This window comes from Zonotrichia leucophrys, chromosome 7 (assembly GCF_028769735.1).
Source record: "Zonotrichia leucophrys gambelii isolate GWCS_2022_RI chromosome 7, RI_Zleu_2.0, whole genome shotgun sequence".
In the NCBI taxonomy this organism is placed as follows: Eukaryota; Metazoa; Chordata; class Aves; order Passeriformes; family Passerellidae; genus Zonotrichia; species Zonotrichia leucophrys.
The window spans coordinates 16615999-16688087 of record NC_088177.1 but is presented as its reverse complement, the minus strand read 5'-3'; the positions used below and the strand labels follow the sequence as shown (position 1 = coordinate 16688087).

General features: G+C 38.8%; 1 long non-coding RNA gene across 1 annotated transcript; it reads right to left on the bottom strand.

Annotated features, from left to right (window-relative positions):
* Positions 1–14359: 14359 nt before the first annotated feature.
* LOC135450355 (uncharacterized) lies at positions 14360–44096 on the bottom strand. Its single transcript, XR_010441046.1, has 3 exons — positions 44009–44096; positions 43713–43808; positions 14360–15982 (listed from the first exon to the last, which is right to left on the bottom strand). It is a non-coding gene; the product is annotated as an uncharacterized LOC135450355 (long non-coding RNA).
* Positions 44097–72089: the final 27993 nt, after the last annotated feature.

The window sequence follows — 72089 nt, the reverse complement described above, 5'->3', positions numbered from 1 at the left end:
AGGTATGAGAGAAAGTGGCCTCAAGCTGTGCCTGGGGAGGTTTAGATCAGACATTAGGAGAAACTTCTTCAGTGAAAGGGATGTCAAGCCTGGAACAGGCTGCCCATGGTTGTGGTGGAGCCACCATCCCTGGAGGTGTTTAAAAGAGGTGAAATTGTGGCACTTAGGGACGTGGCTTAGTCATGGCCTTGGCAGTGTCAGCTTAATGGTTGGACTTAAGGGTATTGTCCAACCTAAGTGATTGTGTGGTTCTGTCATCCTCATGCGGGTATCTGGGTGACCAGGACCTGGTAGAGTCCCTTCAGTCTCTTGGGTGCCCAGATTCTGCCAGAGGAGGACATTCAGCCTCAGTCTAACAGAACATTTATTGATGCCAATTGTGTGGTTGACCCAAGGACTGGAGTTGGTTCAAAATCCAATTAAATACACACTTCAGAAAATTGTTGGATCAGAATGACATTGTTCAGCCCTTTGCAACATCAAACCATTCCTGGTTAACTATTTAAATACCTTTAACATTTCAGCTGTAAAATATATTTTGTTCTAGAGATGGAGAAAACAGCTAAGCATTTCTTATTCTGGTTCATGAGCATCCTATAGCTTTTTTGTTCCATTTGCTAAACTCAGAGTCCATTTCCAACCATATTTATGTGGTTATATATGTGCCTTTCTTTTGCTCTGTTAAACAAGAAGAATCTTATCTAGCAAATTAAAAAAGGCATATTATATGTATGCCTATTATGTATGTCTATATAATCTGCCTAAAAAGGTATATTATCTATGGTATATTATATATGGTATATTATATGATAAGTAAAACCACTGCATGTCACGTCTGTGTATTTTGTGAACTTGTGTGCCTGATGTTTGGCACCCTGTAGCTCCATGTGGGGGTTCTGTTTTGTCTGGTCTTTCTTTGGGTTTCATTGATCAGGTGGGTGCAGAAGCAGAACTTCTTTGTCACTTCACTGGGAGCTGTCTGGATGGCTGCAAAGTGTATCACAAATCAATTCTGCTCACAGGATGGCTTGCAACAAAGTCAATAGCAGAGCAGGAAAGCACACATGCTATTAGAAGAGCCAGAAAGAAAGAACGGAAAAGCCTAATACTGGGCTTAAAAAAATAACTGAGCTGCAGCCAGATTTTGTCAAACACATGCTACCAGGCCCCATTGCTTGTTTGCTTCCACATCTTGTTTTTAATGCCAGTTCACACACCATCATAATGAGGATTCAGGCTAAAACATGGATCTCCTGTGAGTAGGTGAAAAATAGAGGGTGTTAGTTCACCCTTCAAAAATAAATTTCTAATTTCACCCTGGTGCAGACTACCCAAAACCTTGGAGGATTTATAACTACATCTTCTGCTTTTGTAAGATTTTGGCTTCTCAATTCTAATGCAGCTTTCTTTTTTCACTTGAAATTTATGTATTGAACAACTGCCAAAATTATTCTTGCAATAATAGTTTATGTATTAAAGATGGAATACATTTTCTTTAGTCAAAATTTACTTGGGTAATACCACTATACATCCTAGTATTGTTTCTGGCCCTTCTACCTGTTTGTCTCACCTGTTATTTTTCTACCCAGAGTGTCCTGATTCTACAAACCCTCCTGACACTCATAATATTAGATATATATGATGATGTGGAGGAAGAAAAAAAAATTGCAGAAATTGATATTGTTCTGTTAAAGTCAAGTGTCAACAATCATTTGTCTGTACTAAAACAAGTAAGTAACATTTAACAAAGTGTGTCAGAGTTCAGATAAAGTCTTTATTTAAACACCAATAACTATCTTCCAGTTAGAAACAAAGTACTGAAATCATTAGTGTAATTTGCCAATGTGTGTGAAACCAGTGACAAAAGTCCTCTGGGTTTAACACAGATTTAGATTTTCTTACAGTTTGTTTTCATGATGAATATTAATACTCTGAGTCTCCCAGTTTCAAGTTGCTTATTTTTTGACTTTGTTCTCTAATAGAAAGGTTGGTTTTCAAAGGAAGCTTAGTGCTTTTTTTCTGGTCCCTTTGTTCAAAAGTTTAAGGATTTTAGGCAATTCCTTTGAGAGTCATTAGTCTTAAGTTAAGACAAATATAAAAGTTAATTAAAAGTTTAGTTCATTGACAGATAAAATAAAACTTTACACTTATTCACTCTGGAAAATAATGAGCAGGATTAGCTACCAGCTAATAAGTAAAGACTATGACAAAAACACAATTTAACTTTTCATCACTGCGGTCAGAAATTGTACATTTCTGGGTTGGTTTTGATCTTTGTCTATGCTTATTAGCTGTTATCTCTGCACAGCCATTTCCACACCTCCCTACTTGATTACCAAGTCCAAACATACTTCTGAGAGCAGCTGAAAAACAACAGGAGTTCATATCACTAATGATGGTTCTCTTTAGAAGCAAAAATGGAGATGAGGCCTGTGAAGGTGTAACCTTCCCCTCCTGCAGCAGTCAAAGAAAGAGAATCTGCTTTTCATTCTCTGCAGAGTTTTTCCCATCTCCCAGAATAGCCTGAAGGGAATTTAATTTTTTGCCTAACAAGCAGAGCACTTTGCAGATTGATTTTTTTTTAATTTTTTTGCCTGGGCAATTCTACCATGCCTGCCTTTAAGAATTGACTCTGGAATTTGATGACTGCTCCAAAGATGTTTGACCGACAGGTTTTAGAAAACAATCTCTTGAGCACTTGGAGTTCTAGGACAAAAAAGAATAGCAGAGACAGAGACTGCTGCTTTTCTCTCTGTGTAACTCCAGCATTGCTTTCCTGAGAGCAGGAGTTGAGTTTCTTATTAAAACAGACACTGGGAAGCCATGGAGAGTGTTTTGCTTTCCCCCCTGCTCCACATCTCAGTAACAGATTCTGCCATCTGCTCCACCTCAGTGCAGGGATACCCAGCAGTGTCTGCTCTTCTCCAAACACTTTTCTTCCTCATCTTACTGCTAAGGTCTGATGAAGGGAGCATGAATTTTGAATGCAGCAATTATCATTCAATAGACAGGTTTAAATTATCTAAATGCTACTTAAATCCACAGAGGAAAACTTTCTTTCATGCTGGTGGGTAAAAAAAAAGCCATGGAAATAAAGTGGAATCACTTGTTATAGAGTTATGTCTCTTGAATTGCTGTTGTGGTTTGATTCTCACTACTTCTCTTATTACAAATTAAGATGAAATCCCTCAGAGCTAAAGGTCTCTTTTTTAATTTTCAGCTAAAAATGTGTGTCCCATATATCATCCTTTGCCTGATGCTGACCAATGCAGAGTCACACAGAAATACACAGACATTCAGCATGGACCAAAAAATTCCCTGACTTCCTTTTAAATATGTAGCTCAAGCCATGACCTGGAGTATCAAGAGATTTACTAAGCTACAGAATTGAATTAATTTCTACAAATACATAATGCCTTCTGAACTTTTGTTGACTTGGGATAGATCACCTGAGGGCTAGTTTTCCTCATCAATCCCTCCTTGAATGCACGTCATGGTATGCAGGGTATTTTGAATGGTGGCTTTGAATGGAATGACAGGTTTTGCAAGTGTTGAGGAATCACTGTACATTTATCACCTCCCATGAAGCCAGGATAACTTACTGAACTACTGCTACACAGTAAGGAATCTTGCAGAGGTTACCAAAAAATGTACAATTTGGTTGTCATTTCTTCCAGAAAAAAACCTTTCTAAGCCCTTTGCTTACATTGTCAGGGCCCTGGAAGAAACAGCTGGAGCCCATGAGAGAGACATATCCTGTGCTGTATTTCCACAATGTCACTGAGGTGCACCCCAGCCAATTCCCAACCCAAATGTGTGCCCATGACAGCCTCCTTCCTGCATAATGATTCACAACACAGCCCCTAATGTTCATCTTTAGAGACAGTAATGTTTTAGTGGGGGTGAAAACACTTTCTATCATAACAGGCAATAGAGAGGAGCTTCAAGCCAATTAGAGAAAATGGACCACAGTGAGTCAACATTCAATAGCTCATGATTTAGAAAAGTATTCACCTTGAAACAGTCAATATGTGCATTACACATGGATATTTAACCAAACACCTCACGCATAGTTTAATTAACTGTGCAAACAATTAGCAGAGCTCTAGCACAAAGACTGAAAATTCTCTGCACAGTTAAAGTGAAATTCTCCAGAAGTGATCTCTGTGATGGAGCTGGTTCCACAGATTGTGAAGAGATCCTTACAGATGTCCAGGGAATCCTGCTTTTATGACACCAGCTTATTGATCTGTGAAATTTTTCCAGAGCAATGGAAGTATGACAAGCTGTTATAACAACCAATGCTCAGTGGCTGCTGAAGCACAGAAACTTCAGTTGCATGCTGACCAACAATTACAGAATAGTAATCCCACTCATTCCCTGGAAGGCAAATGAAGTCCAAATTAAAGATATGAGTCTTCTGTGCATCACATTAGGTAACAGCTCTGTTGCCATCCCTGCAAAAAGTGGAACATCTCTTTCACTGTTGCCTGAAAATTACAATATCGATTTTTATGTTCTAATTACTTTTAGGAGATGAGTAGCTGTATTTTGTGACATTTCCAGTCCCTGTCCTTGCCTTTCCAAGTGGAGAAGCACCTGTGCAAGGTGGAGGCTTCCCAAGAGCTGGTGGATCTGCAGGAGGAGAACACAGTGCTCCTTCAGGGCTCCTCCTGCAGTTTTGCCTTTCCCCCACACCATCCAGGAGCACGTGGTGCTGTCCCCTGGGCTGGAGTCAAAGAGCCACACACTGCGGGTGATCCCAGGTAACTCTCATGTTTCATGCTAATGTCACCAATAAACATTGTTTTGAAAACATTTTTAATGACTGGATAGGGGTCTACAAATGACCTGAGACATTTATGAACAAAACACTGGAAAAATGCCATGGGGTAGCAGACCCTTACTCAGAAAATGCTGGGGGAAAGAGAGAAAGCATAGAAATAATGATCAAATGGCACAATTTTTGCTTTTGTTCTATTACAAAAGGCTCCAAGTGCAGAAAATTTCCTGTCAGATCAGCAGATCTTAAGCAAACATGGAAATATTATCTTGCACCAGCACTTTTCAGTTTTTATTTTCATTTGAGTTCTCTTAATTATTTTCCTGGGAAGGTACATACAGTAAGTATAAGCTGTCATTCAGCTTCAGTGAACTCTGTGGTCCATAGTCAACTTAGTCTTCAGAATCTGTGTGCCAGAGGTTAAAAGCTCTGATCCCACACCCTTCCGAAAAATTGATTTGGTAAAGCTTGTAATTTTAAGGGCTAGACTGGCTGGCCCAAGTGTAAGGATGCCTTTTGATGCCATTATTTCTGCTCCTATTTAAATCTGTGGTCAGACTGGATGAGCAGAATTCAAGCTGTACAATGCCAGGGTGGGTTGGGAAGGCTGTAACAAGAGCATCCCAGTGGGCAGTGATGGCTCCCCTGTGAGGTAAATGCTGCATCCCAGGGGGTTCAAATACTGCTGGTGAGGACCACAGGAAGGGAAAAATTAAAAAGAGTAAATTAAAAAAAAGAATCTCAGTCATTGGAAAACCCAGGTATTTATTTTCATAGCAGCTGATCTATAGGAAAAGCAATACTCTTGACCAAGATGCAACAGCAAGCCTGGCTTAGCCTTCTAAACCTTTGCCAGTTGGTTTATAAAAGTTTAACTGCATCTGTCTGTCTCCTGGGGACTGTGGAGAAGACACATCAAGTGCTGATTCAGGCACAGGGCAAGAGCAGAACCAGGGGAGGTTTCCAAAGGCAGCCACTGGCACAAGCAACACCTTCTTTTCTCTGCCTGGCCATGAAGAAATCTTTTTTTTAAAAATATTTTCCTGGAAATCACCTTCTCATTTCTCATAAACTTCTCATTCCCCAGAAATATACTTATGGACCTGCTTGGAAGCTCCTGTAATAGATAAATTACAAGGTCCTTAAAAATGGCGTTTAAATTCATCTTAGCAAAGCATGTAGAGATGGGTGCTGAGCCAAGAGCATCCTGAGCCACTGGGGGCCAGTGCTGTCCTGCCATCCCCTGCTGAATTCCCCCTCCTGCCTTTCACTTCTGAAAACAAAAGGGTGGCATTTCCTTATTCTTTCTTGCAATAAAGATAAAATGGTCAACATTTGAGAACAAAAAGAAAGCAACAAGATACTTAGTGCCATGAAAAGAACAGATAAGGTGTTTTTCTTCCTCTAAGAAACTTAAAGTCTCCTTTCAGAAGAAAAGAAGGAAAACTCCAGAGATACTGTACACCACATTGTGAGTGTGACCTTGGTAAGGCTGGGGAAAATTATACAACCCGAATGGCCCAAACTACTCCTCTTCCTCCTGAGCAGGAGGGGTTCTGAAACTGTCAAACTCAATGTCATTTTGTGGCTGTATTTTAGGATGTAATTAGACATAAACCAACTTATCTTTGAAAAGAAGTTTCTCCCACTAAAAATCTGAAGTTTAGGGACTCATTATTTACATCCTTTTTATGACCAGAAAAAAATCCATTTATTTAATGAACAGTTCATTAATTGACTCTCATTTCTTCATAACATCCAAGTGAATTTTTTGGTGACTGTGTTTTGTCTGGTTTTACTTGTGGTGATCAGTAAAATGATACATGATCTGTAAAGGTCATGGATGCAAACTACCCTTCAAGGTACATCAGTACCAAAAGGTACTCAGTGGGTCAGTTTTTGATCTGAGCCATTCAACCATACAAATATTACAAAAATATTAACACTTCATGACACTTCTCAAATAATTTCTTTCAGTTCCTGTAACTGCGTGACAATGTTGCACAACAAACCCCACAGAAAAAATGGCTAGGAGATAGAAATTAGCTTATGAGTTTATTAATCAAATAGCATTGTTGGGATGCACAGGCATCATGGCTGCTGCTACTCCTAAGCCTGTCACTTTGTTGGGAAGATGGCAATAAATGGGATAAATGGGACAAATGGGATAAATGGGATAAATGCCTCTCAGTGGCATTTATTGCTAGGGCACAGACCTTGTTTCTGACAGCTGCACTCTCTGTTACTCAGACAGAGAGAGAGTCTAAGTAACTGGGGAAAGAATATAACAAAACACCTTGCTGACCAGACAACATGACAAAACACCAGGGAGCTGCTGCCAAATGGGGTCTTCCCACTGCTGTTGCATCAGTGGCACAAATTAAGAGGGCTTGTGCACTCCTGTGATATTACTCTGAATGCTGAGCTGCTCTTATGCAGGGTGCTGCCTCATAACAGGAACTTCTTACTAATTCTCATGGAAGTCTGTCCATCCTGAATCTTTAAAGGGTGCTAAGGACATAGGAGAGGTCACAGACGCTGAGATCCAGCCTAAAGCATAGTTTGGGAAGGTGGTTTTCTCTGCCAGGCTAAATTCCCCTATACACTCACTTGTACCTGAGTACAAGGGAACCATAAATGCACAACCTTGAGTTTACCAGGTTTTTTGCTTTCTTTGTACAGACTTTTCAGGCTACTATACATCAAGTAGATAAGGTAGTCTCCTTGTGGTAGTTCTATCTTTCAAAAACAAAATTATTTTTTCCTTTTCTCCATTTCCAAAGGCACAGAAAGGGTGTTGAAACCACTATTAACAAGCACAATCACACATTTGGGGTGCTCTCAAAGGTGAGGTGAGCTCTTACCAAGCCACCTTTCTTTCTGAGGATTCTTTATGGGGGTGCTCAGAATGGGTACCTGGTATCCCAAAGGGAGGACCTGGAGCTGTTTCCAAGGGACAACCACTGCAGTCCTACCAGGACATTCTGCAGGCAGGAATAGGAACACACCATGTACAGCACAGTGTTTGAGCAAGAGGGAAAGGAGGGAACAAAGGGAAGACAGCTGGGAGAAAGGAAGGATTGCATTGAATGTACTTCAGAGTCTCATACAGAAAAACCTTAATTTATTGAGTTTGAGGAGTAGAAAGTTACAATTCAGAGTTTGATAGCCATTATTACTTTTTAGCTTGGGTGACTTGAGCGTTACTTGGTGCTGGTGTTATTTGCCACAATGTCTCAGAGGGTATGAGGATAAAAAGTCAGCACATCTCAGGAAAAACAGGTTTTTTTTCTGGCCACCTGTTCAACCACCAACTGTTCACACTTTTTTTCCCACTTTTTTAAGCAAATGTGCCAAAGGATATCAAAACATATTTATCAGAACACTAAAATAATAAACTATAACAAGGTGTCAGATTAAATAGGAAATGTAGTGGAAAGATATATTAAAAAGGTTTGAAAAACACTCCTCTTGCTTCTGCCCTTGAAAGGTAAGTTAATCCCTCTAGTATTATTTTCTAGTTCAGCAGCTCCCTGCAGCTTCCTGGGTTTTATAGCAACCCACAGAAACCCAAAGCAAAGGCTCCCTCCTCCTGCCACCTTGAGACTTCTGCTCCTGGTTCTCCTCCTTGCTCTGCAATTCTCATGTCCTCACACCCCCAACACCTTTCCATGCTGGACACATGACCAGATGGAAGCTGCTCCCTTCCCTCCACAGCAGCCACACTGCCCAGGCCTTTCCCTCTTGCCCTCAACCCCTCTCAGAAGTCAACTTAAAGGGCACACGGAGTCCTTGGGCACAAACTGGAACAAACCAGCCTAAAAGCACATCCTTTTTTGCCACTCTGTCATAAAGGGAGGCAGCTTCATTTGTGCAGACCTACAGACTGTAGATATCTGAAATGGATTTCTCTGTTCTATGGAAAGAATTTCTTTCCTGCTATTTTTACTATTTAAATTCAGAATGAAAATCAGAAAATGCAGCTTCTAACCTGACAGAAATTCCAGTTTTTTACCTACTTAAAATAATTCAGAATATGCTACAGCATATTTTCTGTGTGGAATAAATCAGCACATTGGGTATTTTAAACACACATTGATTTTTTTATTAAAATATATATGATTTCAAAGGAAGACTCAAGCATCCTATTTTAAAAATGCCTTTCCTTTTGTTTTAATCAATTTCTCTTACAGCTTTCCTTATAAGAGTGCCAATAATCTAAATTTAGTTTAGGAGAGAAACAGAATGCTTTCAACAAGCAACAATTCCAATTGTTTATTATGTTAAAAGCAAAAAACATCATAATAAATTCTGCATCCAATACTCATGAGGAAATTGCTAAATTTATATGGTGAGTAATGATTTTCAGACTCAGTAGCTGTTTTCTCAGAATTCTTAAGAATTAGTCCTCCTTTAACAGGAGAGCTGAAATTAAGTCTGCTCCTTCTCTTTTCTCTCTCCCCCAACCCCCCACTACTTTTAGCAATTTGTTTTATTTTCAAGGTGAAATACTTGCTTTTACTCAAGGCATCTTTCTCTACTGGGTACTTCTAGGAATAAACTAAAAAGCTGCATGATTAATACAGGGCCATAGTGTGCAAAATTCCAATTGTGATATCTTATCAAAGACTCATGTGTCATCATCTTATCGCAAAGGTTCCCATACCTTCTTGGTGATTTCTCATGGACAGCTCCTTGCAGCACTGACAACTTCTTCACAGCACAACCAACAAACCCCAACTCTGTCGTAGCACTCTTTTTATTGGACACAGCTGTGGCCTGTTAAGGGCAGGCCTGTTCCTAATCTTTGGGGATTAGCACAGCTGCAATTCCTCAGGTGTGAGACTACCTTCTGCACTATTCTCTTACATTCTATCCCTTCACACTCGTGGGGTAGGAAAAACAGTCTTACAAGCCTGGTATAGGCTTCAAATGAAATTCCACGTGTGAGAGAATCTTGTAAACTTCTCAGATTTCTAGTTCTAGAGAAGGGTCCCCTGTGCTGCATTCCCTGACAAAGGCCACCAATAATCCCCAAACTGCCTCATACTGGAGCAGTGGAAGCCTTTAGGTGATGGTACAGTCTGAAGCTCAGCAATTTTCTAGTTTTAAGTTCTAAGTATAGCAAACCGAGCCTGAGGCTACTATCCATGCTGTACTCCAGCTGACACCAGACCAGCAATGGCTTCAATTATTTCTTTTTGGAGATGTAGTTGCAGAGACTCTTCAGTTGTGTTAAAAGCTCCCCTTTCTGGGTGAAAGTCCAATCTGTGTCTGGATGACTCAGTTAAAATATCCCATGGCTACGGAAACAACCACATTCCTCATGGGATCACACAGGGCATGGTCAGCAGCAGCACCAACACCTCTGGTTTGAAAATGGAGCCTGGGAGGAGTTGCTGAAGCACAGTGTCCTTCATTCCTTCTTTCTTCTGGTGATGTTTTTTCCTCGTGCTGATGTAAATTAAAATGACCTCACAGTCAAATGTTATCACCAGTGCTTCCTCCAGCCTATCAGGTTGGTCAGAGGGATGTTCTCTAATCTGCTGTGGAGTTTAGAGTTTACTGTAATCAAGTCAAGGTAAATGTGGTTAACAAAGATCCATTTATTAAATTCCTAAGTAAATCTGTTTAATTTTGAACTTGGCAGCCAAAGAGCTGCATGAGAGAACAAAGTACAATATCCAGAGGAAGGAAAAAAATGTCAGGCAGCTAAAGATGAAGGACCTTAAGCTCTGCATTTAATACAGGGGTAGATACCTGTGTCAAAGGTGTATGCTGCCAGGTCTGCCAAAATTAATCTTTCCCTTCTTCAGGAAATTATGGATGTTTTCAGGCAAATCATTGTAGTTCTCCCCTCCTCTACATCCTCAGAGCACATTTCTGATGATACAAGTATGGTTTCTTGAGCATATTATAAAGGTGCTTCATTGTCTGTAATAAAAAAGGAGGCCAAGAGGAAGCAAAGCAAAAAGATGTTCCAACACATGTCGGATCCCAGCAGAAGTCCAGTGTTTGTAATCTCTGAATCCCCTCTCAATGACACCCGTGGTGATTTGCTTGAAGAGAAGTGGTCAAAGTACACTGAACTTAGGAAGAATTCAGTGCAGTAACTACAGCAACAGTCCAGCTGCTGCTTTTACAAGAAAAATGGCTTAATTATTTATAATTGTGCAAACTCTATCATGGTTCCTTTTTTTTGGGCATTCATTTGTCCCACTATCTGTCATTTGAAGCTGCTCAGAATTAAAATCCATATCCCCTCAGCACCTCAGCAAAGTGTCACTAGCCAGGGCTCTTGTTCTGATGGATGATGCCAGTGACAGCTGCCAGAAAACACACTTAAATTGCTCACAGATACCTTGAAGGTGTATGCAGCAATACATGTCACCTAAAGAGAACCAATATATATCTTCCTGCTCATCAGTTTTGTACTTGTACATTCTATTCTTTAATACCAAGCCTTAAACCCAATTTCTCTGCAGTTAGTTATTCAGACATCACTGGTATGATTAATAAAAACAGAAGTGGAATTGACAATGGCTAGATTAAAATGCCAAGCCCAACCATCAGAAGCTCTGAATTGGTGGAGATGTATTGACAGAAGTGTGCCAAGGGTTTGGGCACTGTTGCTTTTAATGCCATTATTTCAGTATCATACGTGTACTGGCAGAACATTCACCTCTTAAACCTTACTACTGAAATAACCCTACAATTTTTTTTTTCCTAAGCTGTGAGCTGATTATGGATGGGTTATTTTCTTTTTTGATCTATTGTTTTTGGCTAGCCAACTGTATGTACCTGATTTGTAGTGACACTGATTAATCCTAATTTTTAGAGCAGGCACAGCCTGCAGAGAGCTTAAATGGATCTGTGAGGCTTTCTGGACACAACCCATCAGTGGATTTTGGAAACACAGCTTCCAGTCTCCTGGGAATTTGTATTTCTCGTTCAGCTTTGGTCAAAATGAGACCAACTGCTTATTTTTACTGTATTCAGCTTAATTTTGAATTTAATTAATCTGATCAGATTCTGTCAAAACATTTCTAATCATCTTTAATAGAAATGACAAAACCTGTTTTTCTCAAAATTTATGGTTATCATCAACAACCCTCATCTCTGCACAAGCTTTATAGTACTGACAGTCCCAAAAACCATGGAAGAAAGCAGTGTTCAGAAAGTAGAAACACTGAGGAGAAGTTGCTGAGCTCAACCTTCAGGGGAGCTGAAGAGGCCCCAGATGAGCACAGGTCTCTGGTCTGGGGTCAGAGCTGGCTCTAATAAGCAGTGGGGACATCCCCTGTATTAATGTCAATGATATTTACCTGCTTAAAGCTGTGACCACAGTTACAGAGTCACACTGAGGTTCCTGTGAAAATCCAGGTTGCTATTTTATAATTAGCACAGTATATAGACACACTGGACACCCCAGCAATAGATTTAATTCAGCAGCTAAGCCCTGGCAGGTAGGATATACATCTCAAACACTCTAAAGCTGCTGATTTAGTTCCTGTTCATTTCAGCATGGAAGAAGCTGACCACACATTTGTTTCAGGGTGCTGCTGTATCCCCAGCAGGTTCTGCTCTTTCTTGGAGATATTTTATCTATTTTTAAGGCTTCCTTCTTAATATTTTTAATCCATATTTAAATAAACCACAAATAATGCCTTCAGTCAGTACAACATGGGCATCATATATTAAAGTATTCCCATCTCTTAAGGTCTCTAACAACAATAAGGAGGTGCAAAACTGTTTCTACTTGAACAGTGTGATTTCATGCAAATGTAGACATTTAACTCTATCTGTTTGGGATTTCCCCCACCTCCCCCAAATATAGTATATTGTTTAATAGATTTCCACTTCTGTTATTTTAACAACCACAGAGCAATCAGGATATGCAGTGACACGAAAATAATGTCATTAAAATAAAGCTAATTTGGAGTGGATATGCCTGACATGAGCATGCCATATTGGAAGACAAAAAATTCTGCTCTCCCTTTTTTATCATTAACGTGGCAGGTTCACACTTTGGGAAAGGGCCAGGGCTAATTCACCTTTCTGTCTGTTAAAATTAGAGAAGAGGGTTTTGGTAGCAAATTAATAGCCATCAGTGATTTTTGAAAAGTTTATTAAGAGATTAAGTATTATTAATTGACAAAAGAGGAATTTTGAAGTCAAAAACCACAGATTGGTCTGATAGCAAAGCAATAAAATATTTGTTTAAATGGTAGCAAAATAACTTACTTTGAGAGGTGGACTCAGTTTCTTTGCAATATTTATGTCTCTTACATCACCTATTCATAAATACTTATAAATATTAAAACATGCATACAACTTTTTCAGAAGAAGCTTCCTTTGAATAATGGGGTAAATTGACTTTCTGTTTCAAGATGAAATTGTGGGCTTTGGGGATAGCTTGGTTTAATTTTTATTTCTTTTCTAGACAACAACTCAGCCTAATATTTGTTTTCATTTCCTTTCCATCCAATATTCATACACATAGAGAATATTTCTCAGTGCAAACATGGAGCGCTGCCATTTACACCAGTGTGAACTCAGGGGTGTGAGAGCAGCAAAGACACAAATCTGCCTGAGCATCTCCCAAGTAAACAGAATAATTTATTGTAATGGACTTTATTATTTTCCTTAAATTACATGGTAGGCTAAAAAAGTTTCTTATACTTCTAATAAATTTGTTGACAATCGAAAATTAATAAAATTGGTTAGGCTTAAATTTGGATTCTACTCAAATAAGTGAGATATTAAACAATACAGATAAGAAAAGCTGCAGCATGTTTTGTTTGATGAACTTGTCAGCTGTGTAGCAGGAAGAGGCAACATAAATAAAAAAGTTACAGACAGCACATTTTCATGTTTAAAATACTTGAAAAACAAGGACCAGTATGGTATGTCTTAAACACCTGCAATTACCACCTGCTGTTGTCTTTATTTCTATGAGGACTATTTTGAAGTTTCTTGTAAAATAATTTGTTCAGTTCTCATTTCACATTATGGCAGACTGGAATAAACTTGTGGCCCATCTTGGTAGAGGAATTGCTGATACAGATTTTCATTTTCTGTTTTTTATGCTCACTTAGAATTGTATTGACAAAGTAAAGGTTTCTGGCCAAATATGGATTGGATTTGGAGCCATGAGAGATGACTATTAAAAACAGTGAATTTTTTTGATCAAAAGTGCTTCAGAAACTTAAAACTTAAATTTACGTTCAAAGCTAACATGAACTAGAAATATTAAATTAATCATCAAATAAATCAACTTTAGGTAATATATTAAACTTTGTAAACTACTTACCAAAAGATCAAGATGAAGTCTTGGCCTCTTTTTCCCCCAGGGGCAAAATTCAGCGAGGTCTGTGGAGGATTTCTGACTTTTAAGCTGGTGAAACTAAAACTCCTCTCCAAAACTCTGTTGGAAAGACAATTAAATGCCCTAGACAGTGATCTAATAGCATATTTCACGTATAAGGCCCCGCATAAAGAAATGTTTACATTCCTGGATATGATGTAAGAAAACTAATTATCCTGGCTATAGAAGCCTGAAATACAGTTTAAGAAGCTGGAAGAAAAGCTGTCTTTTTTATTTTCTTTCTTCATTAATATTATTTTACTTGTAGATTAAAACCAACTGCTCTGTCTTTGAAGCACAGAGCTGAGCTGTGCTATGCTTGACACTGATTTGTGGAGACACCTGAAGTAGTTTGGAAGTAGATATGGTCAGGCTTGCTGATGCTGGTGAGATGCTGCATCTGGCCTTCCTACCTAATGCAAGTGAAAAATAGAGTATTTAACCCTGGATGTACACAGCTTCTGGCACCCCAGCACTTGGTCTACTTGGTGACAGAGGGAGTTCCATAAGGAAGGTGTATTACCATTGGGGTGCTTTCCATAGGAAGGACTTTTAAGATGGGACTTAGTTATCTTTGTAAAGGTGACATAGAGAAAGAAAAGACTCCAGTATATAGGTCTTGCCCTAAAGGCAGATAGTAGATTGCCAAGTTTTCCCTGACCAAGGTGTTTACCAAGAGCTTTCATAGCAGTCCTAGCAAATTTATTACATATTGCAAACTATCTGAAAACAAGCTCAAAGATGCAGAAGGTAAAATAAAATTCTGCTTAGAAACCTCAGGCAGGTGTCCTGGGGAAATCATTTGTCTGCTCTACCACTTTGTGAACGCAGTTTATGCAATTCTTAAAATCCATATGTATTGTGTATGTGATGCATATACAAAAAAACAGCAACATACTAAGAGGCAGTAGTTGGAAATGCAGAACACTTTACCACCAGTCCTAGCATTGGGCTGTTATAGTTTTAGCTGACAAAGAAAAAGACTATCCTTTCCCATGGACTGCCTCTTCTTTTATGCAGTGAGTGCAACTTCCCAGGAAAAGAATGATAACAGGAGAGCAGAAGGACAGTGATTAGGATTCCTTCTACTAGGAAGCATTTGTAAGAATTGACTGAAACCATAGAATTGAAGAGAGAATTTTACACTTATTTCTGGGCAACTGTCTAGAGGTATTAGAGGCTTGGTGGAAAAAGGAGGAAGATTGCCTTATGGGGAGCCCAACAATACAGAAAGCTGATAGCATGTGCTGAAATGGAAACCCTGGAATGGAAACGGCTGGCTTCACAGCACACTCTAGTTGGCTCTTCTAAAACCCAGGGTCCTTGTCCCCTTCAGCGTGCTTGGCACGACCTTTAACTCCACGCTGCTGTGCAGCTGGAGCAGCAGGACAGGGACCTTTGCAGCCACAGCTGCCCTTGTTCCTCTCTGTCCATGCCTGGAATGCAGCACGGCCCTGTGTGTCCCCAGGCTCAGGATTTGTGCCGCTTCAGCTCCACGGAGACGCAGGTCAAGTGAAAAACCCAAACTGTTTATTAAGGGAAAGTGAAGGGAAGGGGTGAGCTGAGAGGTAAAGAGAGGATGGGCAGGGCCTGAGGGTTGCAGGGAGGGAGCTGCCAACAGGGAAAGAGATGGCAGGAGCTGCTGGAGCTTCCACAGGCTCAGCTCTGTGAACCAAGAGCTGTGCCTGGAGCTCCAGCTGGTCCATCCTGCTCTGGCACGGGTACGTCTGATCCAGCTGAGGAACAAAGTTGTGCAGATCTTCTTTGGAAGGTCAGCTGAAGAAGGATGCTGGTGCAGGACAGCCTCTCTTCTTCCTTCAGGGCTTGAAGAGCTGGAAGAGAGAGGAACAGAGCCACGGTCAGAGGCCAGATTGAGGCAATCCAAGGAAAGCCTCCTGCCAGGGCCATCCCAGCCAGGAGGACGGGAGACAAGGACTTGGGCGGGAAGGTGCCACACGTGTCCCATATGGCAGGGACTGAGGGGAGAAGCAGGCGGAGCACCCAGCCTGCTGCTACTGAGTCTTGAAGGTGGAGAACTGAGGGGAAAATTCTTACCCTGGTTCTAGTTTGTGGTATTGTTTTATATCTTACTGCTAAACTCTATTGTTGTGTCACGTAAAATGACACTGCTCTGCAACACTATAACACTCACATACTGCAATTTATGTAGGACTGATTAGGTTTAAGAAAAGTAACTTTTTGAAGCTTCTTCAGCCATAAAGATGTCCCGATTTTAGTTCATGTAAAGAAACATTGACTCAATCTTTTTTTTACTTTTTGCTTCCCAAATATTTTAAAAAAAATTTACAATTGCAGTAATATTTTTCTGAATAAGTTTACCTATTATATTGGCTTAGTCCTACTATTATATTGTGCATTTTAATTCAAGTTACACAAAACCATCAGTAAAATTAAATTCGGTAATATGAAGAAGTGATATTAATAATGTATTGATATTTATTTTTATGCTGATATTGAAGCAATTTAGTCAGTATGCAAAGAATACCAAACTATCAAGTTATTGCTAGATATTTTCTATGGCAAGAAAGTGCACAAGTGAGGGACTAACTCTGAAAAGCTTCCCTTGCACCGAGGAACTCTATAAATCTAAATGGCCATGTGGACCATAAGAACTTGGCACAAGACCAGCATCTTAAACAGAACATTTTTACTCCTAGCTATTCCTCCTATCCAACAGAACTGGAAGATAAAGACCATATTTCCATAAAGGGATTACCAAATAATAGATATTTTCAGATGCCCCATAGGCTTCAGTCCTAGTGATAGAGACTGATCCTTGAGCTCCCAGTTGCTACTGGAGAACTTCTATCCTGGGTTCTTTGCTGCACTTGTTCACAAACAAATCACAAGCTTGATGTTTTGTTTTAACACACATTTTAACCAGTTAAGTTTTCTTCATTTTAACAGAAAATGGGCTGCTTCAATCTAATTGCTAAAGTCTGTTTGTAGAATTATTTGCAATTCTAATTCTAGCATTGCTTGCAGTTTGGAGAAGCTGTGTGTTGATAAACTGATTTGATCCCTGTGGAACAGAAGTTAATCCTGTGTAGGGTAATGGAGTGAGAATTTTTCCTACAAATCTTACAAACTGACCTATAAAATTTCATCTTTACATAGGATAACTCCCTGAGCAGCTTTCTATTGAAATACCAACACCTTTACAACATGAAAGAGATTATACTTATGTCCTCACTGTTGCATGTTGCTCCTGCCACAATCTGTAAAGCCAGTGCAGAGGCACTACATGGAATGGTGTTCCTGTAACTGGGCCTTCATGAAACACGTCCTCTGAGGAATTTAATCACATCTAATTTGGCTTGATCAGTTTCTACAAGTCTTTCACAGCAGGACATTTACAGAAATATCTTGGTGACACCTCTGCTCATTTTGACTTGGAGATAAATGAACTTCAACGACTTTACTGAGCGAACTTTGCAACTTTTTTCCAAGCACAACTCTCACCATTTTGACTTCTCATTGTGCCATAAGTTAAAAGAGCACATAGAAACACAATGCAAGACATAGTACCTCCTGAGTTGTTTAACAAATTGCATGGTCAGCAGCTCCAAGATCCCACTTTGTGCATAATTAACATCAGTAGAGGTTAATTACAGCTACCCATACAGCAATCAAGCAGAGGGTAAAACTAATCTGAGCAGTTTAATTATTTAAAAAATTATGTTGTAGAGTCATCATGATAATCACCATGTAATAGAGTTTATATCTTTCTAAAAATACATTCTGAAATTTCACCTATTCTGCAGGATTTTTGCAGGGAATTTTATAAAAGCTGTTGTACAATCAGGTAGATAGGCTGTAAATACTCTAACCATTAATAGGAACACAAGCAGCTGCACAAATAATGCAACAGAAGAACAGGTCAATGATGAACCTTTATCATCTGAAAACAAAATTTATCTAAATTTAGTTGTGATGATGCAGGAGTTTTCACTTCACAATTACTGATCTCCAAAGTGCAGTTGCAGTGCTTTCTCTGTTAACCCCCTTCTTCCCACATTCTTCAGCCCAAGCTAGAAGATTTGCAAGATTTTACTGTTTTTTACCTGTCACAAAACTTGGCTCTAAATTTTCCAGTGAATGGAGAAAAATAGATTGTGCTGTGTTCCTTTTTAAATGCTCTTGAAGCCCTCTGTACATGGAGCAGGTAAATGTTACTGTGGTAAGCCATTAGAGTATCTTCCCAATTAATTTAATGCTTTATCTCTTCACAGAGAATGAAAAAAAAAACAAATATGAGAAAAATTAGAGGAAGGAATCTGTCTTGCAAGTCCTTGAAAGCTGATAAGACTAGATTGGCTTCCTAGTGCATGTAATTTTTACATGGTTTTAATTGTCATCTGGAATTTCCAGTCAGTCCATAAAATTACCTGGCTCATCTAGATGCAGGCATTCAAGGTGCTATGGCCCAGGGATTTATCACCAAATGGAGTAATTCTGTACTGCTGTTTAAAGATTTCTTACACTAAAAAGTTGAAGTTATTACTGTGCTGCAAGATCCTATGGCCCTTCTAATTTGCTGTTGTATCTGTCTTGTCACTGACTTCAAACGCTACATTTTGAGAAGGCTACTGGATACAGAAAAAATGAGCTTGAAATTCTCAGAGAAAAAGGAGATAACCCTTCAGATGTGCTCAGTCAGATAACCAACTCAAACATTTGCATGTACCTCTTGAATTTTGGCTTCTGAAGCAATTGAACCAGAGAACTAAAAACTTCAGAAATAGCTTTGTGAAATACTCAAACAGATTTCTCTGCAGCATGCTGAAGCAGAAGCACAAAATAGGAATATTCAGTCCATATTTACATAGGTTTTCTTAAACAGTACATAAATGATACATCTAAAAGCAGGATATGATGGCTCCATGGCTGCTGGAGGGTGTGTGCAATGCCCTTGTATTGACCACATGTGGTAAAACTTGACAGAAATGACCACATGGGGGAAGGCTCTTAAAGAAGTGACTTGTAGAATTCCTAAGGAAACACTGTTGGTTGATTTTTCTCAGTCCAATAGACTACTTCTTTGAGATATATTTATTTCTAGCAGGAAATTTTTTCTAAGAGAGCACAATTTACTTAGCTGGCAATGAGATTTACTCCAAAATAAACAGCATGCTTCTGCTTTTTTTCAGTATTTTTAAAGTGATGGTTAGTGGTATATTTGAGAAATACTGCCTCCCTCATCTGGACTGATTTCTAAACTTTGTGAATGTATTTATAAAAAAGGATTTAGCTTTCTTCTTTCCTTTATAAAGGCCAGTAGCTGCCTTGAGTATGAATGAGCACGTCAGGTGTAGGTACTGCCAGGAGAACAGGGAGTGCTGCTGCCTCCAGCTTTATGGCTACCTCATGGTTGCTCATGGAAAAAGGTCTGCATTTATCCTCCCATACAGTCACTATATCATAGAATTAAAAAGCATTATTTCCTCTTTTTTTTTTTCCCACTTCTTTCATTTCACAGAAAGAATGGGTTAGGCTGACATGCAGATTGCAGGGAAGTCAGCTTATGGTAGAAAAACCTAAATTTGTGTGATGAAGAGATCTTTCTGTTGGTTGAATGAAATAAAACTAACTTTGCACAAAGAAATACTGGTCTGTATGCTAACAAAATCTGTAACAATAAAAGCACTAAAACGAATCTAAATTATGGTAATGAAATATTTGTATTCAAGTCTCAGAAATATAAAATATCAGTAATAATTTAATCATTTATTTATAATTCTGATTAAAATATTTAACCAATATTTTTATTCTGGGGAATAAGCAAGAGAATGCTTAACATTTCTCATTGAAGGGAAACACAGAGTATTTTTTTCCTCCATAAAAAACAAAAAATGTAACAGTAGAACATTATGGAATCTCGCTTTCTCCATGGTGGGAAACAATGTTCTCCAGCCAACATCTTTTACTCTTCCTATATTCTTCTAATCCATTGGAGCTTACTTGCTTGAAAGAGCAAATTTATTCCCCAGAATTCGGAATTTAAGATGTAATTAACTGAGAAAATTACCACATAGTATAGGGTGCAGAAACAACTTACAAAACTCTTGAAATTGCTAAGAAAATTTCTAGTGCAAACAAAGCATACTCCGAAGTTCCTTTTTGTGCCATCAGGATAAAGGAGGATGTGATTTACAATATATCATTTGTTATTTTGGTTTCTGTATTTTACTTCCTAGTTGTATCTAACTCAGATGACAGATCTGCTTCCCTGTCTTACTGCTTGTTCTTTCCTTGGAAAGCTCTAAGAAACCTTACCTCAAAGGATAACTTTCCACTGTGAGTAATGCTTTTTGCTACCACTTTCCAATTTAATTATAACTTGCTAATAAAAAAGGAAACCAGTTAAAAGTAAAACAACACAACAGTAAAAACCTGTACTCCAGAGAAAGTTTTTACAGCAAAAGACAAGAGAAGTAACAGAGCTCTATTACATTTGCTGCCCCCCTTTAATTTGGCTTCTGGCTAAGTGGAAGCAATCTGGATAACAAGGTACACTGAGGCAACCTGAAATCTTAAAGCAAATAAGGGAACATCAGGTTAGAAGGCTGCAAATAATTTCTAATAAAAATCAAGAAGGAACTGAAGAGACAATTCTTTTTGCAAAGAAGTGGAGATCTATGTGCATTTTTAAAATGAAGAAAAACAGTGTGTCAATTTGTCTTCAAATACACTTTAACTCTGACTTCACATTGTGTTGCCTGAGGTTTTCAAGCTTGGAAAACAACATGTTGTGGGTTGAGACTTGGATAGTTCCAGCCCTTTCACGACTGGTCTTAAAGGCAAGGTTGGCTTAGATACCTGCTTGGCTTAGGGCCCTAATGAGTTAATTAAGCAGTTCATGGTGGCTGCACTTCAGAAAAGGACAAAAGCAGGTATTAAACTTCAGCTCATTTTAAATGCTCTAAGTAAATTAAGGTCAAGTGCAGTAGTTAAAATCTTCAGTGAAGAAGCACAGGGAACACAAGGTCAATGAGTTCCCTGGCTGTGCTCACATTTCCTTGAGGGTCACCCTGAGCTGTGCAGCCCAGGGCTTGGAGAGGCAGCTCCTGCCAAGGCCCTACAGCTGCAGCTGGGGGTGAGCTGGCCAGGACAGCCCAAAGCCATTGCTAGGTAAATAGAGCTGCCCGGGGATGCAGGCATTCAGATGGGGAAGAGGCAGAGCATGGAGCGTGACACTCCCCAGGGCGCTGGAGGCACGTTCACCAGAGCAGATTTATAATAAGCCAGATGGACACAGGATATAGAAAACATGGCATGGAATTCATGCTCAGCTCTCATCAGTTCACACCTTACCTAATTTTGGGGTAAGCAAATAGCTAGCACTTAATTTTAGCACCTCTAGCAACTGATATTTATGAATTTCTCTCTTCCACCTCCCCATCCATGCACCTTTCATTGCTTTCCAGTATGTATTTTTTATGATATTTTATTTTAAAAAGTAGTTTTCTCTTACTAAACACACACACAGAAGGCAAACCCTATGGGCAAAGTGGCAATAAAATTAAAATGAATCCAAATAGAACTTAATGCTCTGAAATAAGTTTTGTTCCACTGCATTTAGCAGTCTGAAATAAAAGAAAGCATGGTTTATAATTAAAAAGGAGATCTAATGGAAATTGAAAAACAACCTCAATTTCCATCAAAAGGGAGGAAAACCAGTTTCAGATATGAAAATTTGTCTTCTATTTGCATCATTAAATAGCAAATGCTTAATAGGATGTTTTGTGGAATGATCAAAGTTATTTGGGACACAAATAAGGCATAAAAGTCTTGCATGACCTGCCAGGAAGAATGTGATAACCTGCTTTTCTGTGCTTATCAGGATGTAGCTGTCCAAATGAGCAATACTTTAAAACACTGTGATGGACCATGACATTTGGAAGAAAAGTGAGCTTACACAACTAAAATCTTCAGGAGTTCTATAACAAAGAATGTTTGGTGACCAAAAGGCATTTCTAGGATTGCAGGATGCAGCCAGGATGCAAAGCTAGAGGTCAGGAAACGCCACAGATTAAAAATATGTGAACTGACAGCAAAGTCCCAGAAATGGATATGAGCTGTTTTAACACTCGAGCTGTTTGGGATTCCTCAGGAACTCATTCTACCTGTGTTTCAGGGACTCTGCCAGAAAGCTTTTCATTCTTCTGTCTTCTAGGAGCCCCAGCTGCTGTGCCTTGGTGCGTGCTCTGAATACATGTATTGGATACGGCTAACAAATCTCCAGGCAATGGGATGGGGTGCAGGGGGGGCAGGGTGGCCAGAGAGAGATGAGATTTCAGGAAAGAAAAGGAGAAAGCTTTACTGAAAAAAAATCTGTCAAAAAAACAACAGTGTTTTAACCAGGGCTGCAGAAACACAAGGGTTTTCTCATGGCACAGTGACAAGATCCCATCCAGAGTGAGTGGAGTACCTCAGTGCTCATAGAACAAATTCTGTGATAAGGACTGAAATGGTTCATTTCAGTTTAAACTATGCTAAACTCTCTTTTCCCATCATAATGACAATATTTGCTGCTTCACCTGCCTTAGACAAACTGGTAAGATTCCCTCCCTGCTAGAAGACTCATATGAGACATCCCATTACTGGAGGCTGGACACTGTAAAACTACCCAAATTTTGTGAACTATAATAATGACCATGATCTTGGACCCTTACATGGATTCTACACAGCTCATCAATAATCTTCTTTTTTTTCTATGTGAATTTTTCATGGTCTTGTGCCACAATTTTGTGTTTTTCTGGTTCTCTTTCCTGTTCAAAAATCCCTGTAAAGAAAACCCCAAAACAAATCAAGCAAAACAACAAACTAGTACTTTCCTCCTCTTGAAAACAATATTGACCTTTGTTTGGCTTTTTATCCAAAGCACCGTTCCTTTATGAAGCCATGATAGACAAAGAGCTATTAATTTCCAGATGGGATGCAGGACACCTTTTGCAGATGAGCCTGACTCCATAGCAGAAGCCCTAAGTTTTAGATAAATGAATATATTCCAACAACATGGTTTAAAAGCCAAATCATATATTTTTTTTACTTCTTTTTGTTAATAGCCACAGTGGTCTGTTACTGACTTGGTTATGATATTTGATAGCTTCCATTCACAGGGTTCACAAGAAACAAAAATTCTGTCTTTAACAACACAAAATGAAAATGTTAATTTCAAGTTTCAGAGCTGCTTCTCTCCCTTCCTCTCCCATATTTCCTATATGCCCTCCAGAGTAGGAGTAAAGTGACTTATGAACATCTAATTTATGCTTTTAGGATTCAGCAAAATAAATCTTATGGCAAAAATTATGAAACAGTAAGACTATATAGCTCATTTCTGTGCCTTTTCACAGCCCCACAGGAGGTCACTAAGATCACACCCCACAGCTTCAAAATCATCGCACTTCATTTGCATTTTATCTCATTTTCTTTGTCTTGGTGCTTACCATAATTATCTTGCAATGATTTTTTGACAACTACTGTGAGTACAGGGAATATGGGCAGTACAGTGGCTTTTACAGACCTAAAATCTCAGAGGCTGTCACCATGAAATATTGTGCAAAATTAGAGAGGAAACCCTCCGGTTTGCAGCAGAGAACCTCAAGCTAGCAGGTGGTTTATCTATCAGTAATTTTTTTGGTTTTACCCCAGGGTTTCTGGATGTGCTCATTTTTCACCCATCATTATTTATAGGCATGCAGTTTGATGCACAGTACAGAATTACAGTTCAGATTTGCCTGCTGGAAAAAGTTAAAGCCTGTGGTCCATGACATCTTCTTGAGGAAACAGCAGAATTAAATCAGTGAAAAGTGATGCAATGCTTTTAATAACATTTAATTGGTAATTGGATGTTCTAGGAGTAAACAACTGTTAAATAACATTGATGAAAGGTCTGTCAAAAGGAGAATACATTGTCTGATAAGCAACTGTGTGGGCAAATATTTCAATTGCTCCAGTCTAGTCAGACATGCTGTGTCTGAGTAATTCCCGAACCCGGTCTTTTAAATTGAGCTGGGCTGGCTTCCAGACAAGAGCAAATCTATCCTCTGGGTTGCACAGCTAAAGACCTCAGTGCAGAGCTGTGATCCTTGTTCCTTATGTCATTCCCCATTCTTTCAATTCCTGACGTTTTATGTTACAGCACTGTTTTTGTTGCTGTTGCTTTAATCCCCCAGACGTGGCTATATTTAGAAAGCAGTGCAATAGCTAAACTACTGTACAGGGCTTTGTTGCTTCATTACAGATTAGGATTTCTGTTCTCCAAAGCTTCATATGTGGGATACATCTTTGTAGGATTTCAGAGTTACTCTTTAAATGCTTGTAGGATTTAGTCACAGATAAACTTTAACTGAAATTTTCTTAGTCTGCTGGCAAGATTAAATGCTCACTATGATCTGTGCCTTTAATGGAGAACAAAAGAGTGAAAACTTTCCATAGATTTTTATGATGATCAGTTTTTATGATGTCACTTTATTTGAAGAGTTCACACTCATGTTTACAGTTATAGCATCTTTTCAGTACTAAGACAAAATCTTCCATTTCCCCCTCAGGGTTATTAACCACTAGGAAACACATAAACAGAACTCTCCAATCTCACTTGTTACTAGTTTTATGCAGAGAAGGTCAAATACAATTTTTGTTCACCTAATGATATGTGAAAGTTAAAGTAGCTGTGCTTTCACATTTGTCATTGCTGCAGAAACGGTTTTGAAAATCTGACGTAAGACATAAACCAGTAAGAATGGAATAAGACCCATATGGGTTTTTTCACCTAATCTATGATGTGAGTAAACACACACACACACATATATATATATATTCTTTAAAAATACTACTTCATATTGCTGGTAGCATTTTTGGCATTTTTTAATAAAATGTATTAACATACTCTATAGACAGTAACTTCAGGACACATTTCTGATGATGAAATGACTAGAACTATCAAGTAAAGAACAAAAATCTGGACTAAATATGTTCTTATGCTTAAGGGCATGTACCCTTCAAAAGTTTTGCAGGATCCAAGTGGCTTGGGTGTCACTATTAGAAGTGACTCAGAAGTTGAATGATCTGTATGTTTGGACTTCCAGGAAGAGTTAATGTACTACCCAAAGATACATGCAATTTTAATATTTCCTTTATCACAGAGATGTAACTCTTTACATTGTATTAACATGCCAGTAAGACAGCATCCAGCTGGGATGCAAAATAATCTTTTCTTCTCTTTATTTCTAAGATTGGAATTAATCCCTGCATTAGATACTGACAGAATTTATTTTGGGGATTAAATTTGCTCAAAGCCTTTGTTCATAGGAAATGCAGCTTGTGATACAGAGATGACACTAAGCATTATCATAAGCTAATAAAAAGAGAGATAATAAGGACCAAATTGGTAGAAACAAATTTCAAAGGTAAAATTCCTCTGCCTGCAAATTTTCTTTTTCTCTCCCCTTTGCCCTTGTACCCTTCCTGCTCTACTTTTAGAATCAAACTCATTTCTTCACCATATTATTTTAAGGAGTCGATGAAAACCTGATAACCCCCCTTTGCTGAGGCAGAAGAACTAATTGCTTTTTGTTCACTATCTTGGCTGATGGGTAAGAAACTAAAACCCAATTCATCCAGTAATTGCTACGTTCATGAAAAGCAGCATCAAAGCCTTGATGCGTTTTACTCTTGTGTCTTGGGAAGGCTCATGTCTAATTCTTTTGCTGATATGGCTCATAATATAGTCCTCTGACTCTTCCATTTGCTCTTGCAATTACAAGGGTTCTTATTCCATTGTGCATATTCCTCTGAACTAAGATTAGCTTAACTGAACTTCCTTTGAAAACCTGGCTACCCATCAAATGCATCAGGCCTAATGCATTCTGCAGCCACGCAAAATCAATGAACAGCACAATTTTCTGCTTCCTGCAATGATCAATAGGATTCACATAATGGGTGGAAAATTTTTAATCATGACAGCCCAGCATCTAGCTGGCATAAATCTTCCCTGCATTATAATCTCTCCATTTCCCACTAGTGCAAATTTGCAGGTATTGAATAATATTTATGTAGCAGATACATTATGAAAAGCAAAACAATTAGAACTTCACACTTCAGTGATGATAGGTTGAGATCCCAGAGGCCCATTTCCTAAACAATGTGCTGGCTTCCACGTTCCAAATGCAAAATCCTTTTTTCTCCTGAAACTATGACTTTTGCTGAAACTATACTTCTCTGGATCAAATCTGACATGGCTCAGGAAAACGTTAATTCAGGGTGACCACCTCTAAGAATAAGTACATTTGAATGAGAAAATTATCTGCCACCAAAGAAGCCGTTTCTGTCTCTCTCATAATTTGCTTTTCTTTCTCTGTCCTGGCTCAACTCATGAGGCTGCAAAAATCTCTTCCTCTGAAAAGCCACCAGGGAAGAGGAAAATCAGCTGGTATTGTCCTCACTGACAGCGTGACCTGAGGCACACGTGATTTTTGCAGGCTATAGTCAGCTACCACAGGTACAGAAATAAAGGGAAAACAGGATACTCTCCTCTGTGCTTTTTAATAACTATCTACAAATAAATGCATAACTGAAATGTTAAAGGTTCTGGCAAAATTGTCTGTAAGTCACATACATATGTCTAATCTACTGTTTTCTCCAGAAAAGCACAAAGGAAACTTTATCAAAATCCAAACAAGACTTAGGTGCCTACAAAAAGTTTATTAATTTTAAATGTCAGGACCACCCCTATGTTAGGGTATGCCAGCGCCTTTTACTGCTCTTTGAGTCTACAGATCTCAGGCTTTGCTCTGTAAAACAGAGGAGCATCTGTGGCACAAAGGTTCAAAAGGGTGAAACAGCAGCTGAACTCTTCTGCAAGTCCCCCTGAGACATAACCCACCCTTGTGCCTGGTTCTGCACCCCTGGTCCTGCTGCCAAACCAGAGCCAGCAAATTACCTCTCACACAATATATTTAGATAAATCTTTACAGTCATGTTCTAGGAATGGATTTCATTTTCATCAACTGCCATTATGTTATAATCACAGCCCTATACACGGTTTAGTGCCAAGCTATTTTTTTTTGTCCTTGCCAGAGTGTTATAAGAATATCTTTATGACTCCTTATGCTCAGTGAATCAGAATGATGATTCCTTTTGATCTAAGCACAGAGCAGGTTTCACACTGGGTACAAACAAAAGTGCCAGCCAAATGTGAACTGCTCCAAACTTACACTGCTAAATAATATTCAAAGAAGTCAAAACATTGTGTCACTGCTCAAGTCTGACATTTGCTTCTGTCATAAAAATGACAAATTGGCAGGGGACAGCACAGTTTTAGACCAGTCTTATAATAATCACAAAAACACAACTGAGAAAAGCAAAGAGTATGTGATAAGCACTACATTATCACAGTATCACAACTGGAAATGGGTACATATTTGCAGAGGTTTAGAAGGAATGATTCTCTCCTTCTCCCTAATTTTGCCAGATTTTTCTGAAGGACAAAGTATTAACTTGCAGCTTACAGTGAAGACACATGAATATAATTACTCAGTATAGATATAGGATTATAAAGTCAGTCCACCAAATATCTACAGATAGCAAAAGGCTTTTTTAATATTAATATGGAGGAAAAAGAGAGGCAGAAACTCAGTGAATGTTTGGCAATGTGTTCTGCTGTTACTTCTAAATCCTCAGGTGTAATTTGGAATGAGAAATGAAAAGCCTCAGACCCTCTTTAATCAGAAATTTGGATTAAAACTGTATGACCTCAAAGTGTCTCCTCTAAGTGGATGCACTTCTTGGCCAAGAGTCTGTATTTGAAACTGGAAGCTTTCTCTTCAGCCTTGCCCTCTGTTGGGATATGGCATGGCAAACAGAACCTGCCTGAGCCGTGTCTCTGAATTGGGCACTGAGGAAGGCTATGTGGCACAGGAGTCCACAACAAATTAAATCTGGAGTTTAAAGCAAATTTAACAAAGGAGTGCTGGGTTTCTGCACTCTGTACTGACTGCTTGTCAGTAGGTATCATTTATACTGTGGTGTATATATATGGTATTTAGTCACTCTTCCATTATCTGTTTTTCTCCAAAAGCTCTTTCCTGCATGTCAGACTAACTTTTAGCATGAAAAATGAAATACCCACAGTATTAACCTAAAGAAATACATCTGACTGCCAATGCAAAGATTCTCCTGACCACTCCCTGCAGACATTCAGACTAGTGTACCAGTCAGGCATTTTCTGATGTCATTAAATGACTGCCTCTTCTTGATCTTAAGCTTGACAAATTAATGACTCTAGACAGGCCCAAGATGATGAAATCTACAAATCTGTTGACAGTGACCAAAATTTTCAATAATATTAACTAATAAGTTACACAAGAAATGGGCAAGTTTAGCACCATTTAAATTAAAGGTGTTAAATTCTGCCTGTTGTCAATTTTGGTATGTAGACATAGCTCCAAGCACTGATAGCACTTAAAAATGTCCCTTGTAAAAATGTCCAATTTCAGCTCCCGTCCTGTTATTATTTAGTTGACTAAATTATTCATGTGTGCATGAACATGCACAAATTCACACAGACATATGTAGTTACTTGGGCTACAAGCGCACTAAACACAATATATGTCTGTCTCCTTCCTGTTTAATTTGATGTATAAGCTTTGCAAGGCACTAATTTCCTCTTAACATCAAGAAAAAAATAATTGCAATGTTATTTTTAAAAAGGGCAAGATTAATATGCTAAAATACATTGCTAGCATCATTTCTTCTCTCCACACTCCAAGTAATCAAAATGTTTCACCCTCCTTTATGTTGCACATTAATTGAGGCTCCATCAGAGCTGGAAAGCTACAGTGCTATAGTCTAGACAATATAAAACACCACCCAGAAATGACAGTGCCTGCTGGAAAGGTTTTATGTTCTGCTAGTCCTTTTTGTCATTATAACTAATTATGTAGGACCAAATAAGCCTGCAATATTAGCTCAGCACTCTGGGGTTCCTAGAAATGGATGCTCCCTGTGATGCTGTGGATATTAGAAAATGCAGTTTCACAGTTTTGTTGTCAGCAGGGTCAGGTGGTCTATTAAATACTGTCAAGGAGGAGAAAGGACAGGAAAAGAAGAGCAAGTTTTGGTGATACAGCTTGCCTCTCACTGGCACTTTCTACTACTCTTTCATTTTTATTATAGTTTATTCCTAGATAATGATATATGAACAGAAAGAAATTTCCGTCTACAGCCAGCTAGCTCAGTGAGATATTTACAGCCAGTCCCAATATACTGGGGACAGGGGGAAGTTCTTTCAGGGAGGAGAAAATTTCCTTGAATGCTATCCTATAGTAACTCCAAAAAAATAATAGTAGTTTAAAAATAAGTATCTTTGAGGGAAACAAAAAAAATAAACCTTCTCTATTTATATTTTTCAGATTTCTCTGTCTTTGAATCCAAATTAAATTGTTTTTCAGGAATTCTAATATTTTTTATAAATACCATGTTGTTTTCCCAGAAACCTTATTTTCTTTATTGAAAATGTTATTTGAAGGAAAACTCATTCTTGTCAATAACACAAAAACATATGAGACTCTGCTGAGTACTGAGAAATATATAATGGCTCTTTCTCTTCCTTAGATGTTTTGCCTTTGAAAGAATTTAAGCTGCACTTTCTGTAGTTTGCAGGAAAATAATGGGTTTTATGCTATTGGTATTGCCAGGAGTGCTGTGTTGTTATTAGTGATACTTTCTATGAAATGTTAAAAACTACGTTTGCTCATATTAAGGATGAGATTCACTAATAATCTGGAAGAAATCACATTCTCCTGATGGCATAGTTAAAGCAACAGCAATTGTACTGGGTGTTAAATCCCCACATTCCCTTGATTATAGTGTTGCCCGTTGCCCAGATTTGTTTTCCTGTAGATGAAGCTGGACTTTTACTGGCTTCCTGAACTCCTGAGAAGTGAGAAGCTATGGAACAGCTCCACAGCTACATGCAAGTTCCATTTAGTGCAAAATGCAAAGACATTTGCATCTATAAACCACATCTGTCTGAGTTACTAGCAGTAGAGACTCTGGCCACTTGGGGGGAGGAACAGATGGTTGCTGCCGTGAGTGGGAAATCATCTAACCCTGCAGAGATCATCTGAAATCATCTAACCCTGCAGACAGGGTAGGCTCTGTATGACCAGTGGTTCACACTGGTTCAGGGTATTTTGAATCAAGCACGCAAACAAACCCACTCCATCTTGAACAAGATGCGCACCACACTTCTGACAAGAATATGGCAACACATCTCCATTCCTGTTCACTACAGGTGTATGGCAGAATTACCAGTTATTCAATTCCAGTTTGGTTTTGCCCCTCTGGGACGTACATCCATACACTGTTCTCCTTGCTGAGCACACCCTTGCCCTGGCACCTGCCTTGGCTCCACAAGCCACTCATCCCTGTTTCCAGGAATTCCAGGAATGCTGAAAGGAGCCCTGTTCATGTGCCTTCCCTGACCACTGGAATAAACAAGCTGAGGCTCAGCCTGGCAAGCACAGCCAGGGAGATGATTGTGGCGCTCTGGCTTTTTACATTTTCATACACTAGGAAAGCAGCTATAAATAGCCTTTGAGAAACATAAACGTTTTAGTATAATGGGATTCATGTTTAATATGGGCAATGACTTCCCTTCCCTTAGGATTGCAATTAAAATGTTTAGACAAAATTAAACAGCTTCTTGGGAAGATACAATGATGCAGAGCACAATATTTAAACAAGCTCCCAGTGCCTGACAGAAAATGGCTCTTTGCAATCAAGCTCCAAAAGGGGAGACAACATAGCTGTTTATTATTGCTCCATATGCTGATGAAATATGGGTACTTGAGCACAGTATCACACAAGCTTATAGAAAAGAGGGGTTTCTAGAGAAAATGACATTATTTGTATCTGAAAAAACAAATTGGTAGTTGTCTGAGGCAAGTTTGGGACATGTTATCGTTATTAACTAGCATCATGTGATTAGTCAACTCCAGCTTTGGCAAGACAGATTTTCATGTACAGAGCAGTTTGATAGAAATTGCTGCCTGCCTGTTATTAAAAAGAAAAAACAAAACACAAAACAACAACAAAAACAAACAAACAAAAACACACAAAAAACCACCCCACAAGGTTTTAATCACAGCATTTTCTATCCTTGTAAGATCCTTGGCTCTGGCTGTAAAGCTCTTGTGCAGAGCTCAAACAGGGAGAAAAGATAATTGTACAATGCTTTTATGAAGCTCCAGTTAATCCAGGAGCTAATCAGGGATTGTTTAGTCCTTGGCACAAACTGGGATAATCTCTGTGCAGCTCTCACCTGTGCCCTTCTCCAATCCTTGACGGTAGTTTGTTACAGCATATCCAAATTCAGTAATATTTTAGGAGGCCTACTTGGACTTTTTTTCTCTTTGCTACCCCTCCATTTAGGAAGGTTAGGAAAGGGTGTTAGAACATGGGTTTCTTCAGAACTCTTTTATTCCAGGAGATGATGGTGACTAAAAACAAGCACAAAACCTCCAATTCCATCAGAAATTCAAGACAAAATTGATCTATGTTGGACCATCTTAAAAGGGGAAGTTCAGAGCTTCCAAGTCTTCTCTGGAAGTATATGCAACTTAGTCACAAAAGATATCTACTATTCAAATTCACCATTTAGTTTAAGCCTTGCTATTCTGGTCACTCTAAACTACAATTTTACTCTAGTGCTAAAAGGATTAAATTTTTTTACATTTCATTAAAATTATTAGGCCTAGGTGGGTGAGAATATATACAATTGCTGAGAACAATCATGCTAAGGATTTAGATTTCAGAGAAATTCTGAATTTTGTCTATACTACTGCCAAGACTTAATGAGAAGAGGAAACAGACACAGCAAACAGACATCTCTGGTTAACCAGAGCTTTTTCATCTAAGCGCCACATTGAAAAACTATACTCTTTGTACTGCAAATAAAGGATTTCAGGACCTGTTGACTTCTCTTAGAATTGCCATGCTGTCAAAATCTATACTGCCCTGGAGATACATACTAAACACCCAAGTGAGATCTGTGATTCCATAATGCTTTTCTGTTTCCACTTCCTTTCCTAATTTTGATTTCACTCGTTTCATGCTGTGTGTGCAACCTGTCATTATGTATCTGTGGTTTCTGTCATTACATATCCTTCTTTAATTAATGTCTACGGCCATGGTGAGATACATTCCCAATGCCAGCTTCTGTCTGACTGCCATGTGCATTGACCTTGTTGACCTCACCTACATTTCCTTTCCAGCTCTTAAATGCCAGAACCCTCATTACAGGCTGGAGCCTTGGAAGTACAGGGACATCTGTTTTCACAATCTGAGCTATCTCGGCTTTGCGCTGCCACCCAAGTGCTTGATCTGGCACATCCAAACTCTTCATGGTCTGCCACTAAATCCTCAAAAGGGCAGCACTTTGAACTAGGATATTAGGGACACACTTAATTTTATGAGCCTTAGCTAAATTTCATGTTTGAACTGGCCTTTAAAATACTTGCTGGAATATAGTATAACTTAATTGTTACTAAAAAAAACCCCAAAACCTCCAGAAAGATCTAACTAGACCTAAGTTCTATGGCTTTTAAGTGACTCAAGAAAGCCATTCTTCCTAGTACATAAAAATAAAAATTTCATCATATCCATGTAGGTAAAAGGAAGAAAAAATTATTAAAACTAACATGACAAGAAATCACTAGCTAAAAGTACTGAAGAATCATTAAAAATTAAAACCCCCATTTTGAAATAAGGAAATGTCTGCAGAATACACTCACTTTCTATAGTATTTAAGGCTTTGTCCACATACACTATGTTTCTTCCTCAGTATTTTCCTGAAAATCTTTAACAATTTCATAGTCCAGAGAGACATTTTAAAAATTCTGATAACAAATGCAGATTGTATCACAAATACTCTTGTAAACTCAGTAATGAAACGCCTTGTATTTTCTATTAATAAATGCAATGAATTTTATGGACAGAAACTATTAAAACTCCATATATGCTCTCACTTCCAAGCAAAGTATTTAAAACATTACACAAATTCAATTATTCTCCAGTCCTACTGAAATAATTGTTCATGCATAATAACCACAGCCTAAACTGTGGTTTACAAAATGAAGTTACACAAGCAAAGGAAGCCTGCAGCTTGCTTGTAACACAATGCAGGTGGTCACTGGATACCCAACTGCTGCAGTTCTGCTGAATATCCCTGAAGTTCTGCAGCCATCCAAGTTTTATGGGCTGAGATAGAGGGATTTTGAAACCAAGATGCAGGTAGGAGGAACAAAGGTAAATTTACGAGCAGAATCATTCTGAGCTGTGGCTGTAACCTGCCTGACCTGAACAGCAATATCAATTTTATTGGAATTACACAAGCACAGGAGCACACATGCTGCCAGTGCCTTCCAGAGCAATCCCTGACACGAACACACCCTGCCACATCAATCCCAGGCTTTTTGGTGAGGTACAAAGTAAATACAGCTGTCACTGTAAAGGCAGCATTTTCTTGTGCTACCAGCAATTCTCTCTGGAAACTCTTCATGTAAACCTAGTGGCAGGAATCTGCTATTTACTAAACTTCAAAACATGCTATGAAAACAACAGCCTGTTTATGATAGAAACCTCAAAATGCAAAACTGTGAGGAAATCTACAGAAAGAAGAACTTTATTTTCCATTTTTTTATGATTCTTTAACACAGGTGTTCTTCAACAAGTCCTTATGAAGTGACAGCAATGATTTTGCAAAGCTATTGCAAGACAGGTTGGATATTTCTCTGGTTAATGATGTTACTCTGGAAATAATTTGAGTTATAAATGTCTATACTATATATATAATTCCATTTATTTTAAAATGCAATGTTAAATGCTAAATAAGACATATAAGCTAAATAGGCTAAGTAGTCTAACAAGGTATTTGCATGCATCTAAAATTAAATGTATTACTGCAGTGTAATTTTTAATTTTACAAGCAATGTCTACAAAAAAGAGTGACATCTATTGACAAGTTCCATGTTAGTGTAGAGACAGCATCTGTCTGGGCATCTATGCTGATCTAATGATCTAAAAAGGAACATTAGTCTTTTACAGTATGCATTCTTCAACAAAAACTATACATTTCAACTTTTCAACAGCTTGGATCCTTTACAAACACAGAACAATGTTACTAAATCTGAACAAAAAAGAAGTCACATACTATAAAGACAGTTTTTCCAGATTGCAGCAAACACCTTTTCCTATATTACTTTCAGATGAAAGGAAGATTTGGTCAAGGTCAGGACTAGGTAAGGCTTGGACTGATCACAGAATTCCAAGTAAAAATTGGGGTGGAGGTCTGCTGTCATTGTATGTCCCACTGGTGCATGGATTGCATTTGACTCATCACACCATCTACTTTGTTTTCAACAAGAACAGATGGCAGAGGGGAAGAAATGAAAAGCAAGGCACAATAAAAGTAAGTTGGTTTTCCAAAAGGAGTAAACTGTCAAAGATATTAATATTTCCTAACATTGCCTCTCCAAATTAGCAGCTGTTTGGTTGCTATAGGGACAATGTGCAAGCAGGAGCCCAGGAGAAGGTGACACTGTGGTCCCCAAGAGCCCAAGGTGCCACAGTCCTGCGGGACAGTGGAATGGAGTCACAAAATTCCTTGACCAAGACGTGTGCAGTGCTGTGTCAGTGCTGGCAAGGAGCTGTGCTAGAACATTTCTCACAAGCTGGGGGTTGCACACCTCTCTGTGCCACGACCAGGGCACTCAGTGTTTGAGAGACACCTCACAGGGATGTGTAATGCCATTTAATTCCTGTCAAACCTACACCTGTGATGTTAAAAATAACAAGGGCTTCAGAAAGGACTGTTGCTAAAATCACTTTTAAGAAATGCTACAAAGTTGTTACAGAAAATACTGGGCTAAGTTTTGATTGAGTCGTGACAGTCTGCTGAGGAACTAAAATACATTTTCTTTTCACAACAGCACCTAGATACCATCCTGATTAACAATCAGTCAGGGCACATATTTGCATGGAGAGCAATCATAGCTGCATAGGGTATATTAGTGTTTTCTGAGAAAGTAGAAATACCATATTTTTTTCCTTCAATCATATGTTCTTCAGGAGTGACTCTCCTTCCAATAGCTTGATTTCAACAGAAATTTTCTTTGGCTTTTTGGGCTCCCCCCGCCCCACAGAAGCAAGGTAAGTTTACCTCTTTTTTAGTCTTTAAATCTTTGAAATTCTTCCAATGGCCATGCCACACCTAAAAACTGATTAGGTTATTTACCCCTTACTTGCAAAAATTTAGGCTGCAATTGTCTGTGCCCCTAAAAACTGTTGTGTTAATCTACATCCCATAACTATATTATCTTAAAAGTTTCTTACCTGAAGACAGGTAAGAAACTGAAAACTGTCTTCAGATAGTCAGCAGAAATATCTCCTACTGGAGAGGAATAAAGAATTAATGCAGATGGTGCAACTCTGTGCCCTTGCTTCAGCAAACAGCAGCAGTGATGGAACCAATCTATTCCTGTAGCCATGAATCATTTCAAAATTCAAACTGCTTTTGCTAGGTAAGAGCAAAGAAACAACTCTGATTCTAGGCAAAGGTCTGAGCTGAGAGTCAGGAGTCTCTTCTGCTTCCTCCACACTTGTCCGGAGTCAAACTCTTACACAAGGTACAGTCGACCCTGTCCCAGCCTCCAGATGCAGAAGGAATGAAACAACACCAGATAAAATGTAATATGGGTCATAAACACAGTCCTCTCATAAATTTTTAACAAGTGCTGAATAATATCACCAGAGGAGACTGAAGACAAAAAATTAAACTACATAACTATGTAGAAGGAGTGACAACAGACTACAGGGGAAAAAACCCCAAAACTATACTACATTAAAAAAAAGTTTGACTTATGTACATATTTTGCTTCCAAAAGTCAGAGCTGTTAAAAATCAGACAGAAGAACCCTTCCAATATCTGAATGTTATGAAATTGAATTATTATTTCTTAAAGGCAGAAATTATTTGATTTTATTGTTAAAGCATTACTAGTGCTGTTTACTCAATGCATAAACATTGGTCTGCTTGCACTAGCATAGCAATCTTATGCAAAAAAGCTTTGATGTCTCAGTGATTGCACTTAATATTACATCTACTCAACTGCAAAGGCAGCCTGCCCAGAGCTTTCTTAGCTGTTTGCATTCAGAGAATATTTTGGGCCAAATTGAGTAATGCAGATTTAGAAGACTGGAATTTTATTTCACAAAAAAATATGCTTCAAGCTCCAAAACATAGTAAGTGTAATTTTCAGGCAAGTGGTGACCACATGCTTTCTTCACATTCTTCAGAGAGAAATGTCCTTTTTTAAATCAGGTTGAATTTATTATTTGGGCATTACTCTGACCACTGCATTTCCCCATCACACCTGAAGCTGATAACCTGACTGGCCCTTTGTTACAGCTAATCAACTTCAAGCAGTGCTTCACTTCTTAAGGTTCTATCTAGCACAAATAAAAATTGGGAAGATGAATATACTTTACACAGGAGCAGAGGGACATAGATGAAAAAGCCATCACCGAAATATGCAAGAAGAATATGCCTGCTTATTTTATTGTTTCCTGAGGGTTGTTGCTCTCCTCCCTTCCACTCCATCAGTTCATAAATTATGTTTGTGCTTTCTTACACCCGTTGAATACCAAACCTCCCACCACCTTCCCTCTTACGAAGATCATGAGTTAGAGGAGCAATAATAGCCACATTCTTAGGCTACAATAGCAACATTTAGAGGTATTTGTCTTTTCCCTTTTCTGACAGATCCATTACCAGTTCATTAGCCTTTAGTGGGTAGAGACATTCAGTAAACAAATGAAAGCAACTGCATTTAAGAGCTAGTGAGCTAAATTCAGCTCTCCTGCTCAGCCTGCTAATTACACGGGGTGTTGCCAGTGCACACAGAAACAGAGCCATCCTTTGCGGGATTTTAGAAAAACTCATCTTAGAATTCCTGAAGGCCAAGACACACAATTAGCTTTCTTTGTCAGTGGCTACAAAGATGTGAAATGGAAAACTAGTCCAGCAGCATTTGTGCTACTTCATCTCGCTGTAGTCCAGAAAATATGAGTCCAGAGAATATGTATTCTAAATTCAAAAGATTATCTTTCTCTTCCACTCTATTCCCTTGTTGAGGTGACAGACTGCTCCAAGTACTAAAAAAGCACAGTAGTTGAAAGGCCAATATTTTCTTAATTTTAAGCTTAAAAACATTTTAAAAATACATGCAGGAGGAGTGGCACAGGAAAGCCCAGTGTTGATATGCATGATAAAATTTATTCTGGAATTAAATAGCTCAGTATAAAAGCCACCATACCAGGACACAGTATTACTTGTCCTTCTCTACATGATTTTGTCTACCCTACATTCAGGCTTTACAGAAACCATGGACCCAATCATTTTCTAATACTTGGACAGTAACCTCCTGAAGATAAATACATTAAATTAAAGTTCATCAAAACAATGAGACTTTACCTTGGCTAGAATGGGGGTAAAAATGACCTTTACCTTTTCCACCTAGTGCACAAGCCAGGAGAAACACAATTTACATGGCAGAAATCCAATACCAAGTCCTCATTGCTAATAGTTATACACTTTTTTTTTTTAGTATTTTTCTTACCAGTGCTAAGTTTCTGTGCCACACTGGGGCAATAAGCAGGCTGCTTCTCAAAGTTTTGAGGATGCAGGTTCACAGCCTGTTTCCCCCTAAGAAGGCATTGAGAGTAAGGCAGTTACTATCCAGAGCTAATCTAAGCCTGACTAAAAATTAATTAAATAATAAGAAATTGCAAGCACATTTTTAACCTAAGTGTTCACTTGGGGTGAAGTTGGAGGCAAAAATGATGATTCAACATGAAGAACCTAAGGTTTTCACTTATCTCAGACTGAATAACATTGCTGGTGCAGATGCTGGCTGCACTTTGACAAAGTATGATGTAAATGTCAGAGAGACACATTTTGGGAAGATATGTTATTGCAAGGTCCTGTTGTAAAGATGCTTTTAAGAAGCTGTTGTCTCTTTTCCTAATTGATCACAGGAAGTGCATCTCTTGGAGAAGCAGTGAGAGCTGGGATCAATGACAGGCTAGTTTAATGCAGCTCTTAACAACAACCTGCAGAGATTAGGAGGCTGTCAGAAAGATAACACCAGAGATTTATAGATTGTTTTCTGAAGCCATTCTCGGCTCTCATGGGTGCTCTGTTATGTTTCTCTGCGCTTGGATATGTAATATGTACTCCCCATACAGATCCAAGCTGTAGTTCTCATTTATGGAGAGAACAGCCTTGCACCTTTCCGTGCTGCTGGGACAGCAGGAAGGCACGTGTCGGGAAGCCAAGGCAATTAAGTGGTTAGAAAGGCTCAGGGAAATCTGAGTTACAGCTGCAGTTTCTTCTGTCACTTGAGTAGGGCATAATGGGCCTCGTTCAGCTCCTGCAACACCACGGGATCGATGGGGCAGCATTACCAACAAATGAGCCCCCTGGGTGCTGAGTCGGGACTCAGGTGCTGCGGTGTTTGGGTCTGAAGGTCCAGCTTCAGAAAGGCACTTGAGCCCTCAGGGAAGGGCTCCACTCCATCAGGGCAAGGAGTGTGTCTCTTTTCTCACATCCATAGCCTGGGAAGAAGTCAGACTGAAGTGCACCAAGCAGGAGGGGGAATAAAATGTGCTCTGCTGACACAAGAGGGGAGCAGCACTATTGATTTTCATGGAATTAGGCTGCCCTGAACTAGCTGAGGATCTGCTCCCCTTCCCTATGACAGAACAAGCTAGTGCCAGCATTGCTCTGGCCCTTCCCAGCCCCTTTGACTTCTGTATAGCAGCCTTTCAGACGCCTTTATGTATTTATGGGATTTGCCTATTGCAGCTTTAAAGACATGGCATGTTTTACCTAATATGAGCTATACAGGACTATTCATTGCAATTATTCCTGAAGGTTTCACTTGTCAGTAGCCAGAAGAGAGGAAAGTAAAAATGAATTACCTGAACAGTCACTATTTGAACAAAGGGCACGATAGTGCAGGCAGAGGAGAAATTCTGGATGTGCAGGGAAAGGTTATTCCCTCAACAGCATGTAAATCATAAAGATAAAACCAGTTAACCACTCCTTTATGGAATATTAGGAAGACTTTCCTATGACTTTTGGTTTGTTTTATTATTGTAAATCAGGAGTAGAGAGACCTTAAAGACAGAACTATAATGTATTGGGCAGTCTCAGCCCACAGATTAATCTACACTTTCCCAGCTCCTCAGAGGACCTGCCATCATTTTCTTAAATAGATGACAAGGACAAAGATGGACAAAGCTAATTAATTTTGTTTCTCATGAGCTGAGTGCAGTGTACAAGGTGATGACTTAAAACCTCAGGAGCTAAAGATATATGGCAGCTAAAGTGGGCTGATGTGATTTCTTAAAAACCTGAGGAAATGTCACCAATTTCCACATGAAATTTGGATTCTCTTTCAATTAGAGAGTACAGGAAAATATACATAAACATTATTTTCCTATTTTTTTAAATTTTCATCAGTATTGTTAAGCTGAGTTGAGGCACCAAACCAAAGTGCATTTTTACTGAAACTAGCACTGAAAAGCAACTTGAAGAAAGAGATGAGTCAGTAATACTCCTAACTTACAGCAAATAAAGAGTATCATTATAAACTAAAAGCACAAGACAGTTGTTTCCTCATACTGACAGCTGGATTAGTTTTAGGGCATGCACCTTACCAGTGGCATTTTGACCTGTGAGATTAATACTACAAAGTACTGAAGGATCTAAATCCACAAAGCTAGCTATAGCTTAAAATACAAGTTGTGTGTACCATAATGCTCTTTAGAGAAAATTTAATGATTGCTGCAAAGATGAAGGTCATCCCTCCAGCATCCTCTACTTCTTCCACCTTTCCCCAGCCCCATGGGCTGAGCTGCTACAAAAGATGGAATATCCCTTTGGTCAGCTGTCCCAGCTGTGTGTGTATCTCCACATCACTTCTTGTGCAGCTTCCTCAGTGGCCAGAGGAGGGGGAAAAGCAGAAAAAGCTTTGACTCTGCAAACCTTGCACAGCAATAACCAGAACATCCTTGCACAGCAATAACCAGAACATCCCTGCGTTACCCACTCTGCCCCCAGCACAAATCCAAATCACAGCCCCATGGCTGCTACTGCAGAGAAAAGGAGCTCAGACCAGAACCAGCATGGTACACAACCACACAAAGATGTCCAAACACGGAAATGTCTTACAGACATTGTCCTGGGGTGACGTTATGATGCTTGTATATCCCCATTCATCTGTTCTGTGCCTTTAAGACCGGCACTGAAGAGTGGAAGTTTTGTTTGGGTTTCTCTTATCAGGACACAGAGACAAGCAGTAGACAGAGCTGTTTTTTTTACTTCCAGCTTTGGGCTTGCTGCTTTTGCTTGCTCTCTTTTTCTGCTCTTGCTTCTGCTCTGCTTTCTGCCTCTGCTTATTAGCTAGTTCTAGCTAAACAGTCCACATTGCTTCCTGGACTGTTTCTCCTCTCCTGTTCCTGTGACCATCTCAAACCTGCTCCGGACTGGGACCCGGGAACACCAAGGGTTCGGCTGCAGCGGCTGGCCCAGCGCCGGAGGGACTGAGAACAGAGCAACCACCCCCGAAAGAGACTTTCTGATTTTGCCATCTTTCTCAGAGCGGTGTCATCGGGTATTGTTCATTTTGTGTGCTGGGGGGTGCGGGGCCAGTCAAATAAACAGGTTCTTTCCACCTCTCTCCGAGGAATTTTTTCCCGAACCGGTTGGGGGGAGGGGCCGTGTGGGTTTCGCTTTCTGGAGGGGCCCTCCTTTGCAGATTCTTTAACAAATTTGCCCTAAACCAGTACAGACGTTCAACACAAGTTCTTCACAGCTTGGGTAACTAACTGAAAACAACTAGGAAAGCAGATGCTACAATAACAAATATAAAACTAATGGTACAAATGCATTAGGTAACTTCAAACACTGAGCAGATGCCCATTTCTTTCAGACTGGTAAGATGATGGAATAGAATATAGAACACAAATTACAAAAATACCCAAAACCCCCAATCAAACAAAACCAGCAAAACAAAAAACCAAAGCCCAACAACAAAAAAAACCTCACAACAATAAAACAACTAAGCGTATTTCTTGGGCATAAACAGTTGCATTTAAAAATATGGGAGTGCACAGTTTAGCTGAATATAATCCATTTAGTCTTTGATGAAATCCATGTGGCAGACAGATCTGAAACAAGTGGGTTTTTTTTCTCTCAGCCTTAGTTATATATTGAAAGCAAAGATTCAAAAAGACTTCTCTAGAGCAGCTGGAGAAATGCAGTGAAGAAAGTTATATCTGCACTATATTCCTATGAATTTTGTGTGAAAGAATTCTCCAAGGCTAGATAAAAAAAGGAATTGTGATTGTGAGAGCATCTGACCAGGAAGAAGCCCTTCAGAACTGAATTAAAGCAGCAAGAAATGTGTTGGAAATTTAAGTGGGGAATTTCAATATTAAACACAGTTTTAGCTGAACACTATAAGATTACTATAAATGTTACCAAGGATGGAGAATGCATGAGATCAAATCATCCACAAGAAGTTCAAAGACTGCTTTTTACAGTGAATTCAAATTAACAACAATATTGAGGGATTGTTAAGGCTCATTGTATGCAATAAAAGAAATATATAGACCTGCATAAACTGAAGGAGTTCATATTAATTCCACATGACTTACAGAAGTAAAAAGACAAAGGAAGATGTACTTCTAATGCACTAGTTTATTGAAACCTCTTCCCCAGTGTATACTATAAATCAGAAGCTTGATCACACTCATCAAGCAGGTTTTACCTGGCCTGTGATGTCTGGCAGTGATGACTCTCCCTCCCCCAGTGTTTACAGCCCAGTATAAAAGCACTTCTATAAAAGCACCTCCTAAGGCTGGACCCCTCCCACCAAAGCTGGCTGCAGAGTCAGGCCTATATGCCATCACAACAGGAAAACAGAAAGCCAATGTTGTTTTGCTTTAAGTGTGTGTGACTCAGCTGGGCTTTTTAGAGCAAGAAGTGCTTATAACAGGCAGCTCAGGTGCCATTGCAGAACAAGAAATATATTTGGCCATTTGATGGCAGTGTTAAATTGTGCATTGCAATGTCTTTGTTAGGTTCAGGTTTTGCTGTTAGGACCATGCCCATCTCCTGCATACACCTCTCCTTCTAGGGCTTTGGATTCCTCGCTCAAACCTCCTTTTTTAATATATAGATGTCGTGAAAGAAAAAACCCTAAAGGCAAAAAACCCCATGAAGATTAGGCACAGTTTGGATTAATGTATCTGCAAGAATGTGTTGGAAGTATTGCTACTTAATATTTGAAGATCTCTTGATGTTTTGGATGACTTGAAGTCCCTGCTACAACATTCTGGATCACTCTATCAAATAAAAACCAACGCTAAAGTAATTTGCAGTCAGAGAAATCCTTATAAGAAATCCCAGCAATATTAAAGGAAGCTTTTTTCTCCACGTCTCCAACATCACACATCAACCAGTAGGGATAAGTCTGGAAAGACAAGGAAGATTTGCATTTCATTCTTGTACAGCTCCAAGATAGCAAGATCCAGGACTCAGGACCAGTTGCTTTGTCTGAACACATCACGCCACATGAAATATCATTCATTCCCTTCTAGACAATCTCTTACTGCATTTACAGCTCAAACTCCTGTCAGCACATCAGTCACTTAAGGCAATTATTAAATTGCATGTTCCAATTTTTGTTTGGTTGGTTTACATACAGCCTACAACATCTAAGAGAGAAGTTATTCGCTTTGATCTCACTCTGCATGAGAGCTTTTCCCAGCATGCAGGTGAATGCAACAGGGACAGGTTTTCTCCAGTCATAACCAATCCAAGCAACCAAAATTATCCTACAAACATCCTGAAAGTTAGAGGGTACTCACTTTGTGAAGCTTCCTCCAACATTCTCACTTGTCTTTAACTAAGTGGCATTAAATCCATTCGTTCTTATCTATAGAAAACCAGGAATAGCAAAAATAGGCCTTTTTGACTTGTGAGTCTGGACACTGAATGCAGTGAACAGGAGCCTAACAACGCAAAGGTATCTCTGAAGCACACACTTTTGAGTTGACTGATTTCTGTCTGTGGTGGGCTGACCTTGGCTGGCTGCCAGACCCTCTCTCCTGCCCATCTCTCACTCCTCCTTCACCAGGAACAACAGGATTAACAAAAGCTCATGAGAATATCAGGGAGTTTGGCTATTAGCTACCATCAGGGGTAAACACATTCAATTTAAAGAAAATTAGTTTCACTTATTGACAATTAAGATAGAGTTGGACAGCAGAAAAATGAAACAGAAGATATAAAACACTTCCCCCCCCCCTTCCTGTCTTTCCAAGCTCCATTCCACTCCCTCATTTCCATCTCTTCTCCCTCCCCAAGGGGTGCAGTGGCATTGAGATGAGAGTAAAAACACAGCAGTACCTCTCTGCAGCCCCTTGCTCCTCATTTTCTCTTGCTTCATGTTGGGCTTCTCTCTTTGGGACACAGCTCCCTGCTGTGTTACAGAGCCCTCCACAGCTTGTGAGGAAAGAGAAGAAAGTGAGGAAACCTGTACTACAGATTCTTCTCAAGCATTAGTCATCACACTACTTTTAAAAATTATTATTATTATTTTATTTCTTTCAGCATCCCCCCCCACACTAGAGCTCAAGCATATTGCCCTATTTTAAACAGGTCCCAGCACCCCCTCACAACCAGATTTCTACCCAGAGACCCACCACAGATGCAGCTCAGCAGCACAGGCACCAACCAGAGCTAGGGTCCAAAAGCAACTGTGTGCCCAGGAACCTCTGAAATAACCCAGACCAGGGCTAGCACTCACCTGGTGATAATTAGAGCCCTCATTAAAGGACAGCTACAAGGCACAGGTGGAGTGATTTTTTCATTTTAAATTCTCTTTGTGGGTGGATGAGACCTGAAAGGTCATAGTTCAGCTATCTCTGGATGCGCAGTGCTAATTTCTTAGTGAGGAGAGGATGGTTTGCTAACTCAGTGTTCCTAATGCTTTCTCTTTATTGTCTTAAGCAACAACTCATTGTCTACTAACATGAAACATGGGAAGGAGCAATATAATAAATGGTTTTCTCATTTTGAGTTTTTGCTGAAATAAACCTTTGAATCCATCATGTTTCTGAGTATCACCTCAATATTTGTTGCTTCCTACCGTCCACCTTACGTGACCTACAAAATCCAGCAGGAGTGATCTTTCTAGCTGATAAGCTGCCTTCAGTTTCAGAGCTTCCTCTTTTTTCTGGAGCATCAAATATAACCAGACAGGACACTGACCTCAAGCAGTTGTGATGAACATGGGGAGACACTGCAATCATATTAGCAACCCTAAATTATTCAGAGCACTTTCTGGCAAAATGGTGCTGCAGGACAATGAAAGCGAAGAACAATTCCCAGCAGATTAGATTTTTTTTTTCCCTGTTGCTGTCTGTAATTATTTCTATCGGATCAGTTATTTGCTATGCAAGCTTACCTTCAAAAGCATGTTTGTTTAAAAGAGAAAGAGGAAGAAATCCTTTGTAGGGCCTGCTCATGATTAAATGGCTCTAACAAAGCATAATGAATAATAATGACAAAGACCTGTCAATTGGAATTTTAAGCATTTTGGCTCATGAATTGGAAGAGTCAATGATATCAAGATGACTGCATGTAGCAAATAAGTGAGTATTTGCCAGAATATTACAGATGAGTGTTCCTAGTTTGCATATTTCTGCAAATAACATTTCTCCTCTAATTTGGCTGTAATCACAGTACAGGGGAAACCAGTATGGAACTATCTTCAATATATTCTTCATCAATATATTCTTGTATTTGAGAGCAGATTTCTGAGAGCTTTTACAACCCAAGAGAATGATTGGGGTTTCTTGGCTTATCTTTTTTAAAAGGGACCTTGGTCAAAAGTAGCCTGACTGAAGTACAATTGAGTCCCAGCACTGCTACAAGAAGGGTGTCTCAGGGAAGGGGTATCTGGCTTTCTTTGAGAGATGGATGGTGATTTTTGTCATGTTCTGTCCTCAAAGCTCTAGGCAGAGAGGCAAATATTTGCATAAAAGTGCACCAAATGAAACACTTTTTAATTCCCCCATTGTATTATTATCAGTTATCTCATAACCAGGATTTGATATAAGGTGTGCATTAAGATAATGACTTCTTTAAATTACTCCATGGTAAACACTGCTTTCTGGAAAACATCTTTTTGCATGAAAACTTTGTTTCCTTCCACAAAGGAAGGAACTGGGGGAGAACAGATTTTTTTTTTAATCTCTCTTTTATTTTTCTATATGCAGTTGCCTTAGGTAATACAGCCCTCCCAAATATGTGGTTTAATTTTTCTCATTTCACTGACAGAGATAGGGCAATATAGGTGAAATGAATTTGAGAAGGAGATTTCCAAGTTGTGCTTCTACCTTTCATCACTATTGCCTTCAAAATTAAACAAAATATGAAGTTATACAAATATTTAGATATTCTACTATAGCAGACAGGAGATGAGGAAAGGACAATAAATGTCATAAAACCTTAGTTTTCCATCCAGTTTTCCTTGACAAATATCCTTTTCTTTCATACAGCCTCTGTTGAGGAAGGCCCATGGAGAGGAATGGCCAGGCATCTATCACTTTATCACTCTGACAACATTCGTTAACAATGTCACCTTTCCTTTAAACCCAGAGTTTGCTCTAAGAAATCTATTTTTTTAACAATATACTGTGTGGCGAGGGCAATTTTTAACATCTATTACTCTTGTGTATTGTGTTTGAAATTGATAGTGCTGAATGTGTTACATTTCTGTTATCAGATACTCATTGTGGGAGATAGAAATGCTGTGAAGGCCACTAACATCTCATTGAAGAGAAAGAACAGAAATCTGATGGCTTTCCATTGAGGGACAGCTGCTCAAAGGGAGGTTAAGTAAGCACAATATGTTGGATACAGCTTTTCCCCACTGGAGAAATGTGTACCAAAGCACTTCAGAGCTCTCCATCAGATCAGTGTTCTGGTGTCAGTGCTGTAAACAATTTCAATAGGATGCTGGCTGGGAGAAGTGGAGAGAGAACAGAAAAGAAAAGGAGGAAAACAAAAGGTATGGATCTTTTAAAGAAAGTGAATTTTTTTTTTTTAAGCATACATATTCCTTTTGAATACAAGTATTTTGCTCTGTATAGATAGATTTATATTAATAACAAAGAGCAGTGAAGCAACTGAATAGGTGCCAAGATTCTGCCCTGTATTTTAATAAATTGGAGCAAATTCCCTGAATTTAAGCAATAATCCTGTGCTGGCTTGGTTTATTTCCTGGTGTGGAAAATCAGCCCTACTTCATCATGTACATCAGTTGTCACAGGAGCCAAATCAATCAGACAGTCAAGGTGGATCTGCCTAGATCTCCATCTGAAAGGGAGCTGCCCAGAGCAGCCTTGAGTCATTGCTCCACAGCCTGGTGTCATTAACAAAGCACTAGGGCTCCTCTCTCGGTAATCAGGGGACACTTGGCTGCCTGAGGACACACTGTCCTCCTGTGACTCCCTCAGCTCCTGCCCCAGCCTGAAGCCTCTGGCAGGACCCCCCTGTGTAGAGCTGAACTGCTCCGCACAGAAATAGCCATCTCCTGTTCTTCCAGGCATCCCCTTTTCACAGGGAAAACCTGCAGACTGAGAACTAACCAAGTGGGAGCACCCTTCACACAGCCTGATTAATGTTTCTACAGGCTTCTTAGGAGATAAGTACTATTTTATTAAATTCTCTCTCTACTAATATCAGAAGATTTTCTAAGTTAAGCACTGGTCTATGCAGCTGAGTATATTTTCTACATGTCTCTAAATTTTCTTCTTTTCCAAATTTTTTTTTTTAGATTGTTAGGCTTTTTTAAATGGGAAAAATTTTTAAGACAGAAAAAGGGAGTGAATAAAGACTAAACCCCCTGAAAAGTCACCTTAAATACCAGTTTACTCCATATTCTACCTTTGGGCTTCAGGTCCCTCAGTATATAATGAGGTATACCACTATGTTATATATCATGCAAACCTATGAGACAGGAAAAATAAAAATAGTACTCGAGTGCTGATTTTCATTTTCTCTTATCAACAGCTTTGTTCTAAGGTAAAAGTAAATGCCTTCTGAAATCTGGCTACTTGATTCTTTCTTCCATTTGTGTTTCTAAGATATAAATAAAGCAACTGAAAATAGATCTGAAGTACATACACACACTGAGAATGAGTGGTGATGAGCATCCTGTGGTACAAAGTGAAATCTTGTTTCTTGTGAGTTGATAGGGTGTCACAGACTTCCCCCGGATCACAGAGTGCAATGGATCTTTTCTTAAGACAGCCCTGACAGCTTCATGTAACTGAACTAATTCCAAGTGATGTTGATTTAATTCATTGAGATGAGAGTCTGATAACTGCCTTCAGTCTGCTGTAGAAAACAACGTGCATTCCTGCTGCTCTACACAAATGCTAACAACAACATGTTGGAACACAAGCTCAACAAATCATTTCAGCATTTACTTTAGCCTGCCCCACTGCAGCAAAACACTTAAGCACATGCCTAAAGGTATAGACATGCTCAAGTGCCTTTCTGATTAATGATGAACTGGAGCCCAAGTGTCTAATTTCAAGGCTAACATTGTGTCTTATTGCTAGATTGGAAGAATTACTCATTCTGGAAGTATCCAGGGAGATTAACATCACATTTCACTTCACTTTCTCCATGAATGCTGCTGGTACACAGTGGATGAGCTGAGCCCATGGGCTGGAGGAGCTCTGAAATATTGACACACAATCAGACTTGCCAGCAAGTGATGCCCTGAGTTCTTCAACAGGCAATCAGGATGACCCCCCAAAAATGAAGTTTTACAAACTGTTACTTCATCATTTGAATTAATGAATCCTGAAAATCAGTTTTCAGGAAATGGTGGGGAGGAAATTGTTAAAGTGCTTTAACATCCTGTCAAAATGTCACCTATGTGCAAGAACGGCATGTGTTCATTTTAAAAAGAGAGAAATGCAGAAAAACACATGACAATCAGATATGAGCTGAGGAAAAAAACCCAACCAAGCAACCCACCCAGGAAAAAAAACCAAAAACCAACCAACCAAACAAAAAATAAAAACAAAACCCAAAATGACAAAGGAATAAAATGAAGGATAAGAGCATTGTCTTTACTGTGAATCCTCATTTCAGTCTCCAGACGGTGAAAACAGCAAGGTCAATGTCTCAGTTTAAAGAATGCAGCTCCCCCATTGCCAAGGTACCAGAGACAATGTCAGACTTAATTGACAGATTACTGTCTAATCAATGATTTTTCTGATTAGTGACCCACTGACAATATAACCAAATCAATGTGTTTATTTCAGGCATTGGACCTGATGCTCTAAAAGAGTGAAAACCAGGAAAAAATTACAACATTAAGTAACTTGAATCCCCTGCATACCAATTACACCTGTCATTCAGCTTGCTTATTTACAGGGTTTGAAAGGTTTAGTTGACAACAGAAGGGCTAATAAACAGAATCCAAGTCATGTTTAATTATATCAGTTTTATTATCTTAATTAATCAGTTCAGTGCTCTGCACTCTAATATCATAATGTTGTCTTTTTTATAACAGGCTACAAAAGATTTCTTTATTTCTCTTTACTTATTTTTTGGCCCACATCTATTGTGGCATTCTTTTTGTTGAATTCACACCCATAGACATTAGGCCAGTGTATTAAATCTTTGAAAACTGCTGTTTAGCTGGAGAACAAAAACACCCTGAAAGCTGAATGGAATACCAAAAAGACAAGAGAGTCTGTACTCTAATTAATTTTAGATGAAAAGGGAAAATTAGAAAAGACAATAAGGGATTTAAAGCCCAGAGGTATCTGGACAGGAACTTGGAAAAGACAGTGTAACTGTGCTACTGATGATAAAAGTCTATATACCAGTGCTTGATTACAACCAGAGATTATTTTAAAAAAAGGTAAATTATAACTTAATCTATGCCAAGAGTAGATAGATATGCAATATCCTCCTGATAGCTGAGACAAATGTGCAAAGGGGAAACTGGATAATACTGATTTCAATTTTAATTCTCGTTTCAAATTCAAACTGTTTTAATTATGTCTAATTGAAATGATTTATTGCCTTAAGTAGCGAGGCAAAAGACCGGAACAGAAATTCAACTTCTTAATCTTTGTGCCACACTAAGAGTTGTTCCTGTTCTCCATTTTTTTGTTGTGTTGAATGGGAAATGGGAGACATGACTGTGTCATGCCTTTGCATATTTAACTTTTTGAGCTGAGTTGAATCAGAATATAAAGAGAGGATATGGTTTCCATAGGGGAGACCCAATGATGTGAAAAGGTTAAACATTTAAAGATGCACTGACAGCTTTCTTTAAAATAAACACAGCTTAACTTCCCTAGCTAGCAGTAGGTGTGAAGGCTGAAAATACACCAAAAAAAAAAAAGATCAAAATACATTCTGTAAATAAAGTTTCCTTTTTTTAACTGACAAAATTTCATTTTGGAGTGGATTATTTTTGTGGCTGTAGGAAGTGCTGTTGCCACCAACCAAGGATTCTTCTTGTATTTCATAATTTCATCCCTGAAGATGGGACTGATGGATCCACCGTTGCAGAGCAGTTAACTGGCTACAGACCTGCCCCAATAACCAGTGTCTTCTCATTTCCCTGGGCAAGCAAAACTCTGCATTTTTGTGACAGCCTCAACAGGAGATAGAGTGGGATACTGTGGGTAAGGCAGCCTCTGGGTCAGTGGCTCAGGCTGGCTGAGATGATGGCTACACCACAAAGACAGGCAAACAAAATCCCTGTTTCCCCCTGGCCTGGAGGAGTCTTTGTGCAGTTGCAGAGCTTTTGGGGAATGCAGAAATTCTTCCAGAGTACTCAGAATTCTGAAGTCACAGAAGGAACCTCTGGAGGTCAACCGGGCCAACCATCAGCTCAAAGCTGGCCTCGTTACATTACTGCTGTGAGTGGCAAATAATCACTTGACTGAACAGCTCTCTCAGCCTCTGGCTGTCCATTGCTGCAGCATCAAGGCTTTGTGTCCAAGCCAAGGGGTGCTGCAGCTCCAAACGAGCATTCCCAGTTCTCCAAAGGCAAGCACATCTGGCCTCCCCTAACTTCTCCTGGCTGGCTTGAGGAAGGTGGCAGCCAGGCCTCCAGGGCTTGGATGGATTATTTCCTGGTCTTCAAAGGGAAAAGTTGGCTAAATATATTGAGAATTGAATTTTATTCTATTTGCCTCTGTGCTGTATATCTGCCTATAAAGCAAAAAATACGGATTATTTCTGTAAGAATATCCATTGACTTTGGTATTGATAAATTTGCTGATTGAAGTGTGCTTCAGGAGAGGTACTAAAATATATTGAGACTCCATTGAAATATGTAGCTTTTCTGTGCATTTTTAATTTTCTGTAAGAGGCATAATTCCTTGTTCAACTGATTCTAAAAAAAACCTAATAAGGAATTATTTTCTAGTACAATCTGTAAGACTTTTTTTAAAGGAATGGAGGTGAAAAAGCAGTTGTGGTAGTTTTTGTACATTGTACACAACTGACCTGAGGGAAAGCAGCCTGCCAGGAATCTCTCATGAGGACTAACTATCCATAGAAATGCCCATGTTTGACTTGATGCTTGCAGACAAGCAAAGGCTGATGTCAAAGTTCTGAAGGCCAAATTAAGACAAAGTTTTTCTAGTTTCTTTGAAGAGCAAAGCATTTTGGACTATCTTTCAGTTCCTGTAACTCAAGTCTCCTTGACAGCCCATTATTTGTTTAGTCATTATGTTCTCTTGATTCCTTCTGACAAAGTTATCAAACACCCCACTGGGATCACAGCCAAAAAAGCATTCACCTTTATAAAAAGGGCCAAATCCTGATAAAGAGTGCACAGCTGGAGTAAATGCACTGTTTGGTCAGAAAATAGAGCTAAATGGAGATTTCTGCTGCACCTTGTCACTGCTGGTGCAAATCCAAGCCGTGAAAACTACAGGATATAGGGAGAAATAAAATATACAGCTCAGCAGTGCAGGTTTCTCCCCACACTGACACTCCTGCACAAATAGCCACAGTAGAGCTTAGATTCATTATACAGAGATGTGCTTTTATTTTCCTTTTATTGGCTCTCTATTGTCTGTTCCTCCATCCATAAGGAAGGTGGTGTTTCATTTTTATCTTGTTCACAGCTGCAATGGGAACAATTAATCCTTGTTTAACAGCAGATGCAGTATAGTCAGTCATAGCACCTTTTTTTTAATGCTTTCAACTCGTTACTTTTTGATATGCTTATTGCTTTTAATATTATTGTATTTGCTGCTGAATTTTTCACAGTTTGTATTTTAATGATCTGGGGTCATCTTCTTTTTTGCATGTCCAGAGTGCTGAGTTCCCAGCCACCCTTCATTCTGTGCTATATTCAGATCTGAGGTATCAAAATAAATATCATCAGTGTGCATTCACTTATCAATCTCTGAAGAACTCAGAGTGACTCCTGGAGACAAATGTGGTGACATTTTCTATCCATCCCACAGCTAGAATTGATGATTATAAGTGCCTTGCCATTCCACTGGTGTCAACATTGGGTACACGAACACATTAAGTACTACCCCAAACACAGCATAATTTGTGCAGCAAGTCCATCTTATTTTAAGCAGAAAGAAATCTTCTTCTTTGCTACAGCATACTTGTACTTAATCTTGCAGCCCAGTCATTCCATAGCCAGTGTATAACTTGTTCATTTATCTAGATACATATATAATTATATATTTATATATTATATTTATGCTGTATACTTATCTATATATCTTATTTATCTAAATATCTATTTATCTATATGCATATATAATTGCCTATATATGTTTGTACATACATGCAAGCACACATCTCACAGACCAAGGAACAACTGGACATGTTGAGTCCCTCCAGAGGCAACTGCTGAGAGTGAAGAAGGTGAGAGAAGAAAGAAAATTAATTTATTTATTAATCCATCATTTGGATCTTTGTTTTACAAGGTCCCACAATAATATGGAAACATTTCCTATTACTCACACTAAAGTGATAGTTTTGGTCAGAGCAACTTCCTAGTTTTCCACCACTGATACGGAACTCTAAACCTGTCGCTTCCCTTTTCACAGGGTAAAATTCCTCTGCTGTGTGTTTTAAGAAATATGATTCACCTTGTAAAAGGCAACAATCTGTCAGCTCTGGGTTCAGGCACCTGCTTATCTCCACTGCTAGTGATTTTCTCCAAGTACAGGAGTGCAGGCAGATAAGGAGGAGTGTCAGTGTAGTGCAAACATACCATCATCTTCTGCTGAGACAGACAAACTAGGAACACGTGCTCTTTTAACCTGAAGCCAGCATTACATTGGCCATTAGGAAGATGGGCTTTTAAATTGCAGGATGGCTGTTGGTTACTGATTACTTTGTGAACAAGACTATTTAATGGACTCTAATTTCCTGTAACTAATTCATTCTTTGGGCTCTGGAAGTAATTTTAGAACAATGTAACAGGTGATGATAATAATTATCTCTCTCTATAACATCTAAATCTCTAAATCAAGATATATATTTTTCTCTTTTTTGTCTTTCCTGACACTTAATCCCTAAAGTGCTTTACAAAATAAGGTAGCACATTTACAGAAATAAAATAGCAGGAGAGGGAGATAAATTGAAATGAAAAATAAATAATTGATGAAATGTGTATTTTTCTTCCTGTGCACTGGAACAATCTGCCCAGAGAAGTGGTGGAGTCACCAACCATGAAGGTATTTAAAAGACGTGTAGATGTGGCCCTTAGGGACAGGTTTAGTGGTGGGCTTGGCAGTGCTGGGTAAACAGTTGGACTCAATAGTCATGGAGGTCTCTTCTAACCCAAATAAATTTTCTGATTCTGTGTTCCAAGGTGCTGTCAAATACTGCACCTCTGTTAATGAAGTTGCCTTGTCCATGTTTAAGACAGAGGAGGTGCAGTCCAGCTCAGAGCACAAGCATTCATTGATATTTTGACAGCTTTTGCTTCTTTGCACATCAGGTGGGGTTCTTCATTCAGCAAGGAACAACAGAACTGAGATGTGGGTGTTGTAGCTAAAGCAAAATGCAGCCCACGGGGCTTTGTACAGCCAGCACACAGAGCAGTCAGGATAGTCACCCCTCTTTATCTGCATTGCTGTAAATCTGCATGTGTCACACAGTGCAGGTCAATACACAAAGCTTCTCCTGCACCTGCAACTTGGTATTTGCATCTGATGCAGAAACCTTGCCTGCATCCAAGAAATTCCTGCTCCTTTGCAGTTGTTTGTCAGCTGAACCCTGGTGGGAATCTGTGCAGAGTTGAAATGATAAGTTCAGGCAAGTGCAAGGTTCTGGCTGCTCCTGGTAAATCTCACCTTGAGTCAAACAAAGCCATTTCTTAAGGCCCTTTCTTTGCCTTTTCACAAGTGAAGAGTTTCAGCCAAGAGTTCAGTAGTAAAGTAAGAACAACTAACCACCAAAAAACCACCAGGAGTGAAAAAACCCCCATTGGCTGTTTATGATTCCTTTTTCCAAGTCTCCTTTTCTGGCACTCTGTTGCATTTATGTGCTGGGCAGCAAAATGCTCTGCTCTTGTCTGTGTAAAATCAGCTCTTTCATGTTTTCTAGGTCAATTCATATATCTTTATTGATTATGTCTTTGACTCTTTAACAATGACACTATTTGCAGAAATCAAAGTGGAACATGTGGAAATAGTAGTAATCTTTTTCAGTAAAGTAATTCCAAAGAAAAAGGTATATGCTGTTCTATTTATTTACAGTTTAGTTTTAATGCAGCTCATTGGTATTTATTTGAACTAGAGTGATATGGCAAAAATCTAGAAAAAATATGAAATATGATAACTATTATAGTCCTTATTAATATTTAATGTATTAATGTGTAGCTACAGTCACAAATAAAAATATTATTCTCTCATTCCGCTCTCACAGCTTGTATTATTTTTATGAAAACTAGATTCTCATTACATTTGCTGGTTTTAATCAGTAATGTGATTTCCTTCTCTGTGCCAGGCAGTTTGTGAAAAATGAGGCATTTCCTGAAAAACTCTCAGTTATCATGTTTTAGAATCAAAACCCCTTACCTTAATTTCATAGAGAATGATTACTCAAACTTATTCCCAGAAACAGTCTGGCAAGAATCTGTCTTTTCTTGATCTTGGATGTGTATTGTCCCAACTAAAAACTGTTGGATTTGTGCAGTTCAAAGCAGAAGCAAAGGAAAAAGATTTTTTAAGGATTTTGAAAGGATTTAATGAAAGGTAAGACATTTGTTTATTTTTGGTATTTTTCTTTTTTTTTATAAATTATTTTCCCTTTCCTACACTACTTTCCAAATCAGAAAGACTTGAAGCAAGCTAAAAGAGCTTACCCTGTGCAGGCGAGGAGCCTCCACAAAGGACATTTGTCAACAGTGACAGCAGAAGGAGGACGTGTGTGAGCGGCACACAATCTTCACTGGATATGGAAACAAATATTTCTGTGCGCAGAAACCACAAATAAAAGGAATCAGATGCAGCTTGGATAACAGCCAAGGACTCAGCATTGTGAGGACCACAGGTTATAAACAGCTCAGACACCATTGCCACCTTCACAAATAGCACATGATATCTTCAGACGACAACATTTTCTGCAAAGTAGTACTTTCAATAACTACTCCACAGTAATTTAAGATGATCGTATTACTGCATGGAATATAAACAGGTAAAATAATCACTCTGAAGATTAAACAAGTGAAGGACTGTGCAAGTTCAAGTTAGTTTTTCCTCTTCACTGGATATTGCTACTCCTGTTATGTTTGTTTCTGGCAGATGTGAAGTAGCTCACTTGAAAAACCACTGCATTTCCAAGAGAGCTCTGGATGCACCAAGTACTCTTGAAAATCTAGGCTTAATTGTGAATTTCATGCATTCAGAAATTTAGTGGTGACCAGCTCTGAGACAGTACCTTCTGCCAGTAATGAAGAGCATAATACAGATTTTATTTATAAGTGGGAAGTAGTGTGCATATGCAACTTTCCCAAAGTAAAGGATCAGTATTTGCCAGCTGCTTTGTTTCAGATGTTATATATTTCCTAGGGACAGCATAAATACTTGGTAATAGATGATCACTTTAGTGACTACTGGGAAATGAAAGCATTTTATGGCAACTGCTCTAGCTGCTGCAATACACTTTAATCTCTGACCTGAAGTACAGCTGCTACTTCAGAGCAAACAAAAGAGACTTAGAAAGGACCAAGGATCAAATTTCTTGCTGTTCTGCATCTTGTATCATCATTTACCATTGTGAAAAGAGGAATAAATCATCTTCTTTTCAGACCTGATTGTACTGTGTACCCACTTTACAAAAGGATGAAGGATGACACAGGTAGGAAGACAATGGGGAATATGCCCACAGGGATTTATGTCTGCACTGTTAGGCAGTTTAGGTTTTGAGCTCTCATGTTTTTCCCTTTGGACAGAATAATATTTAGGGAAGACACTTTATGCACATGTAAGAGAAACCAATACATTATTGAACAAATCTGTGTTGCCATGTGCTGATTGCTGTTTGCAAAAATATGCCATATACTGAGAAACTAAATAATTCAGGATGGCTATCCTGTTCCCATATACACATATCATAAACAAAATAGAAGTACTCTGTTTGCTGCCCTTGTCAGTAAAAATCAGCAAATTTTCAGTGATCTATGGAGGCAATGTGGCAGAAAACTAAGAGTTATGAACACTGAAGTAACAAAGTTTTGCAATGTATATTCTATGACAGTCAGTAGATTAATAGATAAGCAATACTACTGACACTACTGGACTCTTATCCTGGGTTTTTTTAAAGTGCTATATGTGAATGTATACCTTAAGTGTTTATGGGAGAAGAAAAATCTCTATTAGGTATACCATTTTGGGGTTTTATAACAAATATCACAATATTTAAACTCCCAATATTTCCTATATGTTAGTTGCTAGAAACTCAGACTACCATTTCAGATGCAGCAAATTTAAGTCATTAAATGTCATCCCTGCACTGGTACAAACAACACAAAATATGACACAAAACCAACAAAAATAAAGCAAGAGAGATGTGTAAGTGTCAAGCCAGATTTGTGCAGTCTATTGGTAATCTGGTTTGAGGTGTAGATTGCAAGACACCAGCATTTAAATCTGTTCTACATCTCAGGGTGTTTTTGTGGTTCACAATATTTATGTTTCAATACATTCACTGCCTTTGTACTCCAAGGGAACTTCTAGTTCCTACGAGAGGAGCCAGATTTCCAAAATCCTGCTCAGGGATTCATAAGTCCTGTTGACCATGCTGTGTGTTCAGGTGCTGCCAAGAGCTCCTGCACAGGACCAGCTTTGAGGGTCAGGCCATTGCAGGGGCAGCTCACAGGAATTGCTTTTTCTCATGTCCTTCTGAATGTTTAATACAGTCATTCCTAGACTTAAAATTTCCAAGCAAATGGCAGAACTGATTGGCCCTTATGTTCCAGAAGAAGTGAAAATTTTTAGCCAGAATTTTTAGCCAATTTTCATTGTTGGATGAAGAGGTGATGTTTCCAGTACTTCTAAGGGAAGAATAGAAGCAGAACTGGCAAAATCCATAACACCAAGAGAGATGTATGCTGATGCTATTGCATCACATTTTTCTGGAAGCTGTATTTTGGTATGGAGAATTTAAAGGCTTTTAAATTAAGATAAATATTGCTAAATATGTTAAAGAATTAAAACATATGTTAGCCATAAAAGATAAGCCTGAATCATTTAATGAATGAAAGAATGTGAATTGGTCCCTGATTTTTAAAATTTTTTTTCTTCATAAAATTTTCTCTTCAATCAGATTTTACAAATACCTAATTCTTTCTTCCTACAAATTAAGGCAATATAGACCTTTGAGGGAGCCCATACAGCTTTTCTCCCCATAGCCAGTATTAACATTCTGTACTGCATGGGGATTTCTAAACTGAATGGGAAGCAAACTTCAAGAGAAGATGCAAATGTAGTTAATGTTGTCATTCTCAAGACACTGAGGAAGCATTCAAACTGTAGTTTGCTTAAATGAAACTATTTGGTCAGAATGTTTGAACTACATCACCTCTTCATTAGGCTCAGTGGCTAGAATATTCATGGGGAATATCTCCTTAATAATTTGCTTCAAGATAACAAGTATTCCACTTGGCAGTGCAAAACAGAAATAAAATAATCCCTGCAATAGGTGATTTTGAGGTCACCATTGTCAAACTGAAAAACGTCTGGCATATTTGTTGGGTAACAGGAATGAGGGAGAGAGGGTACAGATCTCTTGCAAGGCAGAGAAGATAATGAATAGTGAAGGATTGTGATGATTGTCACTCAAATAGTTTTCAGTAATGAGATTCAGCCTGTGTGTTCCTAGCAACAGATGCTCTCAAAGCCCCTGTCAGGAATGACCTTTAAGCACAATATTTGTTGCAAAGAACCACAATATTAACTGCCTCTTCACACATTCACATATCCCACATAATGCTTATGTTCTGCAGAACAATGAGATTTCAGGTTTTATTTCCTCAAATCTTCCCCTCTCCTTTCCCCCTCCAAGGACTGTAAGAAAACAAACAGGCTGGAGCATGAGAAAAGGTTTGCTGTTATGGTGGAATACAAGCACTAATATTTGTTTGTCCCATTATTTGGGAAAAAAGGTGTGCAAAACATGGGCAGCTCTGCAGCAGATGGAAAGATTTTTTGCCATTAACATCATTCAGCTATTTAAGCAGGAGTGAAAAGGGTTCCTCTTTAACCCTTCAAGTTGAAAATTCTTTCCTGCTGCAACAATGGGTGAAAAAATATAATAAATATACTAGAAAACTTTTTTTTCTCTGCCAGACAACCTGCTAGAAATTCAAGATAATTAACACAGTAACAAAGAAAAGCTCTTTCATCTCATCCTTTCCCTACCCACCCACTCTCTTCCTTCTTAAAGAGAGTAATGTGTTAGAAAAATAATAAGTCATATCAAATTCAAAGCCTGGTCCTGAGCTTCTGGCCCTCACAAACACTAATGCAGGATAGAATGGGGTCCAAATATTCTTAATTTTCTGATTTAATATCATTTTATGTATATCTGGCTTGATATTTTTAAACATAGCTCTAGTATTGTATAAACTATATAATTTTCTTTCCTTTTTTCATCTAAGAAAACTTCTCCATAAAATACAACCAAATTTTAGAATTCTTTCCACCCACTTTCCAATACTTCTCCTTCCTTCATGTACCTTGAAGAGCACCAGGACCTCCTATGGGTTTGTCTGGAATTAACTGCATATATCCTATCACAGATACAGTTTCTGCCCTGGATGAAGCCCTCCAGCTGGGAGTATTTCCATTTTTAGCTGCATTTGTTTATCCTGAGGAGTCACTGCCACATGTAGTTGTGCTCTGTTTCCAGAGCTAGTACTCCATAAGTGACACAACTCCAACTGGACTAATGTGTTGTGTATCAAAATGAAAATAGTAGCACCGCCAGGGAAACAATGAAAGGACAGATAACTGAATGGAAAGGAAACTTCCCAACCACCCATTTTAATGTCTCTACCTGCTTTTGTCTGGGTGAGAGCCAAAAGGAAAAACGGAACAAGCTTTGATTTATTAGTCTGGGTTCTCATATAGGGGCTGTAGAAGTAACAAAAATATTTATTAATGTTTGCAAAGAGTGTAATTTAATATTGATTCTTCTTTCTCAACCTTGTTTAGCTACTGGCATGTGGAGACTATGAAAACGTAAGAAATATTTATAATATTTATTACTTCAACATCCACAACTGCAGCATTCTTTTGGTGTGTATAACCTACTGAATTAATTCTTTCTTCTCTTTGGTTGATAATTAGAATTTATGTTCTTGCTCTGAAGCCTCACATATTCTCATTTTATCAGCAGCAACTCAGATTAATGCTACAAAACCTCAGATAGTCTGTGCAAAGATGCCTGCTTGACAAATTAATCAAGAAAAGAGTTTCCTATTATTAGTGTTCTGTATTTTGAATAGGTGTTAGCTAAACTTTTTTTGCCTTGTTTTTTTTTTTTTCTTTTCCCCTCTGATTTTTGCTCTGAAGCCCTGAGCCTATGGTAGAGCCCTTCTTTGCACCTCCTGGATTCATGTTTCTTGAGTTTCCCCTTTGCATGTCATTAATCAGCTTATTGCTTTGTCTGAACTTTTGGGTGTTAATAAATTGAAGGGAGTTTTGTAGCTATGGGAACAGTGGAAGAAATAGAAAATATATTTATCAGAAGGAACCCAGGTACTCAAGCAGTTTTGTTAATCAAAGAGCCTGTTACAGAATTATGGTCATGACAGTGAGGATAACTAACCAGAATGTGATTTATCATAGACAGCATTGGATTTCCCCTCAATGTGCATTTTAAAAATTGTTTTTCATAGAAGTCTTGATAGAAAGAAAACATAATTTGGGGCAGTTCTATGTCCTGTGTGATAGAGGATCACCACAACTGGTTTACATTATCTGCCTTCTATACATTATGAATCACCATAATGCTTGAATATTTTATTTTCCTTATGGTCTGGGAATTGACAGGATGTGCACACTTGCCCTTGGGTTTGTTATTTCATCCTCTTGCCTAGCATTTGCACGTATATTTTCATTTCATTGGCTCCCCTCAGTTCCTTGCACAGGAAACCAGTCTCTTTGAAGGAATGCAAAATGGTGGCCTGGCCAATTGCAGAGTGAACTGTGTCGTGATAGCAGTTTAATAATGCATGACTGAATCCCCACAAGCCATAACTCACTGCTAGCACTATTTCTTCCTTTATCATGTGTCAGTTCCCTTTCCTGTCAGGATATCAAATGGCTGCAAAGTGCAGCCTGCTGTTTTCCTTATCTTTGAGCTAAATGTTCCATTATATCACATTTTAGGCTTTTAGGATTGCATAATGAAGCACACATAAAATCTAAAGTGATCCTGAGTGGTGCATCCACGATGGAATATGCTACAGAGTGATACAGCACTGGGAATGAGTGTTGCACTGTGCTAGGTGGGAAGACACACAACTTAAATCATTCAGTCATTAGAATAGCAGATACCCTGCTCTTGGTTTACTATAGGATTTTAGGGAGATTTATATACATCCACAGAGAGCCAGAGTTCAAGAAACTTAATTGGGCTGAGATAGAGTCTTTGCAACTCTGGGATTCTCCATGAGAAAATGTTTTCTGGATTAAGCCACCGTGTGTGTGCTTGCTCTAAAAGCTTTGGGCTTAACCTTTGAATTTTTACATCATGAGAGGGTTAATCTCTTTCTTTTACAGTATTCCTCCTTAAATGGGAGTTGCCACACTGAAGATGTGGCATATTTTAATTTTACTGTTCTTTTGGATGTCGGCATCACATCTGAAACACTATTTTTTTAATCAGATTGGCTCATGTGGCATTAGTGCAGCTATAAAAAAACCCTACTTTTTTTTCTTTAGTGGAGCAAGTGGAGTAAGAAATGGATTCACTAAGATGCCTCCCACAAAGATGTATTTGAGCTGCCAGGTTTTATGCTATTTTTTGATATTTTGCTTTTCCACTAACAATGGCATATCTGTTATATCATTATTTTTAAAATAAACAATCTAATAATAAGTGTTCCTCCACAGTATGCCACCAAACAGATGCTCGAAAGAACAGCAGCAATTCATATAAAAACAAAACAGAAAGCCTAAAAGGTCACATCACTTTTGCATATTGTAGGTGTCAAAATTTAACTGAGCATAAATATTAAAACTTAAATCTGTCTGTTGTTAAAAAAACTTCCGGACCCTGAAAAAATATCTGAGTCACTTAAACATTTCTGACTGTGTTATGAACTTGAAAAAGTACACTGAAAGTTATTATTACTTTTAAATTGAATTTCATCTAAGGTCTACAGATTCATTATGACAAAAAAAAAAAATCCAACAGTGATTAAAAATAAAATCTCATTTAAAAAGCAAATTTTAAAGTATATAGTTATTTACAAATCCCAAAGCTACAACTGTGCACCATACGGGTACCCACAGGCACTGCAGCAATCGTGGGGCTCCAGCTGCAGTTTGGGAATCTTTCACTGTAATTCCTATGGAACATTTACCTCTCCTGCCCTCTCCCCTCTGTACCCACAAATCTGCTATTGCCTTATGATCTGCCCTGAACCAACCCCTCCTTTCTCTTGTGGCTGTGCTGACCTCTCAGAAGGATTAATTAGCTCAGGAGCAGCTGCAGAGCAGAGCAGGGCAGTGATCTCAGTGCCTCAGGTAGGATCACCCCCTTGGATGCTGACTTTATGATCTAGTTAATAAAATATTTAAACACCTCGTTTTTATGCCCACAGGGAGCACGGCTGCAGCCACAGGCAGGAAGTGTTACTTGGACAGCACAAAGCAAAGCCACATGAGTGGGTCCACATGCAGGCTGTCTATCCCAGATGTGCTCCAGGGGCAGAGATGGGTACTGATGCCTCAGACTGAGCATCTGGTCAGTGTTGGAGGTGTGAACAACCCAAGGATCTGCACTCCAAACAAGACTAGTGCTGCTGGGAACATTGCACTGAGTTCTTGATTCTGGTTTTTTTTTACACACATAAAAATATCCTGATGGTTTCCCCCCATTAGTCCTAACATTGAAACCCATCTATATCACAGTAGAATTAGTCTTCATTCACCTTTTTAGGTTTTTATTTCCTGTTTGGGAATATAACCTCTTAGTCTCAAATTAGCAGAGGCTTGCTGCATCCTGGTAAAATGAACCTCAGAAAATACAAAGCACAGGGGCCAGTTGGGATATCACACTTGCTGGGTTTGCACTTGGAAAAACCACAGTCACAGGTTTCTGGAGAGGGGGCAAATATAAATGACAACACACCTTCTCAAGACACCAAGCTCATTTTCAACTTCTTTCCTGTCTGGAAGATTGCACAGCCACAGGATCACAAAGTAAACACAGTGATCAGAGGCAGGAGCAGCTGGATCTCCCACTGCACTGAGTGGGAATTTGCTGCAGCCTCTGCTCTGAGATGTGCAAGGTGGGAGCTCAGAGCACCGAAATTGTCACTTTAATGTACACAGATATAATCACACACCTTTTACATGAGTACCATCTGAGCTGAGCCATTAGCCTTGCCTAAATTAGCCTGGCTGTTTATAAGGTATTAAATGCACTACAAAGCCTAACATGTTTGTTATGCTCTATAATCAGAGCACCTGTTTAAAAGCCCAGTGCAGCTGTACTTCCAGGAGATTACAGGCCATTAGGCAAGTTAGCAGCACCTTATTTTTATAACCTAATCTCTCTTTCTCTTTCACATTTGAATTTTAGAACCATAAAAATGAGATTCTTCTCCCTCCACACACTTTCCCCAAGTCCTTCAGTGATTGAGATGAGGAGAGTTATATTAATATTTATACAATGCTTAGATCTAACTTTCTGTTGCTATGGTAAAATATTGTCATAAAATATTTCATTAACTTTTAATCCTATTTAACACCATTTTCCCCTCTAGAGACTATACTGAAACTGGATACTTGTGGGACAAAATTTTGATGAGAGATAGAATCACAGAATCATAGAATTGTTAGGTGGAAAAAGACCTTTAAGGACACCAAGTCCAACTATTGATCCAGCACTGCCAAACCCACTTCTAAACCATGACCCAAGGGCCACATTTTTGCATTTATCCCCAAAAATAGTGACACCACATCTGCCCTACATAGTCTCTTTCAAGGCTTTACTATCCTTTCACTGAAGAATTTTTCCTTATATCAACCTAAACCTCCCCTGGCACAAAACTGCAAAACCTCCCCTGCAAAAACTCTCTAGGTAAGTGTCCACAGCTGCAGACAGAAACCAACTCTATAATGCATCAAAACTAAACACCTTTAAGTCAGTGATTCTTTTTTAAAATGTGTCTACACTTTAATTCTCCCTGAAAGTCTGAAGAACCAGCCAGATCAGACACCAGTGTGATCATCAATGCTGTTTTGATTAGGAGTTATGTATAATTATTTCCCAACAACTGAACCCAAAGGCAACCTCCAAAATGCCAGAAGACTCCTTCTTTGGGAAATCTGGTGTTCTGGGTCAAGGTTTATGACTAATTACATCATCACTAATATTTTTAGTTTGTTTCATTGTATTTCATTCTGGTTTTGAAAGACAAAAATACCCCAAACTAGACTCAACATTTTGTTTTCTTTAAAGGCCTGCAAGTGTTACAGTGGTATCTTGAGGCCTTTCTCAGGTCTAATTATTCTTGCACATTTATTGCAGTGTTCATCTTTGAAACCAGACATCTAGACAAGAAAAAATGGTATCAGAAATCACACTTTACGTTACAGACCACAAGCATTTGAAGGCCCAAAAACCAATCCCTCTTTGGTATGTGCCAGGATGACAACTGAATAGACTTCCCTGGTTTAATTCAGTGATTATCTGCATGAACACAGATGTCTATTGATCTGTTGATACATGTCTATCCACTACAATAAGTTTCAGTCCTTGCTGCTGGAATTGGGTGCATTATCCTTTCCATACAAGTGATGGAGGTTTAAATTTTGGTTTTGATAGAAAAGAGTAGTTATGAGAGCCATCAATTCTTTAACCTTGTGGCAATCTCCCCTGAAAACTAAAGAGAGAATATACTTTTAATTCCTTCTTGACTGTGTTTTCAGGAAGATACATGTAAACAAACCCCTTAATTAGCTCTGCTGCTTATTTTCAGTATTTGCAGCAATCTTTCTGAGTGTTATGCAAATTTCTGCTGAGACAGCCTACAAATAATCCAATTACAATACATTATCTATTTATTATGTCAGAATTTCGATTTATTATGTTCTGCTTGGCAACTGCTTTTTACTGTGTAAATAGAAACAAAAACCAGACAAACCCAAACTCAATCACCAGGGTTTTTTCAGACAACAGAAAGATCATTAAGTGATAGTCAAAGATGGTTATAATATAAATGCACAACACAATATTCATTAAGGTAATTATTTTTCTATGTAAGAGTGAAAAAAACATCTCTGATTTATTCCTGTTTCATGGAAGCCATGGGAAGGCCTGGGGTTCATGAGGAAAATTAGTTTTCCCTGTCCCTGTTCCATTTGAGGATTTTGGTGGCTGTGTGCTGCCTTTCCTGGGTCGGGGTGTGGAAGGAGGGGTGGAGGGAGCAAAGCAGAGATTGCATAGTGCAGGATGGCTTTGCATGTTATATGACTTCATTTTTGCTCTTACTTTATAAGACTTACAAGCACATATCACTGAATTCAGTGTAGCAGGACTGACCTTAAATCCCCCCTCAGAAAGAACATGGCATTCCTTTCCTCACTCATCACTGTCATACAATGAATTTCACTGCAATTTACCTATTTAGACAAGAAATCTCTGACCAATGGCCAATTTAGCATTTCCTGGAACACATCTAGTGGCTGTATTTTACCTGGACATGGCCTGCCTTGAGTCCCAGTACATTCCCTGCCCTGAAGAGAGGCTGCCTGGCTCTGCTCTTCCCAGGAAAGGGAGGGGTCCCCCAGGAGCTGCCAAGGAGGGACTGGCTCTGCCCTGCCACGGGAGCATTGTCGCCTTGTTTGTTCCTCATCATTGTCCCACCATGGTTTGGGAGCTGAAGTGTGAGTTCACCTTCTGTGGAGCTGCTCCACCAAAGTCCCAGCGAGGGGGGGTCTGGTTTTCTAAAGGTTTGGTGAGCTTGTTGTCCTTGGCAATGCTATTGTTTACATCAAGCTTGCTGTTATCCTTCTAATCTCGTGTTTCGTATCTTATACACCATCAAACTAGCAATTATAAGAACTCAGTTTGTCATTCTTTTCCTGATGGTTGTGTTGCTCATTAAAAGGTTATCTCACTGCTCCTCTGCCAGCCCTCTGAACCCATGTCAGGATGCAGCATGTGTAAACCATGTAATTTTATGGAAAATGGCAATAAACTGCAGTGCCAGCTTTCAGACAGATCCCCAGCATGGGCAGTGCACACAGCACTGCCTGGATCCTGTTCCATAGCACCCATCACCTACCCTGAGCTCATATTCCTTTTGGTTTTGTTGTCCTCTTTAGAGGTTAGGTCATCGCAATGTTTATCGGGGAGCCTTTCCTGACTGGAAAGGTCAGCCTGGCATTACATTATCTGGCCATCATCATAATTCCTGTGTGGAGCCAAGTCACAAGAAATGTAAGTCAGAAAGTGAAATCTTGACAAGCTTAATGGTCATCTGAAGCTACTGTGATTTATTAGTTTGTCCCCTGAAATAAACGTTTGGAGTTGATTGTGCTCTTCAATAACAGAGCAAGTGACATAATCTGTCTCAAATTTACTGGAGTGGCAGCCAGAGCAGGACCTGGCTGAGCCCCTGCATACGTGCTGTCTCCTGAGTGCTGCTGCAGGAGAGCTTTGGGCTGGTGTTTCCTGGGCTCAGAAATGCCAGGCAACACCTGGTCTGCATGGCTTTCTGCTGAGGTACAGAAATGCTAAGGAGCTTTGACACAAAGAAAAAAGAGGGGTATTTTTGCCAGTAAAGAAGAAGAAAAAAAAAGACAAATGCAATTTTTTTTGAAATCATCAATCTATCAGATTCCAGAGTTATCTGTAAATGGATCTTAATTTGGTGTTACTTTTCCTTGAATTATTTTATTTTAGCCTACAGAAGGAGTACAGGGATTATTCCATATTGTGATCATGATTTGCAGTTTGGGATCACATAATTAAGTGGTGTTTCTGTTCTTTGATTGGATGAGTACCTAATTAAAAGTTTTCAGGGAATACTTGTGAACACTTCATGTGTTTTGCATATTCATCAGAGTATTTGCCACTCTGTATTTGCATGCATATTCATTAAGTTATCTTTACCTACAAATTGTTCAGAAATAATTGATCCTTGACTATTCACTTAAAGATAAAATTCATTAAATGGGATATAGATTCACTTGTTCACCAGATATTTCCATATAGCTCTCAAAATAGATTCAGTAATGTATAGAAATGCCACTGACATGTATATTTCACATTTAAGTCCCAGTTGATGGCTGATTTCAATGTGCCCTTTGCAGCATTGCTAAGCTTTCTAGTAAACTCACTCTCAGAGTTGTTTCCTAAAATTCAGCCTTCCCTGAAGGCTGATTCTGGTTTTATTTCATTAATTTTTGTGTAACGCAGTAAGTAATTATTTTTCCTTGCATTAGCTTCTTTAACTTTTTTTGTGGGTTGTTGCTGTGCTGTTACTTGGTAATTGCTTTCTTTAGTCTTTTTTGGTGAATCCCTTGCTGTGGTTCTTTCAGTGTTTTTTATGTAAATACTTTTTTTTGAAACTCTGTTTTGTAACTTCAGAAAACAGGATTTCATCATGGCATTTCCATATCATTGTTTTGCCTCTTTTGCACCTTAAAAGGTGGATCAAGCACCTTTTGGGGTTTTTTCTAGCTACATCATTAATTAATGTCTGCATATATTATTCCTTTCTATCTTTCAATATCTCATCTTGGATCTTCATCTTTCAGTTTCTTTTCTCTTATGGTTTGTTTGCATTCTTTGATGTTCTTCCTTTAATTATTTTCTGAAAATTTTAATCTTGGGTACTCTGTCGTGTTGTCTCCACCCTCAGTGTTTAGAATTTTTAATTTAGTACCACCTGTGAATTACATTGGTGCACTGAGAGGTTTATGTTTGTTATATAATGCTGTTATGAGAGGTTTGTACTTTAGGTGAGCAGTGGATTTAAGTTTTTGCTTGAAACTGTATTTCAAAGGAGCCACCGTAGCTGGGTTCTGGCAGCTGTAATATAACACCCTGTCCTGACTGCAATAATCTAGTGCTGAACCGAGCTAGGAGTTTCAGCTTGGGAGTTTACTCTTTTGCATGGATGTAAAGAATGGGATGAGTCACTTATCCCAGGCACATTGAGGAATACCAATTAATGACCATATGGATTTCAGTGGGAAGCCTCTGAGACTGGCAATTGCACCTGAACTGGTTGTTGTTCCTTTTAGCTGATCTCATTACATCTCTCAGAGGTCCCTGATTTTGTCATGGGAACTGGAATGCTGAGGGAAAAGTAAGTCTTGATAAAGATTTGGGGCTACTCCTGAAATCAGGCTGAGCTACAAACCTAGTTATTCCAAGTCTGGGGCCACAGTGGTTCCATCATATTTTCAGGATAATGATTTTATGGCTGTTTCTCAGAAATTGGTAACACTTGCAGGAGAACTTATTGCCATATGCATGATGCCCTCCCCTCTGGCAGAGGGATACTGCAACAGCAATGCAAACAAAATGACCTCTAAACACCAGTATCCATTGGCTCAGTGCTAGTTGGATTTCTCTGATTGATAATAATGATAGGAACCTTGATTATCATATGGGGTTTGGGTTCTGAATGAAAAGTAGAAGTGTGGAATTTGGAAATCTGGTTTTTTGCTTGATGAAGTCTGTTTTGTTGGGGAAAAGTGTTAAAGATTGGCCATTAAAGATTTTGTCATACAATACAGTGTTAGTCATGAGTAACTCAAAAGCTGAACATCAGATAGCAGTTTTCAGGATTTTTTAGTATCATTTTATCAGCCAGTCTATTTAATTTTAAAAAATCCTTTAAAAAGCTGTTCTGACAGTGAAAACAGAATGGTGAAGATTAAGACAGTTTAAGGCTTTAACTGGAAGAAGCAAAACCAGTGAAAACATGGCTCAACATACTGTTCTCCATGTAAACAGAGAAATAAAGCAACACAAATTGTCCCTCATTAAAAATTCTCACCACTGTGTTTAAGCAAATTCCATTTGATACCATGTAGTTGAGAAAGCATTTTTGAGACTGCCAGACTTGAAGATGTGAGCGAAGTTATACTGACAGTGATTTGAAATTTCTACTCTGGCATTTCGAATTTGATTAAAGGTTTGAGCTTTTAAAGCTAAAGTGCATGCTTTATATAACACAGTAGGGGCCCTATTGTCAATTGGTCTGAGGAACTGTGAATCGACAGCTATCACCAAAATAGCACAAATCCACCAGCAAGATCTCCTGAAAGACTATAGGGTGTTATTATAGCACCTAGTGGAGTATAAAATGTTATTTATTCTGCAGGCTTTTTCCCTACAGCCGTCACTCCTTTTCTAACAAAGGCTGTGTCTGAAAGAAGAGCACACAGTTTCTCTAGAGCATGTAAGTCCTGGTTAAAGAAAGTTCTTCAGTATTTCTTGTGCAAAGTAACAGCAGAGACAAATTCATACTGTCATTGTACCTCAGTAGCTGGCACATGGTATTTTTTATTCCATGTGATCCCAAGTGCTGTGGTCCTGACTTCTGTTTAATTTGGTGGTATAGTTCTGTAGAAATCTGTAGTTCTGAAGAACTAGCAGAACAGTCAATAAAAGTAAGGTACAGGAATACAGGAATACAGGAATACAGGAATTCAGTCCTCATGAGGGGACTGCTGTTACAGTTTTGGGTATCATTTACTCTTTTGGTATTGATGAGGGGGCACAGGTTTCAGTAAAGGGGGCATTAGGGTAGGGGAAAAAAAGGTGTCTAAATGCCCCACACATCTACACGGTCTGGTAAGACAGGCTGAAGGCTGGAAAGCACAATCCAGTTCTAGCTCTGGTCAGTTGTTTTCTAGCAATTCAAAAAGAGGGGTGAAACAGAGAGCAGTGTCATACAGCAGTGTTTTCTCAGTCTATTATTTGGCCAATACAAGAAAGCAGAAAATGGGTGAGAATTTGACCAAATTTCCTTCTATTTCAAATGAGGCCAAAGCAAACATCGTGACACTGGGCAAACAGAGCTCACTCTTCTCAAGTGCAATGAGTGGGCACTCGGGTACCCTCCCTTTGGTGGCACCCCTGTCTCCATTTTGTATTTTAAGAAAATTGATAGTTGAAGTTAACATGACAGGTACATCTCATGCCCAGCAAACAAAATGATTCACAAAGTAATCATTTTGTGGGTTTTCTTTGTCTCTGTTTTCTAGCTCTCTTCAGCAGTCTAAATAATTAGGAAATACTTCCTGCTTTGTCAGTTCAGATTTATTTGTTCTCTGCTAGTATCCCCCACGTGGCTGGAATACAATTCATTGGCTGGAAAAAATGAGAAGTGATGAAGAAGAAGGTGATTAATGACCTAACATTCTATTTTACCAGATAGAACAAGAGGGGTTTCACTCAGTTTGCCCCCGGATAACATTCTGCATTCATTTTGCAAACACAGTTAGGACTCAATTGTATCAAAAGTGAAAATTCATAAACCTACAGCAGTTTGTGAAATGTGAATGATTGCATACAGCCAGAAAACTCTTGAAAAGATAAACTAATTCTGTGATGAACGACGCATTTCATACTCAATTAATTATACAGTACATTTTGTTTCAAAATATTAAATGCCTAGAACAGTCTTCTGCCTGAAAGCGTCTGGGCTTTGTAATGAGACAAAAGTCTTGGGTTCAATCAGCTGTCTGTGTGAGAGTTTAGAATGACTTATGTCTGAATTAGAGAGGTTTAGGGCAGTGATTTCCTGGCAGGAAATTAATAATGAGCTAAATTAGAACATGCCTAGAGATGATTTAAACAACTTCGCTAGCATTGTCTGTGACAGGCTGTCAGGTTTTCCCCCAGTTCTAGTAAATAATCGAAATCATTAAAAAGTTGGGAGTGTGCTGTGACTCTTCTCACAAAACCAGACTCATTCATAACAATTTTGTGGCAAATTTTTGTGGAAAAACAAAAGAAAAAAAATCCAAAAGGAAACAGACAGTCATTTTTGAACACAGGATGGGAGATCTGGAGAGGGTGATCCTGCAGTGCACAGGGTGTTGTGGTGCTGCTTTGTAGTTTGTCCATCAAGTCCACACATCAGAGAAGACCCAAGTCCTCTCCACACTGCAAAGGATGAGAAGACTGAACAAGAGGGAAATAGCCAATGTCTCTCCCTCTGTCAAAAATAGTGTTGTGCTCAGTCACCTTTTACTCCCTCTAAATCAGTGCACGCCAAAGAGAATTTAAAAAGAAGCAGAGCTGAGGAGAGAGCTTCAAGGGTCAACATCCAGGTGTTTCAGCTTGGAAGCAATGAGAGTTTCCCCTAAGCAAACTGTCAGGAAGTTCTCTTTGCCTGGTCAGATTCTGTCATGCCAAGATAAATTATTTCTGACCTTTTTCTTATTTCAAGGTAAAACAAAACCAAAATCATTTATCTTACTGTCCAGTTCTTAAAAGTTAATATCAATTCTACAACTTCGGGGAATGAATCAAAGAGGGCATGAGTACTTAAATGATGGCCAGTGACATTAATCTGCCTGCTGCGTGCTGAGAGATCCTGCTCAATAAAAATGCCAAAACAATACAATCTCTTATTATTCAAGTGGCTCCTGAATCATAGGACTAATGACTGACATTTCTTCTGAATAAAACAAACAAAAAACAGACCAGAGAACAAACCAACCAACCAAATTATAATTAAATAATTAACAACCCCTCAAAAAAATTTAAAATAACAAAACAAATCCCAAACTTAAAACCAAAGCTCTCACTAGGAGCAATTTCACCATGGAGGCAGAAAGAAAAGGCAGATTATTCATTTGAACTTGAACATGGAACAAGAACTGTCTAGCCCTGTCTTGGAAGTTCCTAAGACACTAAAATGTCTTATTTTCTGCTCCCAATGAGAGAACTTTCAACTGGAAGAATTTCACAGAACATATAATCTTCAGAAGCACTGCAGCATTCTTTAGCCCTGCTATGTCCTTGCAGGTGTTGGAGTAGAAATAACTCCTGGGGGAAAACCAGAATTGTGGCAGGAGCATGCCCAAAGGAGAAAATCACCATACAGCCTCTCTATGGCAGGTTGTGCTCACAACCCAATTATATTAGACTTAAATTTAAAGCCCTACTGTTGCTTACTTTTTTTTTTTTTTGTACATGAATGGATCCCTCAGGACCTAAAAGGAAAAACTTTAGTGTCCCTGGGGAATACACAGAATAATGTAATAATAGTCACTTCACTCCAAGAAAAATAGATTGGCTGAATATATCAACACTAATACCTTGCAAAAAAAGTATTTTTGCTTTCAGGGTATCTGGTGAAACATTTTTCATTGCAATACCCTAACAAGCATAATTCCATTAACTTCAGTGAGGCTTGATCAAAATAGATCATGACCAGTGTGGATTTTTCAATCTTGTTCATAGCAGCTTAGATTGTAGGAGCTAATTTTCCAAGCATCAGCATCTTTCAAAGGACAAGGAAGACAAATATTTATTTAGGGGAACATCACAGGAAGGAGAAAAAAGCACTTCAGTATTGCTATTCCTTTCTTTGTGGTCCTGACTCCTGTTTAATTCAGTGGTATAATAAATATATAGTTCTGTAGAAATCTGTAGTTCTGAAGAACTAGCAGAACAGTAGATAAAAGTAAGGGATGCAGAAACATTAAAATTCTCCTATTTAAAAATTGGGGTGGCAGTTTTCATGGAGTAGTAGAGATAGAACCAAAGTCTTGGAGTGTTTACTTTGTTTCATTTACTGCTGTACAGCTATATTTTAATGGGCTTGTGGAACGTAAGGAATTATTTACAGGCATTGTACATTTATGTTAAGTGAGGTGACATAATATGAATGACTAGTCTGCATGATGTATAAAAATACAAATAAAATTAAGTAAATGCTACTTGTTTGTTTTCTGTCTTCTCATGTTCATGTAGAGTTGATTTGATACTTTCTCAAAAACATTTGCTTTATCTTAGCAGATAAGTAAAAATATATCT